The sequence below is a fragment of the Acartia tonsa genome, chromosome 2 (assembly GCF_053477335.1).
Source record: "Acartia tonsa isolate MP-2025a chromosome 2, ASM5347733v1, whole genome shotgun sequence".
Lineage (NCBI taxonomy): Eukaryota > Metazoa > Arthropoda > Copepoda > Calanoida > Acartiidae > Acartia > Acartia tonsa.
Window position 1 is genome coordinate 40,291,641 of NC_137261.1, and position 56,518 is coordinate 40,348,158.

A 56,518-nucleotide genomic window follows, 5' to 3' on the forward strand; every position below is an offset into this window, starting at 1 on the left:
TAAATTGGGACATAGTGCATTTCATTACCCTAGGTTAGGTAACTTTATTTCACTTTTCAATAAAATCTAAAATGCAGCCGTTTTTGAGAAAATTAGATTTGAAGATTTCTAGTTCAATTTTCACCCACTAGGAGTTATAGCATAATCATGACAAGAAAAGCAAAGGTTATTTATTTAAATTTTTGAACAACTTTGTTTTTATAAAGTCTGTCATAAAACCTCTCTATATATGATTTATTTAAGGCTGAATTTCCGTGACCTTAGCAAAGCAACTGATAAAAAAGACATTAATTAACTCACTTCAGAAGTGGTTTATGAAGAACTTTATAAAAGCAAACTTGTTCAAAATTTTAAATAAGTAATCTTTGCTTTTCTTGTCATGACCATGCGGTAACTCCTAGTGGATGAAAAATGAACTTAAAATTTTCAAATCTAATTTTCTCAAAAATGGCTGCATTTTAGATTTTATTGAAAAGTAAAATAAAGTTACCTTACCTAGGGTAATGAAATGCACTATGTACCAATTTAGGTTCTGACACAAAAGTCAAAGCACCTTCATACGCACTGTGGTTAGGTTAGGTTAGTTTAAGTTAGGTTAGGTAATATTGAATAGTCTCTCAGAATTAGGGCCTCCCACATGCAGCCGTACGTAGATTGTTCTTTATAAAACATGTACATTTTTTCAGTTGGAAAAAAGATAAAATATATTTATTTTGTCACGGAGCTTTAGGTCCAGCTGTTTGCGAGATCTTGCATTAACACCACGTAACTGATAATGAAATACTTAAATGTTTGGTGAAAATGAAATTAAAATTAACAAAACACATTGTCAACATTCATTTTAAGAAGCGAAGCTTCTCTATAATGATCATCTTTCCTTCCAACAGTCAGTCAGTCAGTCTGTAACACTATGGGAATAATATGCTTTTGAAGGTGGACAGCTGAAAGATTCTTATGACATGTGTGTTCACTGTTCATCTTATCTATACTTTGTTTTGTCCGTCTGTGTTTCGGTCTTGTTTCAAAAGAAATAAACCTTATTATTAAAGGTTTCGTGATTTTCTTTTAGTTTTTGCATATTCTCTCTTTTTTTTGTTCTTTGTAATGAAAAAGCATTTCCTCTATATGTATTTGTATATGTCTGCATGTAGATTTGTCCATTTCATGATTTGTTTGTGCTTCACTACTTATATGGATGTTGTCAACCTTGTTATCCAAAGTATTTACATTATTGTTATAAAATTGTAACTTATGGTTGAAAACTTAGCTCACATGAAGGAGGCTAACCTGTTGGTTAGCCTCCATCATCCTACTCCATTTGAGGTTAGTGTTCTACACCCTACAAAATTATAAGATATCGAGTTGTTGGATGGATTTTAGGGACATGTTTAGGTTTAAATGAATAAATTTCATTATATAATAATCCATTTTATGCATCAAAGTTTGTGAAAATAGAGAGAAGCAATTTAAAAAGAGGCGTTTTTCAAGGATTTGTGACCCTATACTAATGCATAGCTATTTACAAGAGTTTATGCATGAAGACGTTTGGTGATTTTTAAAAATTTATGTATGTATCTACTAATTTAATTCCCTATTATACAGTATAATATTGATTGATGTACTTTTTTTTTTTATCTAATTTAAACAATAAAAGATATTTTATATGTAGGCAAAGGTTCGTTATTATCGTATTAGATTATAGAAATTCCTTTTTAAGGTTAGCAATTTCTTCACAATAAGAAATTTAGGTTAGCTTTCTTCACAGTACTATTTATAGGTTAGTCTCCTTTTCATGTGAGCCAAATATACTTTCTCAAAGAAATATTTCTTGTCTGCTATTGAAATGGGTTGTGTGTGTTTGAAAACCAATTAAAATTAACAAACATACACAAACGAACACCTTAGAAGAGTCGGCGAGTGATTTTTTCGTCAAAGAAGACGACATTTGAACCCGCTTATTCCAGCGTCGTCTGCTAAAAATTTATTTTGTTAGGTGTCGGAGAGTGGGGAGCCGGAGGGGGTGGGGGTAAATTCTGGCACAGGATGAGCGTCATTCCTTTAGTGGGAAGTTTTCCAATTTTTTTTCTCTTGCCAATTGCACTTAAAATTTTGAATTTCATTCCACAACTGTAAAATAAATAAAAAAAAATAATTAGAAACAAAAGTTGTATACCATGAATCATTGCCAGTGATAGTTTTTCGATCTACTGACATTTGACAAACTTTGAATAGTGGGTTCATGGAAAGAATTTGCGGTTTTCGTATTTTTTACAGTAGCTTTTATTGGTTATTTTAGGTTAGTTTAGGTAAATGTTAATGATAGCTCTGCAGGGTTAGGAAGTAGGCCCCGCATTGGCTAGAATTAGGAGATGAGCTATTGTGCAAATGTGACGAACCCCGCTACTTTGTTTTCTTTCCATGATCCAAATTGTGTAAGTCCACAGTATGGTAATAAATAATACACATGTTTTGGGCCGGCACATTTCCTTAATCTTACAAATGATTTGGTGGATCCACATTAGATCATGGAATTTTAGTACATTAAAAAAAATATAAAGGGTGTTAAAAAAAAACGATCGCATTACTCTTTTTGATATAAACCCTACAGTTTTGGTCCAAAACTAACAAAAAATGAACCAAATCATGTCAAAGCAATGACAATTAGAAAACATTATTGATTTTGATTCATACTTACCTCTCCTGAGCACTACAGGTCGAGTCCTAGCCCTTGTAAACATTTTTCTTTACATGGAGATAAAAATCAACAAATCGTCCTAAATACTATAAATCTTGTAGATAGACCCCATAATGTTTAAAGATTTTTTATGGGGCATGTGAAGACCTTTCTATATACACCTTAACAAGGTTTCTAGCTCAATCCTAGCCAATTTGGCATAAAAAAGACAGACCCATCAAACATTGAGACATGAAAGGTCTCTCTAGTCCTTGATGTATTATTGATGCCAAATTGGCAAGGATTGAGTTATAAATCTGGTTAAAGCATCTATAGAAAGGTCTTTACCCTGCAAAACCTTTTTAAAAAAAGGTAGCATGCTACCTTTTACGATATCTCTAAGAGTAGCATTTTGGCAAACTTTTGTGAGCTTGTAAGATGGTAGCTAGCTAGTATTTTAGAGCTCCTACTTTAGTAGCTTGCTACCTCATAAATTATTAGCTTTTCTGCTAACTTTGGCAACCTCAAAAATACTAGCAGAAGAAAAAACGCAATGTCGCTCAAATGTAGCATTTTACGGTGTTAACACACACATACGTCAAACACACAATCAACCCATGATCAAAATTGATAGGGAGAAAAATATAGTTTATAAATTTGCCACTAGGGACTCAAATAATTTTTTAAAGACTCTATCAATCTTTCTGTTTTCCAACTGAAAACAATAAAAAATGGTAATACATAATGTTATAGAGTGTTGATAGTCTTTGATGAAAAAAAGTAATTTTTAAAAGGCAATCTTTTTTTAAACAACATCAAACATAGAAACATATCTTAATGCTCAGTATATTAAGCCGAGAACGGTATGATCTCTGCTAAGTTGAAAGTTTAGTCAATTAAGCAATGAGTTAAAAAGTAAATAAATTGAGAGACAAGATTGAGAATGACTTATTCTTTCTATCAATCTCTTTCTCTCTCTCTCTAACATTCCTCCATCCCTTCGTGCGCCTCCCCCCTCCCTACATGCACCTTCCACTTTTCTCTATGATTATAGCTTCCCACTGAGTTTGGAGCATTTAAGAGGTCGTATAAGAAATGTTTCGAGTCGCCGTCGAGATCTCAATTGACGCATTTTAATTTATGCTACTATTGTGCGACCTCGCCCCATCCTCTGCCATGATATCGATGGCGAACTCGCATGCCACTTTTTGCTTGAGAGGACGATTTTCCAATGTTTATCGCCCAAAAATTAGGTGTTAATTCAAGGCGAATGGGATTCGAGGTAGCATAGGACTCGGTACATATATTGCACGAGCTCGAAGGCGACTTTACGGCGAAATGTCTTGCTAGGTATATGCCCCATCAAAAACTCTGAACATTATGGGGTCTATATACAAGATTTCAAGTACTTTAGACAATTAATTCTTTTTAGACAAAGACAAAACTGTAAAATTTGTAATAAAATATGCACTCGTCATGTAAGGAAAAATTCTCCAAAAGGGCTAGGAATCGATCTGTAGTGCTCAGGAGAGGTGAGTAGAAATCAAACTTCAATAAATTTTTCTCATTGTCATTGCTTGGACATGAATTGTGTCATTTTTTGTTAGTTTTGGACCAAAACTGTAGGGTTTATATTGAAAAGAGTGAAGCGATCGGTTTTTTTAACACCCTTTATATTTGTAGGTCGCAAACCTCTAGATCGAGGAAAATTCGTCATCTTTTCTTGGCACAAGTAGAAGAGGGGAAAAATACTTTCCCTTTTCTCCGCATACCTCTCGGCCCGTGGAACATTCGTTACTCCCCCTTTCCCTATCGTACTTTGGAGCAAAGTTGCCGACTGTAAGGAAATAATTTTTGCATTTTATTATTTAAGGACTTAATTGGATTTGAAATTTTATATTATTGCTTTAACTTCATTAAATTTAAATTAAGCTAACATATTATCAAAGAAAAATATCGACTTTAGTGGTGAAATGTTAGGTTTCTGAGGAAATCATAAATAGACATTCTTGTATCCGGCAGCCTTGAACTATTGTGAGCTTGCTTAGCTTGTGGAGGTCGGGTGCGTGTACAGTTCTATACTTATTATATTAACATATTCTACTTTAAAAACTAAAATAGTAAGCATAATACATTAATTATTTATGTTATTTATAACCTAATTTGTCGGTTTTTAATTTTTTTATTTATTTTTAATGCTGTGAAAACGTTTTTATGTAATTTCAGGTTAAAAATAAAATTTTGGAAAGTATTTTCCGGTCTTTCCCTTTCCCCATCTCTTTGTTACCATCTTAAATTTTATTTTTACAATTTGAGGCATTTTTCCGTTAAAATTTGCTAATAAATTCTTATTTTAGTAATTAAATAGCAATCCTAATCGTTTTAAATGCTGCTTTTATTGTTTTAAGTTCGAAAATGCATATTTAATTCTGTACAATTTATAGGACACATGCAATAAATTTGAAATTTTGTCCTACAAACGTTAATATTTAGTTCATTTCGTTAAGATTTATCGTTAGATTTACAAACTCATTTTTATCTTCTTATTTGAAATCCTTTTTTTTTCACCGTAAAATTATTTTCTTGGTGTTATAGTTTTTAAGAGGTAGTTAACAATTTTCAGTAAATTAATTTTGGTTTGGTACCCATAGTTATTTAATAAATACATTTCTTTTATTTGCCAGCTTAAACAAGCAGATTCCTAACTCTTAAACGGACCAATAATTTTGATGGTCACAAGAAAAGTATGCATGAAAGAGTTTAATTAAGGGGGTTTGATTTGAGTAAATTGTAGAATGCTATACTCTTACAATTTGGGAAGGTAGACCGGGCATTAATACAGCCTAAAACCATGGACAATTTAATCAAAAACTTATTTCTTGCAATTGCCTAATAGGATAAAACTAATAAAATGATATGCTTCTATATTTCTATAAAGTTCTTTTATGTATAGTCTACTTTAGTTCTAAACTTTTAGTACTATAAATGTTTTATTTTATTTTATCTTTTAGTAGCCTTTCTACTGTATAACTAATGTACATAATGTATGGACGTCTTCCCATTCGAGTAAACTACCTAAACTGGGAATTTTTATACCCCTATAATGGAAATTTTAAAATATTAATCATGGCACATTGAATCTTTGACCTATATTGACGAACTGGTGCTTGCTTTGCTGCTTACGGACACAGCTACCTTTGTACTAGTTTTTTTTGCAACAATTTTTAATATTTTAGGTTAATTGTTTGTTGTTAGTGTACATATTGTTGATTACTGAAGGTTTATATGCTGACAGCAGGTAACTATTATTTATACAAGTATTATTATTAAAATTGTTCTTGATTTACCTGTAGTCTGTACCTGGTTAATTATTATATTTTTTTAGTTAGACTCATTGAAACCAATGCAGTAAGTACAAATTGCCTGGTTTTAAAAATAAAAAAATTTTAAACGGAGGGGTGCAAATGTCATTTTTTGAAACTATAAGACAAAGTAAGTCAATTAAAAAATGTTACAGCACTGAAATTTAGCATGTCAGGTGCATTAAAGAAGTTGTTACAATATGGAACTGTTAAGAAATCTTTTTAAAATGTCATACCCCCCCGCCCCCCCCCTCCAACAAAAATGTTGAGTTATTTTTTATAGTAACATTTTCAAGAAATTTAAATACTCAACTTTTAAAGTAAAGTTCAAAATTTTAATGAACAATGATCTTTCTAACCAAACCAGAGTTTTTTTTTTTGGGGGGGGGGGGAGGGAGGATAGGCTAACCACTAAAGAATTACCTATCTAATTATAATATGCATATTATTATTATTATTATCTTATCTAGGTTCTAGTGAAAAGATAAGTTTGTCACTGTAATATGAGTAATGCAGCCAACCATGATGTCAATGGTTTAGATCGGCAGGTAAGCACATTTCATAACCTAACATTAACTTATCCCTGGAGCTTTGCAAAGTAGAAATAGATAGAATTTTGGACCAAAAAAAATCTTCCAGCCCTTTCAATTTTTCGACCCGTTTTGTTTGGAGGGCTCAACTTACCTCTATATCCGAGTTCTTGTAGATTTATTTACTTTCCCTAATTTTTTTAGTTTAGACCGAAACTAAATGAATCCTCATATCCTATACATGTTTACATTATAAGTAAAAGTCTTACTTTTTTAACGTCTAGCAGGGGTGTTTATATTAATATATTTTACAACTCCTCGCTAAAATACGGAATATTTCCTTTTTTAATTTCTCCAAAATTCTCCCCCCTATGCACGGGTGGGAATTATGGGAAATATACACTCCCGTGTCTTTCACATTTATTATTTAGCCTAACATAGACCTGTGTTTAGAACGCTGATCTAGGCCAGACCGGTTCCCGTGGGGACGCCGGAGGCGGTCAGAACAACCACAAGTCTAGATACATTCCGCCGCATTTGCGCGGAAAGGGTGGTGACGCAGGCGGTCAAGAAGATGGTTTCGACTCGCAGGGAGCGGGCGGTGGCGACGGTGGGCGTGCCCCGGGCGGCTATGAAGCGCGTGCACCACGCGGAGGCGGCAACAAGCCGTGGGATGACATGCGCGGCGGAGGCAGTGCTGGTGGATCATATGGCAGAGATGATTTTCGTGACGGCCGTGGACAGGGAGGCCATTCGAGAGGCGGGTAAGATCATTTAGTATTATTATGTAGCGCAGCTTCATGTTTTGTTTCTTTCTGTCAGTCAAATGCAAGTTACCTACAGAAAGAAATTACCAACTACTTTGTCTTAAAAATATTTTATTATATAAAAATCTTAATCTTATTTGTGTTTCCATAATTAGTAAAATTATGATTTGATGTCAAAGTAAAATGAAGTCTTCGTAAAAGTTACTGCTATTTGCTTAAAATGCATTTGTTTTTGTTTGGCGTTTTGTCATCTATTTCATAATGAATGTTGATTTATATTTGTTTTCATTTAATTTCTGTTCAATTTTCCCTTTAAGCTTTGAGGATACTCCAGAAACTGTTTGTCAAGATATATTTTCAACAGTCAGACAATTCTAGCAAACATACAAGGACTTTTTATTTTTATAACTAGAACAGCAATAATAAGAGGATGAAGGGAGTTAGGACTTATGTAGTGATCTCGTAATTTAAGTATATATTGCATTCAGAAACATTCTAGAAAGCTAAGAAAAATACAGTGAGTTAGGCTTCTTATAAAAATATGGACAAAAAGAAATTAAAATATTAGTTTCATATTTTAACAATTAATTTACTTGCCTATAAGAAGCTATTACTTTGTAGGGTTTAAAAAATTAATTGAAAATTTGATTTCAAAATTTCTTTATTAATCCTTTTCTTGTGTGAAAAAATAACCTTCATAAATATGCAGTATATGATGAGTTGAATGGTCAAGCAGGTGTGTTTGATGCAGGTTTGCCCAGGGACTTCTTCTCCATCTCCCCGGATAGGACCACTCCGGAAAAGCTTGCATCCTCGGTCCTCAGTATATGATCAATGAGTTTGAATAGCTAGTCAAGCAATATGTTTAATTCAAGCTTTTGTGTGTTAACTTATTTTCGTGATATTGGCTAGATTAGGGTTGTTCAGGACTCTTGAATCTTGATATCAAACTGAGATACTTAAATTATCGAGTCGCTGCGATTTTTATAAATGAAATAGCAAAATAAAATGTAGAATGGCCATTGCGTCAAAATATTGGGGGAATATTTTTGAAGAAAGAGGGCGATATAAACAGTTGTTAGAGATAATTTTGAGTAATACTTGACAATCTTTATGATCTAGGAAATAAAATACAAATTCATTATTATCTTAGACCCCAAATTCTATAATTGTATAGTTGAAACTTAAATCAACAATGTCAGAGATTTTATGCTTCTAAAAACTTTACTATTTACTGCATACTAAAGAATTTAATTTTTATAATAGTCGAAAACTAATAGGTTATAAAAGCGAAACAACAGACAAGACTAATATTTTTTTTAAGGAAAAAACACAGTATATCCGCGATTATTTTCAATATTTTTTCTTTTTATCGACAGTACTGCTTTTCAAATATCTATTACTTTCAGTTATTTTGATTGTTGTATAGTTTTACAGATATTAGAAAAATTGCCCTTTAAATAAGAAATAGCTTTTAAAATAGAAAATTGTAACAAAATATCATAAAAGTAATCATCAAGTCATACTCACTAGTGCTTTATTTTAGCCGCGGCGGCTGGGGCGATCGTGATGGCGGAAGACGTGGCGGCCATGCAGGTGGACAACTGCCTACCAACGACCGTTGGAAGGATTACGACAACGGCGGTGGATACGGTGGGGCACGCCGTGACGACGGCCGTGGTGGATACGGCGACCGTCGAGGCGGTTATGGCGGCGGTGGACGGGGAGGAGGCGGCGGCGGAAGAGGCGGAGCCCAGGACAACGAAGACTGGTCGGTGCCTTTGGGCCGCAACGAGCGACTTGAGCTGGAGCTGTTCGGCACGGGACACGGACCTAGTGGCATCAATTTTGACCGCTACGAGGACATTCCCGTGGAGGCGACGGGTAACAATGTACCCAAGGGCATTGACACATTTGCCGAGGTTAAGATGACTCCCATCATCCAGGCCAACATTGAGATGGCCCAGTACACAACTCCCACCCCGGTGCAGAAAAATTCGATTCCCGTGATCCTTGGCAAGCGCGATCTGATGGCGTGTGCGCAAACAGGTTCCGGTAAGACAGCCGCCTTCCTTATCCCAATTCTGAATCGTATTCTTGAGGACGGGCCACCACCCGGCCTGGCCAGTGCCAACAGCTACGGCCATGGACGCAGACAGAAGCAGTGTCCCCTGGCCCTTGTGTTGGCCCCTACCAGAGAACTGGCCACTCAGATCTATGACGAGGCAAGAAAGTTTGCCTACAGATCTAGGGTAAGTAACCTAAAACTTTTGTAAGGTTTATTTTTTCACCTATTTCATTAAGACTGTCTAACATCATTTACATTATTAGTTATATGAATTGGCATTTCTTGATTTTCACTAAATCATTCTATTTCTTTTTTAATGAGATTGTTAGAATTTTATACATTTCTTTAATAGGTTTACAGGGGTGTATATTCTGCACAAGATTTATTTTTTTTCCCCGGCGACAAATTTTTTTATTTTTTTCCCCCCCTTGTTTTTTCTCACCTATTAGGGGAAAAAATGGAAAAATATTTAAAGAACTCTATATTTTATTTATTTTTTCTCTCCTACCACACATTTTTTTACTTTTTTTTCACCAAGGAGGGGGGAAATGGAAAAAATATTTTCAGTTTTCTTAATTTTTACATTTCTCCAACCACTTATTTTTTATTTTTTTTTTCCCCCCCTGAGCCGGGGATCCCATGTAGAATATACAGGGTGCACCACATAAATCCGGACTTTTTCTTATTTTTAAACAAATAAACATAAAATCGTCAATTTTAAAGATTTTATTGAATTTTAAAAACTGGGAAGCAACCTAGGTATATGACTATTAGAATTTTTGATAAAATCGCCGCCAGCCTCAATCACCGCCTCTACCCGCCCCCTGAACCGCCCGCCGACCTTGGTCACCATGTCCCTGTTCAAGCAGGCGAAGTTCTCCATGATAGGAGCAATTAGAGAGGTCTTTTTGGTATGGGCGCGTCTATTGGTTCATGCTTTAATGGCGCTCCTGGCCCAAATGTCCATTGGATTAAGATCAGGGCTGCTGGGAGGCCACATCTCCTTAAGGAGTGAGTAACAGCAGGATCCAAATTAACCCATCTTTAAAGCTACCCTATGACACGGCGGCTCTCATTTGGGCCACAGTTAAGCTAGAACAACGTTTTATACCTTTTTAAAAATGGCACGAAGATTAAGATAGGGTTATCAGCGCAATACATAGTCTAAAACGAGGTTCAAGGTTCCATATGGGCCCCTGAAGTCATGAACCGAGAAATTTTCAAGATTTTTGACGTTTTTGACATCTTAAAATCTACCACGATCCACTTTGTCGGAGTACTACAGCCAAGTCAGCTGGGATAGAGAGCTCTAGTCTTTTTTAGTGTTTTCACTAGGTATCTGATAGTATCTCCAGCAAGTTTCATTAGTCCATCTCACCTACAGATGGGTTGAGTTCAGATTTAGTAGGCCCAAGTCATAAATCCACGGTAATTTATATGCGCAATTCGAATCTGCCTTGTTGGAACATATGCGCGGCCAGCTCGGCGTACACGTCCTCCATCGTCCAAAGATTTTCATGGGCTAAAAGGTCATTACCTAAGCTTTTTATAGCGGGGTCAAACGTCCTGATTGGTCAAGTAGTTTTGGCGCTATGGCCGTTTAAAAAAAGTCAGGATTTATGTGGCGCACCCTGTATACCCCTGTAGGTTTATAAGTTACATTATTCGATTGATTTTAATATTTTTATTATTGTAGATTCGTCCATGTGTCGTATACGGAGGTGCCCACGTAGTGGATCAAGTTAGAGATCTGGAGCGTGGATGTCACCTTCTGGTGGCCACTCCTGGCAGGCTTCAGGATTTCCTGGAGAGAGGAAAGATTTCTCTGGAACATTGCAGGTTAGCATTCAAAATATTTCTTAAATGAATTTATCTTTTTCTCAATACCAGGTTCAATACAACTAACCCTTGTTTTGCACTATACAATTTAATTTATTGGTGGGCTAAGGCATTTTACATAGAAACTATTTCAATTTTCTTTTATCACTCGCGACAACTAGCATATGAACTTTAAAAATCTTGCAGATATCAATGAATCAATCCAATATTACCAGCGATGAAATTTTTTAGGGTATAATTTCCTCAACAAAAGCTTTTTCCTAAATTTTCTAGGTACTAATTCTAACCAATAATGTGGTTGTAATGTTTTCATGCTGTATTCCTATTGGTCCAAAAAAGTGATTGGGGATCTTGACTTCCTATGTTTATACTTTATTTACTAAAATTTCAGGTATCTGTGTTTGGACGAGGCTGATAGAATGTTGGACATGGGTTTCGAGCCACAGATCAGAAGAATTGTAGAAGGGGTAAGCTATGGCTTTCATGAATTTTATTAATGTCTCTTAAACGACAGTTTTCATAAACCTTAGTGTCCTGTCTATTAGAAAACACAAAGAATATTTTATTTTGCTTTAAAAATGCAATAGTTCTTTTTAAAGGAATTTTACATAGAGAACTAAAAACTGGAAACTTAAATAAATCATGTTAAATCTTATTATTACATAAACAGATTAGTAAAGGTGCCAATTTCTTATTTGTAGATTTTAAGTTTTAGAAATGTACACTCATTGATTTAATTGATTATTTATGCAACAAAAAAGTTTAAAGATTTTTGATTTTTACCAAAAAAAGACAATCTAAACTAATATTTTGCTTAACCAAATATGGGTCTATAAATTATTATATCTATAGCAGAATGCGTATTTTAGTCTAATAATTATTCCTTTACCATTGCATTGTAAGTCTTAAGAAATAAGATTAAAGTTATTTAGGTTAGAAATAACTAGTTACTAATAGTTAAATAGTTTACAAGTCTGACCAAAATCAATGCATTTCTTCTAACCACTTGAACATTAATTTTTATTATCCCTCAATTGATTGACGTGTCATAAATAGAATAATTTGGCTCTTTTTCCAATACTCTTTATTCCCCTTTTCGTTGTAGAGTTGTAAGGAAAATATTGAACAATTTAAGTTTTCTTTACATTTTATTAAAAATAAGAGGGAGATATTCAGTCATATTAAGCCACAGCTTAAGCACCCCCCACCCCCAAGTATTTGAGGAAGATTATATAATCGCCTGTTGCCCTATACTTGAATATCTAAGTAATTCTAAACAATACTTATATTCTTTAATTGGGAGGGGGAGTGGATTGAATTTTAAATTTTGCTGCTTAAATCTTCTATTCGAATTATACCTAGAAAATATTTATAATTTACTTCTAATATCATAATCAAGGTAGAACTTTGCTCTAAAGAATTCATTTTCTGCAGTTGCTATTTCCCTGTTAGTCAATATTCCCCATAGAAACAATGTAAGAGTAATCAAAACTATTTACAAACCAATAATATGTACTTATATACGAGCTTAGGTTTTTATTATTACAAAACTTTGTTTATTTTAGTATATAAATAGGTATTCCAATGTCTAGTCAGAATTTTGTAAATGCCTGTTCTGTCGAGTAATGCTTATTGAAAATCCCTTCCCCTCTTTTCCTCTAAAATTATTGTAAGAGTTGTATATTTGGCGTGCTTGAATCTTTGGCAATTATGTCATCTTGAGGTTTGTCAGATAACCAACTCTTGCTCATTCAACTTGACCCTCTATTCGTTATAAAATGCCAATACTTCGGATATTGTCAAGCTCCTGATTTAACAGCTGTTTTATGTTGGGTTTAATTTAGAAAACTTTACATTTTTAAATTTGTAGGATAACATGCCAGGCCCAGATGAGAGACAGACCCTTATGTTCTCCGCAACATTCCCGAAGGAGATCCAGATGTTGGCCAGGGACTTCCTCAAGGACTACGTGTTCTTGGCCGTCGGCAGGGTCGGCTCAACCAGCGAAAATATCACCCAGAAGATTGTCTGGGTTGTCGAGGATGTAAGTTTTTTTCTAAAATTGTTGGGTTCAATCATAAACTGCTGATAATTTTAAACCAACATCACTTTTATGGAACTCGTGTATTTAACTACTTTCGTTAAAAGGATAAAATTCTTGGGAGTTCTGTATTCGAAGGGTTGTGGAATGCATAAAAAATAGCCTAAAACTTTCCTAAAACCTAAATATTATATAGCATAAACCCACCTTGGTACCTTTGAAGCTTCTATACAATGTAGACTCGGTTCAGCACTTATCAAGAGTCTAAGATAGAGACATAAAAAATCAACATATTACTTCATTTAATAGGGTATAAATGTGAATAGTGTTATTACTAATTTGCAGTAGGTAGAAAATATCATTTTACATACTTTCAACAAACTCAATTTTATAAGCAACAATAATTTTAAATTTATGTTTATTAACACTAAGAAATATAATATAATTTTAAAAGCACTGACGTTAATAGGTTATTACAAGTGTTAATTTTGTTTCAAAATATTTCTTTTGTATAACTTCTTGTTTTATAATCATTCATTACGGGTTGAAAATTTATAGTTTAAAGAAATAAACTATAAACTTCGGAATATTTTTAATGTTTAAAGGGCATGGTGCTTTATATGAAGATTCCATCAAACATAAGTGCCATTTCTGCTTGGATTTGTTAGCATTAACTATTATTTGTTTTTTAGGACAAGCGGTCATTCTTGTTGGACTTGTTGGATGCTGCTGAACTTGGCGAGAAATCAGAGGATGGAATTGTAAGTTTTTTTTTTTTACATTTTTCGTAAATTTTAACATGAAAGGGGTCTAAGGACCTCTTACACAGCTGCATAAGAAAAGTCAGTTTGTCAGACTTAATCTACCGTTTTCGTCAAAGAAGGCGTCTTAACTTTTTTGCTTTTTATTTAAGATAGCTAGTCGGTGTTTTTAGTAAGAAGTAGATGTAAAATTGTCCATAGAATTTAGATATGCAATCGTTTTTTTTTGTAGACCTCTTATTTTTTAAGTAATTTAAGTTTTTAAAAAAAATTTAGATCGGTTTTTTTTACTAAAACGGAACAAAAAAGAGAAAAAAATAGCCATTATGAACAAAAATAGTAAGATCTTTAATTTGACACCTTACTTTTTTTAAATTTTTTTTAACCTCAGTGAACGAAAACTTTGAACTTATTTATCTCCTGAAATAGGCAAAAAATATGAAGAAGATTATAATTAAAAACAAATACAAGTACGTACAGGGGATAGTACAGTTAGAAATTTATTTATAAAATTGCAGTTAAAATTGGATTACTAGTAAGAAAATAACGTATCATATTTCAAAACTTAAGCGCAAGTTGATATTCTCAAGATTATTTCTACTCATTTACTCTTTTATTTAATTTCTGTTTGAACAATTCGATATCTTATATTCCATAAAAATAAAACTGAATTGGGTTTAAAGATTAAATTTGCAAGGTTATTATAAATAAATATGTATGTAATACAGAGACATGGACTAATGTAACAACTAAATTCTTAATCCTGAATAAAGATTTTCCCTGCTCTCCTTGTCCTCCTTTAAGTAGCTCGGCTAGGTACTAAATAAGCAGATTAATTTTACTTACCTGCAGTGTAGCAACTGTTTAATAATTCAATTCACTTTGTGTGCCTATCCGTCAGTTCGTCCGTAACACTATGGAGGAAATATGATTGATTTTCTCTGGTGCTATGTTTGGTGAAGACTGTAGATTCCTGTACCAACAAGCATCTGTCTGTCAGACATGCTTAAGACACAAATACTTATTTTATTAAGGTTTTGTAATTTTCCATGATATATTGCATATTTTTTTTAAAAATTTACGAGAACTGAACATCTGCATTATAACTCACTTAGTCAGTTTACCGAAGAGCATCCATGATTATTTTGTTTAGATTATGGATATTCAATTGTCATATTTTATGTCTTATGTTCTTATAACAATATATAATAGTTATTTCTTTCATCGTATTATAAACCGCTTTCCGCGGATATAGAATGTACAATTATAAGATTAAAACCAGTTTTTTTAGCCCGTGCCTTCGGCACCTCGGGGTTATAAACTGGTTTTAATCTTATGATTGTACATTTTTATATTCGTAGAAAGCTGGATATAATACGATGCTAGACATAGTTTTTTCGTATGGATGAGAACCAGTTCCTATCCACCGGATTCGAATGAATACGAGAAAGTTAATTAAATTACGATGAATAGAAGACTCGCTTAATATTTTAGGAATATTAATCTGTATTTCTGAAAATATAACATGTAATAAAAACAAGGACACATATGTGAACAGATAAAACACATGGGGTGTAAAAAATCTGCTAAAACTATGTGTATTCAATGCTCTAGTTGACCTAATTCTTTGCATATTATTTACAATACTATCTATAAATAATGAACTAATAATATATAACTAGTTCTATACAAAATACTTTTCATTTTGTTAACCCACTTAAACATCTATAACATATCTTCCTTCTCTAATTAAATATTATAAAATAAACGTGTGATAATAATCAAAATGAAAAATAAATTAGCACAAAAAATTAAGTCCATCTATTTTTATTTGTAAATTGTCAGTTTGATTTGATGAGCTTTATTTTATCAACTGTAGTTTATGATAATGGGTACGAATATTTTTTGTGCTAAACATAACCATTCACAATTTACCATTTTTATACGGAGCACTAGAAAGATAAGCATTAACATTATTTGATGTTTTCATGGCAGGTTTTTTCTCTATGTTTTTAAATACATTGAAAAAAACTAATCTTCATGGGAATTGTTAAAAGCAATGTTTCGGATCCGCATTGATTGTATGCGGATCCGGATCCTCCAAATTTGGTCAGTGCGGATCCGGTTCCGGATCATTGGCAATAAAAATAAAATCACCAAATTTTTCAAAAAATATTTATTCTTTAATTCGAAGTAAAAAATACTTTAAATTTTCAAACCTTAAAGATTGGCTCTCATCAAGAGAATGTCTGAGATTTTATATAAATTTAGGTAGATTTTTCCATTTTTTCCGCATTTTTTTGAGTTCAAGGATCCGTATCCGAAACTCTGGTTAAAAGTTTCTGGTGTTTGTGAAAATTACTATTTAATTAATTATAAAGTTACTATTTACTAACAAAATCGTTTAACTTTAGAAGTCAAGAACCTTGGTGTTTGTAGAGACAAAGAAGGGCGCCGACTCTCTGGATGCCTACCTCTACAACGAGGGATTCCCGGTCACCAGCATTCACGGTGACAGATCTCAGAATGAGAGAGAAGAGGCCCTCAGGAACTTCAAGTCGGGTAGAACTCCGATTATCGGTATGTCAAAGCTTTGTTTTACTATATAACAGGAGTGTATAGTTTTCATTAAAATGTATTTTTACTATATTCAACTAGGTAGTAAAATATACACATTAACGTTAACATAGGAATATTTTAAGTTAAAAGGAATTTTACCATTTTTTTTATCATAGGCTCTCTTTTACGTTATTAAGAAAAACAAATACAGCTTAAAACTGCATTTTAACCATATTTTATCTATCAATGCAATTTTGAAAGGAACTTTGTGTACTTTGGGGAAATATTCCTTTTTTTTTAAGAGTAAGAGTACTCCTTCACAATTAACACTAAAAAGTTCTTCAAATATTTTTTATACATTTAGCAGTTACTCTTTTTTTTGTCAGTTTGTATGAACTTTTTTCAGGCTATGCTCAAAAATAAAAAAGATCAAATTAATTAATTCAAATCTAGACATTTATATGATCTTTTATTATTGAGTAAGTCATTTTTAAACTTGTTGTCTTAAAACACTCATTTTAAAAAGTTTTTGAACTAATGTCTGTTTGTCATAATGATCTGAAAAATCATTTATGATGATGCATTGGTTGCAACAGCCGTGGCTGCTCGTGGGCTTGACATACCCAACGTAAAGCATGTTATCAACTATGATATGCCAGGCGATGTCGAGGAATATGTCCATAAGTAACTTCTCATGCACCACCCTTAGGTTGCGCAGGTCGTAAAGTCGGTGGTCATTTCTTACATTTTTTTGTCAAAATTATCTATGCTTTCTGATAAGGTTTAGTTTCTAAATGCTTTCTTTCATCATATGGCTAATTTTGTCAAAGATCTTTGAGAACTTCTCCCCCCCCCCCTTCCTTTTGGTTGACAAACTGCTTTTTTTTCGACCTATAAATCTGAATGTAATATTAGGGTGGTGTGTGCGTTTTTTTCTAATTAATTTTCTTATAAATACATCTCCTAGTTGCGACTGCTGTGGCGGCCAGAGGCCTGGATATACCAAACGTGAAACATGTCATTAACTATGATTTACCCGGAGATGTAGAGGAATATGTTCATAGGTAAATTAATACATTTCAAGAGTATTACTCCAGAAAAAGGATCTCAGCCTTTTACCTTCAGTTTTGGAGTAATTTTCATTTTGAAAAGGGGGAAGGCGGATGTGCCACTTTTTGAAATTAAAAGTAAAACGTGCATGATCTCAGCTCATAAAAGAGTTATAACTCTAAAATTTGGCACAGCAGTTGCTTTAGTGGAAATATTAAGAAACGGCGACGGAACCGCCTCTCCCGCCGAAAACCGCCGTTTCCCGTCGAATTTTTTTTGCCTTTTTTTGGGCCAAATTAGACATTTCTCAATCATCTGAGATAAACTTTTTTTTTCTCATAAAAATTTCCTTAATATTTTCACGTGACACTAGTAATATTTCAAACATGTTAATATTAAAAAAAAGTGTCAAGCGAAAATATAAGCAAAATTTTTAAGAAAAAAAAGTTTATCTCAGATGATTGAAACAGTTCCTTATTGTTCACCACAACAGCAACTGCTGTGCAGAATTTTTGAGCTGTAACTTTTTTATGGGCTGAGATCATACTTTTACTTTTGGTTTCAAAAAGTGGCACAACCGCTTCCCCCCTTTGAAAAGGTGTAATTTGAGGGAAATATATATAGGCTTAGAGATAATACAATGTCAGATATCTTTATTTTAAGAAAATACAAAATATTATTGTGATCAAATAAATGTTAAATAAAGAAGGAACGATTAAGCCTCTGGTATCTATGGGCATCTTAAGAAATAATAATTATAAGACTTAACTGTGTCCTAAACATATAAAGCTACCTTGAACTTGAAAACCATAGTATTTCCTATTTGGTTAGTGAGATTTTAATGAACTTGCAACAAATTTTTAGAAGCATGCGAAAAATCTAAATTAAATATTCTGTAAATTATTATTTTTGTTGTAGAATTGGTCGTACCGGAAGAATGGGTAACCTTGGTCTGGCTACTTCTTTCTTCAATGACAAGAATAGAAATCTTGTCAAGGTAATGTCCTTTCCAATATGGCTTTGAAACCGATTATTATCCGCTGGATTAGAACCGGCTCTCGGCCATGCTGAAAAATCATTTATAGCACCGTATTATATCCAGTTTCTACCAATATTAAAATGTACAATCTTTGGGCTAAAAAACTGGTTTTAATCTTATGATTGTAAATTTTTATATCCGTGGAAAGCTGATATAATACGATGCGATAAATAACTTATACTTTCTCACTCATTCTATTATTCGAAGTTGTCGAATAATACCTAATAATCACTGTGTTAGACGGCCTGTAATGATTAAGATTATTTGGTTGACTTCTAGATATATTTTAACTTTCCACGTTGTCATATGAATTAATTTCGTCCAGGGTTCTTAAGGAATTAAACAATGCTATAAATAATAAATTCAAGCACTTTCCAAATTATTTACGAATTTTGTTTATCCGTCTGTAATTAACTTTGTTGGTTGAAAGGTTAAGACTGTGTTTGTTAGTTTAAACCAAATTTAAAGTAGACAACGTTTAGAAATCATCCGAGAACCAGTGTCATATTTCACCTTCCTTTAAGCCTTCAGGTTTATAATTTGTATAAGGTGATATTTCATGAGAGGTTTTATGAACTTTTAGTATAATATAATTATTCAGGACCTAGTTGAGTTGTTAGTAGAGAGTAACCAAGAGATCCCGAGCTGGTTGGACTCCATGGCCCTAGAGTCACGTTCATTCGGCGGCGGCAGGCGCGGCAAGGACCGTCGTTTCGGCGGCCAGGGATTCGGCGGAAAGGACTTCCGTTACGAGAATGGCGGTGGACGTGGTGGCGGAGGAAGCAGAGGTAAGAAATCGGATAGTTTTTTTTCTGGTTAGGTATCTTAAGGGATAAGACTATGGATGTACAATCTCAATAATGATAAACTATTTAATCCCATCTTCTCAGTCAATTGTGGTAACAATAAATCTAGATTTGATACGAGTGGCAGAAGTTTAGATATAGAACAAGATAATCATAACAATTAGGTTGCACGTAACTAGTGTAATTTACAGTTCAATGCCCGCTTTCTTTTGTTCATGAAAAGTTAATTCCTAATTCCCAGGTAAGAATAAAGCTTAGCAAATTATAAAAGCTAAGCAATAAAATTGACATAAGTATTATAAAAATACCCTATTAACAATTAGGTTGCACGTAACTAGTGTAATTTACAGTTCAATGCCCGCTTTCTTTTGTTCATGAAAAGTTAATTCCTAATTCCCAGGTAAGAATAAAGCTTAGCAAATTATAAAAGCTAAGCAATAAAATTGACATAAGTATTATAAAAATACCCTATCGTAAGAAAGGTATTCTTTGTTTTGAAACCAATCAAGTTTTAAATAACCCTTAAAGAATAATCCTAAAATGTTGTTATCTTTGCAGGTGGTGGTGGCGGAAACCGCGGCTACAGCGGTGGCGGCGGAGGAGGAAACGGGGGTGGTGGATGGGGCGGCGGAGGCGGTGGCGGTGGTGCTAACTGGAGCGGTCCTCCAGGCCTCAGAAGTAAGTTTTAGAGTTACCTCAACATTTGTAATTTTATCAATTTTAATCTTTAAGTTAAGCTTGTTTTTAAATGTTTTCATAATGTAAGGGAACATCTCCCAAAACAAAATGAATTTTGAGCCTTAATTATTAGGAGGGGGGGGGGGGATACATCTCTCAAAACTAAATGATATTTGAGCTATCATTATTAGTAAAATTCATAAAAAAAAATAATATTAATACAATGTCCGATTTCTTATGAATTACCCTTCCTTCACCATTTCTATTACAAGCAACAATTTTCAAGAATTACTTAGACTAGGTAGTTACTTTTCTTACGTTACTTTCCGACCGATTAATTTGTTTTAAACTTATTTAAATATAATCACTTTTTAGACAACAACTATGGTGGAAATTATTCTGGCGGTGGTGGTGGCAACAACAGCAACAGTGTCGACTGGTGGGCATAATCAGCCACCAGCGCTCACAAGTCAACACACCGTTCAACGACCAGCCCACCTCTGGTCATCTCTCGGGGGAGTTCAAATTAACATTTGGACTTGTTAAAAAAAAAATGTGTGTATATTGGTCGTCAACCTATCTATCTACAGCTGCACTATGTGTAATGACAGATGATGACTTGTCATGCTAGCGTTGCTATCCATCTGTCATCTGCAAGACAGAGCCTATAAACCTTCAGCCATATTATCATCCAAACTAAAACCTTCTTTCCTTAATATGCTTTATTATTTATGTAAAATGAGAAATTATGTAAATACCTAGCTTTTTATGCTGGGTTTATCAAAAATGAACACAAGTGTAGTTGTTACAGTTTTATCAGTAAATTTTATTTGTATTGCAAATGTTTAAAAAGAGTCCAAAGATATGAAGCCTCGAGCCTGGGAGATTTTTGTGTAGGAAATTTTTTTTGTGTGTTTTCTTTATTATATTATATATAATATTTGTCAACTAAAAATGCTTTTCCAATATGGCAATCGAAAATGAGTCACTATGTAAAGAAAATTTTAAAACTTGTTCCACGTTACTTACTACCAAAAAAGTACTCAAAATTTGAAGAAAAAGAACGCTAACACATTTTTACTTAAACTTTTCGGTTGCTTGCTATTGTACTGGAATATTCTGGCTGGTCCTGCTGCAGACAAAGCCCATTAGCCCTCCCACGTAACAAAATCCCAGACAACCTCCCTTAATCAAGCCCTCTTAATTAGATACGCCATATTACATGAACCTGCCGTCGTTTCATCGCCTAGATATGTTGCCCTTGAATCAGTAATCGTACGCTATCATACTGTTATTATTATAAAAAAGGAACAGTTTTGTTCCAAGTCATTGAGGGAGATTTTTATGTTTTAGTAAAATTGATTTCTAGACATCTCCCCGAAGATTTTAAATTTTAATTATGAAACTAAAGTCTTGAAAAACTTGTAAGAATCTCCATAAATATGTAATTGTAAATATTATAAAAGATCTTGCTACATGTTTTACTTAAAACCCATCTATATTAAACAACAATTCTAGAATGGTTATTTGTAGATCTCATTAAAGCAATTAATAGTTTTAATTTAACAATATTTGAGAATAATTGAAACCATTCAAGAATTTTATTTACTACGTGTTAAGGAGATGTATTATGAAAACTGGAAAGTATGTTTAAACCAATTTTAGTCTTTTAAATTCATACTTTGTCAGAGAGGTAAAAGTTGAAGAAAATTAATCTATTCCAGTCATTTACCATAAGAAAACTAGATTATTTGTTAGTCCCAGTCTATTTGAATAAATATGTAATATTATTATTGATAGACACAACTTGAAGCTGTGATGTTTAATGTGTCTGTTGATATGATGTAAAGAAAAGCTACAAATTTGCAGCCAAATCCACCTACACCCTACTCTAACTAGGGCAGGGGTGACCTACACCCTACCCTAACTAGGGCAGGGGTGACTCACCACCTCCAAATAATGTGGAGGTTCCAAAGTGCTGGATTCATTATTCAAAAGCCTCCAGTGTCAATTTTTTTTTCAAAAACTTTTATATGAATTAAAACAAAACATTTCTCTAAATTTTGGCATTTTTAACAATCAAATATGAATTCAGCATTGATTATTATCTAAACTGTACAGTAAGTGTCAAGGACAGTTTAAGTCTAGACTGACCCAAGGGGGTTAGTGAAACAAATTTTAACTTATTTTAAACTGCTCATCATTTGGAGTTGGTATTATGTATGCATTTTAAACAAGTTGAACCTCACACTACTGTATTAATATTGCAAAATGTTTACATCATGGATCAATTTTAGGCGTATATGTATAATGCCTTTTTTTACATGTCAATATTATTGAAAAAATACCTCAATTTTTTAATGAAACTTAATTTTATCAACATTTTTTCAAATTGTAATAAAATTCAGCAATGAAATTTTTAAAGAAAATATGTTATAACTTATAATATTTACCAAAAAAAACTTAAAGCAAATAAAACTGATTCTATTAAAGTGAAGAGATTAAACATTAAAAAAAATTTGGTGATCTGTGAACTTATGTGATATTTCATTGGTGATTTGTGCAACCCCCATACTTTAGCCAAATTAAGTGTATATTAACTCTATACAAATATTTTTAACATATTTTATACCAAAACATCTTTTTTTTGTTGAATCCAGAAACTGAAAATAATATGTTAAGAAAATTTGTACCATTGTATGCAAAAAGTTTGTACTGGCCGAAAATTTTCAGCGCAGTTTTCTTTTGCTTTCCAAGATTTGCCAGAGATTCATACAGTATTCTTAATAGTCCATATATAAGTCTTTCATTTATTCTTATATAATATTTACTCTTTATTTTAATTTATTTATTTACTATAAAGAACATTTTTCCTGGATAAAATTAAGTTTTTCTTCAAAACTAGTTTTAAACCCCTAAAAAGGTTTAAAATCAGCATTTTGGAGTTGTTAACCTAATTTTATTTTGGAAAATATGTTAAGAAACTAATGTATATATTCTGGCATGCCTTGGCCTGGTAGATACAAAATTGTACCACGGCCCGTGTACAAATTAGACTCTGTTGGTGTACTCCTGTGCAGTACCTCAGCTGTCACACGCCTGTCACAGTACAGGCCATCTCTCATTTCATTATTCATTTGTCAGATAATTATTTTTGTTTGACCATTGCGTTTTAAATTCATTCAGCCTTTGCCTTAGCTTTTACAGTTTTTTAAGTTACCTAAACTATTTTTTTTCTTAAGTTATTTTAATCAAAGCTTTTTAATGTAGAATTAAAAGTTGTTATTTGTTAACCAATGATATTATGCCTTTTTTTTATAATATCAATTATATAAATAAATGTATTTAATTTTCAGTGATTCTTATCGTATAAAAGCGCAATGAACCTAAAAACTAAGCTAAAACCTGTACTGTGATACTCATTCTTAATTATGGAAACTTCGTTTATTTTTCGGTATTTTCCTTCATAGTTCTAAATGCACTTTGTTCTCGTTAAGTACTTACTGTTAAAGATTTACGAAGGAAAATACCTAAATTTTTTTGTTGGCATGAATCACCAATGTGTAACTTATCGTTGAATAGTGTGAGAAATATAATCATATTGCATAGATTGGGCCTGACATATTATAGACAAAACTGATTACTCTAGCTTGATAAACAAAAATTTTAATATTTAAGCAAAATCACGCAACCTTCATGGTTGTTAAAAGTCACGAAACCTTGCTGATATTTTGCAAATTAAATATATCTTATTGTTGATCAATCTAGTTAGTAAACACACATGTAAATTAAAATAATTATGTATTGCAACATGTCTAGGGTAGTAATTTCAGTTATTTTGTTATTTCTTTTTTCTACCTACTTGCTAATTAAAAAATATTTATAAAAATTAATGTTAAGCTGTAAAAAGTTATAACAGGACTGTAATGTTATTGAAACATTTTGTTATTTGTTGGTAACATTATATTATCTGTTCAAGTTTTGCAAATTTTGTTGTTGAATTTTAAATTTTGTCCAGCAGGCTAATTTTTACAAGTAAATTCACCAGTGCATATATGTGTTATTTATTTATTTTACAAATGTGTTGACGATAGTGTTCGCGTGTAGTAGAGTCCTGAGATACATACCTTATAATATGTAAAGAAATAAGTTTATTTTGTCTTAAGTTGAGATTTCGATTTTTAATTAACTGATGGAGTACTCCATTTTACAGCAGCCTTATATGTCAAATATGTCCCGGGGGTGGTTTTGGGCTTTATATTATCAATATTAGAAGACATATGTTGGATTTAGGTTATTTCTGCCCTAGATGATAGGCGCACAGTCGCTAGTTTACCGTTATTGAAGGAAATAAATAATATACCTAGATGGCAAATTCGCCCAACTTTATATTTTTTATAGTTGTTTTTCTAAAACAATGGTCTGTTCTAAAGATTTTCACTTTCTTAGCAAAAGTGTGGTTCCTAACCTAGACTAATTTACTATTGGTCCAAAGGGTCATCTAGACCGTATTTATCAATTAAAGGGAATTGTCTGCAATTTAGGTTCCTATGGTCCTTTGTTAAAGTTAAACTCGCGCTCCTCCACGGTCAGTGTAGGGGGTAACGTTGAATAATCCATCTCGAAGAACTATCATAAAGGGTTTCCGTTATTATCATATGACATCTGCGTGTTCTAAATCCATTATTTTCAGTAGGGTTTGGCCGGATATCCGGCTGTTTTATAATGCCGGATATCCTGCAATTTACCGATTATCCGGCGTCAAAAATCAGCCGGATATCATGTAACCGGATAGTTTTAATATCCGGCCGGCTATTGAAAATGACCGGATATCCGGCCAAACCCTACTTTTCAGTTGAGCTTCATACATATGTAAACATTTGTAATAAGAGATATAAGTTTTCCGGAATTTTAATGTAGGGAGTAGATTTGAAATCTGCATCAAATTTTAAGGATTTTTTATAAAATTCGTTTTTTTGTAAAATTCTTTATCTAAAAGCGAAAATACATTTTAAGTTAATTAATTTTGACCAATAGGATAGGTGGATTTTAAACTACCTGCGCTCTAATTAGTTGAATGATGTACGACATCCAATCAGAGCGCAGATTTTTTAAATCCACCAATCACAGATGCCAAAATTAACTAACTTAATTTGTATTTCCGCTTTTAGATAAAGAATTATACAAAAAACGAATTTTATAAAAAATCCTTAAAATTTGATGCAGATTTCAAATCTACTTCCTACATTACCATTCCGGAAAACTTATATCTCTTAATTTGTAATCCAAGGGGGATAGGTCCACGAAATACATTTAACTTGTATACTTCGTAGTTTATAAAGTAATTCTCGTTAGATACACTTCCTGGAAATATCCCGTAATGAATACGAAAACGAAGTCATGTGATAAAAGCAATTTTTGTTAGATGCACTTAGTGGAGGTATCCCTTTAGGATCCTCAAAAATCAAGATATATGAGCTTCGATATGACTTAAACTAGCCTCACATAAAAAGTAAGGTTATTTAACCGTAAAAATCTCGCTAACCACCTAACTGATTTTGTTTCCATTTTCTGTAAGCTTCACTTTGGTTTAGGGGAGTGAGTTTCCTATTTTTTCAATAGGTAGCTAGGAAGTGTTTTTTTTTAAACTCCATTAGTGGTCAGTTCGTTGATCCCAGTATAAGGTTTCACCAACAAGTGAAATAAATCTAAAATGGCAAATGGAGAGGTCGTCAATTTTACGATGTGTTGCCCCCCCAACGACAGCTGAAAACCACGTATAGGTTTCGTGATTTTTTTCCGAATTAATTTCGTTATTGGTATAAGCTGGTTGATCCAGAAGGAAAGGATCGTTATTTTGGCCAGTGCGAATATATAAAAATCTGGTAAGATACAAGTAATAATGTAACCTTTACAAAACTCTTTTTACTAGATAAGGATTCTAAGCGAAAATGTTAAGTTTTATTGACGTATTTAAATGTCGTATTCTTAAAGCTTTCTTTTGAATTAAGCGTTTTGCACGAAAAAAGGCATGGTGTTGGGTTTCCGATTTTGCACAACATTGTGCAATATTTAGCATTATATAATACAAAACGTTTTTCTGTTTTTTTTTTGCGAAATAAGGACGATCAAATCTCAAAGCAGACAAGAAATTTAAGTTTAAACGCGTATTCCCTTACCTGAATTGTACTATAAGCTGATTTCCTGACTTGCAGACCTCATGAGAACCATACGATATTTGCAGTCCAGCAGTTAGGGACATAAACGATTCCTGTTCGTTTATATGATTTTATCTGAGAATTCGTTAACTTTACTCGATAAAGAATGTTTAATTTAAAATAGATTTACTTGCATAGGTAAGTAATTGTAAAAAAAAAAGGTTTGATATAATCGTAGTAAGGATGAAAATATCCATAAAAGTAAAGCTCTGAAACGGTAAGTTAACATTGTTGCTAGAATCCTCATGCATAGCTTGAGATCTTGAGTACAAACCGAACCTGTTAAAATTGACAGATTGGCCTTCAGTGACGGACGCAGCAATCACAATTACAGAAAAGCTTTGCCTTTAAATACCCTGATTTAATCACAATTCAGAATAGGATGGAAAAACATCTAGATTAAGATACCCATGGCGGTAGAACTACCAGATTTTTCAGGTAAATTTCGATATTTTCACTTATCCTCATAGTAATAGGAAATATTTAACAATAAAAACTTCTTGATCTAACACTTAAATATAAATGAAAAGACAGACGAATAAATAATTTATAGAGTAGCTTTGCTAACAAAAACATAAAAAATTATTAATCTTAAATATATTTAATAAAGGTCTGAAATATTAGGTTTCATAACAGTAACAATAATTTACATTAGCACACCAACATATTTCATTATAGATTTTAAGTTTACAAACTTATTTCATAATATAATATTAAATAGTTTTGTATAAACTTATATTTTTATATATGGCAATAGCAAGATACTTTAAACATTAAAGAGTGCTATATATATATTTGATTTTTACACTTCAAATAATTAACATTACTTGTAAAAGACTTCAGTACGATATTAAATAATACATTAAATGAGAACGAATGAATATGGAAAAACTATTTACAGTATACATAAATGATGACTTAAGAATAATAAATGAGCAAAATTTTGAAAAATCCACAAATTTTAAATTTAATTTACTCTTGATTATAATAGTTCATGTAATCTTCTTGGGTCCACTCTTCAATCGGCTTAGAGTTTAGCGGATGAGCGGCGCATTCAACAGTATGTTCTTCGCATGTATTTTCATCAGCTGCTACCGGGGTCTCTTCGGTGGTAGCGGCGGGTGTATCGTTAAATTCAACATTAACGGGGGCAATAGCAGGGGCAGCAATGTAGTAAAGGAGACCTGTGTTGGGGTCCTGAACACAGTATGTATACATGGGGACATAGGTAATTTCACCAGTGGGGGTAGGCTGAGCTAACAAGGGCTCGCCGTTTGGTCCAGTGCAAAGAGGATAAGCTACCGGCATGGGGACCATAGGAACGGCTGCAGGGTCTGGGTATACAAGGCTGGGAACGGGTGAAACAGGCACATGAGGCTCGACCGGGCTGCAAGAGGATTCGGTGTCATCGCCGCCGGAAACTGTGGCGGGCGTGTGAACAGCTGTGCGTGGCTCTGAAGATGTACTGCTGACGCCGCTGCAAATGCCCTCGTCGGAGCAGTCTGAATATGCGGCACATTCCGCGTCCTCCGCAGAAATTTCGGACTCTGCAAGCTCTAGCTGTAGGGGAGCGGTGGTTTCAACAGGGACTGGGGTGTAATCGGGAAATTGTTTCTTGAAAAGTGTGTAAGCTTCATCAACGACTTCTTGTGTAAGGAGGTGAACGTATTCATTGACATAGAAAAATGCTTGAACAATAGGAACATTGTCTTCAGCAGCATAACCAACAAGCTGTATAGATACATCATCTCTGAACAATATGTCTGATACAATGTCAATGATAATTTCATCAGAAGCAGGAAGGACGTGTGCAAGGTAAACCTCAATGGCTTGGAAGGGCAGTCTGATGAAGTCATCTCTAAGCTGGCACAAGTCTTCAACAGGGACTGTGGTGTAACCTCCATGGTCGACAAACTTAATATCGCAAGAATCTGAATCTTCGTTGAATTTAACCACCTGGCATCTGTAGATTTTACAGTCCGATTTGACAGCAAGAAGGCTGCCAGCAGCAATGGGGCGCAACAGCTGTGGGATGTCGCCTTGATAAGCCTCGAGCATAGCCTCCTCCAGTGGAGCAAGACCAACATGTGTAGGGTTGTTCATCTGCTTGATAAAAATATGACCGGCATCAACACAGCTGGCAACGGTCATGTTGTGTAGGCAAAGTGGCTCAACAGACAGTGTGAAAGTACTGTTGCCATCCGCATAGGCAACTGCAATTGGCTCCTGGGCAGATTCAGCCACTGGAGACTCCCCGTACATCTGTTCAAATCCCGGCGGCGGTTTGACGCTCTTCCTTTTCTCGTGCAACTCCATGGCCTCCTTCTGTGTGGCAGCCATGTCCCTCAGTGCTTTGCCAGGGACAACTCGTGTGTTGGCTCTCTTAGGAGCCTTGTCCTTGTTCTGTAGCTTCCAGGTTGACTGGACAACGTGTCTAACATCAGCGCCAAGCTGGACCATGGCAGATAGTTGCTCTTCTGACAAATTCATCTTAGCGACACCCTCGGTAAGGTCGTGGCAATCATCATGGACAGCTTCCTCGTCAATGCATTCTTCAGACTGACAGCTAACATCTAAACAAAAAATTAGTTAAAAATAAATAATAATTCTTTAAGATCATTTGACCAGTTTTTAAACGTAACAAATGCAAAGTCTTAAATTAATTTGCAAAGTGAGTTTTATAGGAGTTGTCCTAGCCTTACTTGATATTAATTTGCATGTAAAACAAGATTGAATCGAAAAGCTTAAATTTAAAAACATTATCGAGTCAGTTATTAACAATACTTAAAACGTTAACAACTCCATCAACTTAACCAATCATTAGTAAGTCCCCAACTAACATTAACCACATAACTAATGACATGAAAAACTTTTTATTATGAAAAAAAATTTAATGAGTCTATACGAATTTATCCTAAAAAGTGTATAATAAATGAATATAGTAAGTAGAATATAAGACTGTGATATTACATAGATTTTAAAATATTATATAGGATTATTATTAGATTTGTCATTTCACGTGTTAAGTATTACATATAAGAATAGTTATAAAATTTAAAGGAAAACTTTGGCTTCAAATAATAAACAGTAAAGTAATTGATAAAATTGACTGTAAAACGAATAAAATGTGAAATAAAACTAAACTTTAAACACGTGGAATAAAAAAGGTTAATTTTGTAATAACTGATGACTCTTCTCAATTATAGTTGCAAAGAAAGAAGTTCAAATAAAATTTAATAAAATGACAATACCTGAATCTGTAAGACTATCGCAGGACTCTGAACAGCCGCTTGACTCTGACTTCGGCGAGCAAGATCTCTCGCAGGCGTCCGCCCAATCGTACTTTGTGCTCCTGCCATCCTCGCCACCAAAGTTAATGGACTCAACCTCGTTGCTGACAACGGGCACGTTGACTTCAGGCATTTTTAAATTTGTGTAAAGATTTATAAAAATTTAAGTTTAGCTTAAAAAGCTGTTAATTTACTTTGTATAATCAAGGACCATGTGCTATGTTAAGAAACAAGAGTAGCGTACTCCTCTCAGCACCAAGGTCTAACGTGGACTGAATTAGTTTGAGAAATTATTGCGGAAACGTGGTGGATACCACAGAATAGGTTTCTGCGCACACAATCTGCGCAATATTGCACCACGTGCTGTTGTTATTGTAAAAGGGAAGTGGGGCCTTACAAAGCGTGGGGAGGGGCTGGAATTATATACGCGGACAAAAGAGGAGGCTGAGGTTCAAGGGGGGATAGCAGAGGAGAGACACAAAGGGGCGATGTTTGGGTTATGGTGTAGAGATTTTGGTGTTTCTATAATTTTAAACAGATTTTCAAAACAAAAAATAGCAAACATAATAGTACGAAAAATATAAACATATGTAAAATGAAAGAAAATAGAATCAATGATAAGTTTTTGTAGATGTATAAAATTATTTGCTTTTTTTTTGCCTAAAATAATAAAAGTTAATGAAAAAACATAATCTACAGTAGTATGCGACTCTTACGTTCTTTCCCTTTAAATTTACAAGACCCCCACTTGTTAAAGATGCTACCCCCTGCCCCCATTATAGCCATCACTTACCCCCCATGAGGTGTTTTGACGAATTTTTTGTCGGACAATTAAAGCAGCTTCGATGTACTTTCGTTTTACCAAGACTTCATAAAACCAAAAGTTAAAATTCATTTTTAAATTAATTTATTAATTTTGATTAGTTTAAAACAACTTACGTAATGTAGCTATAAAAAGTCTAATAAAACCCGTACTTTTGTTATGTAAGTTCAGATTTTCATAGACGAAAAAATTTAGATTGGATAATTAGCTTTTTTTGCACAAAATAATTTCTTGAAACTTTTCTCAAAGTTCGTTTTATCGGTCTTTTATTAAGTAAAAATTGTTATTTTTTTGTGTACAACTAATTGATAGTTCTAAACTTTTTACCTATAGTTTCAAAATCATATGAGAGATAAAAATAAACAAGGATGATAACTTATATAAGTAGCAAAGCTAAAAAAATATGGATAAGTATTAGGATAAAATGAACTACAGAGCAGTTTCATAAAAAAAAACTAGAAAAATCACAAATTCTTGTGAGATATATAACATGAAAATCTAGAAATTGATCTTGCACCTCAATCAATAATGAAACTTTGTGGGGATATGTATATTGTTAACTTATTAAATCCCTACAAATATCAGCAATCTATCTCGAATAGGAATAAAGAAAATCATGAAAACTTAAAAATCTTGGAATCAAAATAGCACCCCAACCAAAAGGCAAATCCCAATAAAACTTAATATAAGTAAGTATGCAGAATATCAAGGTATTTAATCCCTGAAAATTTCAGCCGTCCATCTTGAATTGGATTTAATTGAAAATCATGAAAACTTAAAAAATTATGAATTAATCTAGCACCCCAATAAATTGATGAATCTTAATTTAACTTGGTGAAAATATCAAGAATATTAACATATTTAATCTCTGAAAATTTCAGCGTTCTATCTTTTAAAGGAGCCGAGAAAATCAAGTTTCCCCCACTTCATGACAGACATTTCAGATTATAGTGTAGCTTTGCTACTATAAAAAAAGTGTTCATAAAACTTCTAATATAAACTAGTTTACAGGAATACTTAGTTCTACTCTGACTTCCACATTGACTATTGTAGGTATGATATATGCTAAAATCTAAGGGAAAGTGTTTTGGTTTTTGGATCATAACAAATTTGTTAACAAGATACAACTTTAGAAAAACAAGGATAACAACATCCATAAGTAGTGAAGCACAAAAAATCATAAATGGGAATACGTACAAGTAGATTTAAAGTGTATTTATTAAAATCAAGAATAGATTTATTGGAGAAAATAACAAGGTTGTTTTCTTTTAATGACAGGAAATTTAATTTTGATATCTATAACTAAAAAAATTTTGGAAATCGGAGAAAAAAAAATTTGGGGGGGGGGGGGGCTGATGCTCTCTACTTTTTTTAGTTAAAAAAATAAAATAAGAAAAAAAATTTGGGGGGGGGGAGGCAATTTTTTCTAGGGGTATCCTCCCCCAAAATAGTTATAAACCTTCCCTGACCAATGAGAAGTTACCCTATAAAGAAGAACTTGAACGGTTCAGTGGTTAGCAAGATCCTTTTGTACAGCAAACAGAGAGACAGACAGACATCCTGTTACTTTAATATAAGGACTAGCGGCTATGCCCCTAGAGGCCTCTGGAAATACTTGAGGAGGGGGGATTTAAATTCGATAACCCAGTTTACATTAAATTAAAAATAAAGAAAAAAAATTGTGGGTAAATATTATAGTGGCGGTGGTGGTATCCTCCCTCAAATTAGTTATAAACCTCCTCAGGACCTATGAGAAGCTACCCTGTAAAGGAGAACCTGATGGGTTAAGCGGTTAGCGAGATCCTTTGTTACAAACATACACACAGACAGACATCTTGTTACTTTATTATCTTGAATTACTTAATAAAAAAGGGTATTTTAAAAATTATTATGATAATGAAAGAATTAGTAAAGAAATTTGTATACTTTGTCTATGATAAACAACAAGTATATAGTAAAGTAGATGGGAGGTGGGGGGCGTGGGATAATGCGACACTTTGGAAAAAGAGAGAAAGGAAGGTGGAGTAGACTTGTGTGCTTTAGGAAGCATGTTGAGTTTGGGAATGGAGCAAGGCGGTTAGTTACAGAGGACAAAAAATGGGGCAGAAACGGGAAGGGGAGTGGGTATGAGAAAATTCGAGAAATAAGGCAGTGAGAGGAATCAAAACAAAAAAGATTACGGTGCGTGTGGAAAGGGAAGGGGGATAGAAATTTTAAGGCCTAATTTTCCACGTGGAGACGTGCGTAATAAACAAAAATACACATACTTTGGACGCAAATTTAAGCAATTTTATGCTATAAATGAATGGATTATTGTTACAAATTCAATTGATAAAGGGATATTTTACGATATATTTTGAAAAGCACTAATATTTAGGGTTGTTTAGTATGAGAAAAAGGGGGCCAAAGTTAATTGGGGGGGGGGGGGGGGGGAATGGGACTATTGCACCATGTTAAATTTTCTCAAAGTACAACACGTTGGGAAAAAGGGATGAAAACGATTGAAGACCGCGTGCAAAACGTTGTACTTTAATTCATTTTTATCTGAATTCATTAAAACTCATATTAATAAATTTTATACGGAATGTTTATTTATTAAAATGTTTAAAAACATTCAAAATCGAATTGATATCTTTTTTATTACATAATACGTACAAAATCATCGATTATTTTTCACCTATTTAATAATAAGAACAGCACATGTTCTTAATAATCAAAAGTAGCGAAGCCATATAAGTACAATTTTTTCGACAAATCAATTTATACTTTGATTTTTGTCATAACTAAAAAACTTTGAATTAATCGTATGATTAAAATCATGTACAGACATTTAATGTCGAAAGGTTATTTAGCTTGTAAATTAAGATCTCGCTATTTTTCTGGCACCTCCCTCTCCTCCAAAGATTTGGGGTTTCTCAGCAGTTGTAGATTTCTGCATAAAAAAGGTCCTTGGAAGGTTTTTTTTGAGAAAGGGCGGCATAGCTATCCCTAGATGAGTAATTAGCTTAGGAAATAATGACCCAATTTTTGTGTATTTGTTTGTTGGTAGAATGACCCTCTACCTCTCTCTAAAATGCCCTATAACTGTATATTCATGTGTTCTAAACTTTCTGTTTTCCATATATTTTGACAAAATAATTGCTGATAATAACTAGATTAGATATAAATCTAAATCTCTAAGTTTTATTTATTTACATTTTAAATTACCTGCATGCTACCTGTTAAGATTATATACAAGTGGTTGCACCCAAAACCTCTTATTATTAAGTGAAGATGTGAATTGCTATTCATAGCTTAAAACCACCCAAAGGTCTGTTATGATTCCCTAAAAGCACAAATTAATCAAACCAGTAATTCCAAAGACCGTTTTTATATTGATTGACTTGTAGCTGCGCCCCTAGCATCTATAGGATTTGTTTTCAAAGGGGAGAGGGGTAGAAAAATGCCTAAAACCTCCTGGGACCTATTTGAAGCTTCCCTCATGTAGAGAATTTAACTGGTTCAGTGGTTACCGAAATCTTAACAAACAAATACGTTATATATAACTAGCGGCTTCGCCCCTAGCCTCTAGAGGCTTTGCCCCAAGAGGTGATAAAAAAAATTAATGTTAACTTCTAAGAAAAAAAAGGACCAAGGAAATCTTCTACAAAAAAAGAACCAAGGAAATCTTCTACAAAAAAAGAACCAAGGAAATCTTCCATAAAAAATGGGGGGGATTTTTTGTTTTTTGGGGGGTTTGGAGTGTCCCACCCCCTAAGAAAATAGCCTAAAACCACCAAAGGAGCAGTAGGTATATTCCCTGAAGAGTAGAATCCGATCGGTTCAGTGGTTACCGAGATCTTAAGCTTCAGACGGACGGACGGAAAGACGGATAGACATCAAGCTACTTTGTATTTTAGATGAAGATGATATGCTTAAACTTTTATAGAGTAAAGAGGTTCTCATCCCTGTTCACAAAAATATAAATAACAAACCTATGTCACAAAATTAAATTACATTAAAACCTTATAAATAGAAATGTTAGACTTAACTAAAGATTTTAAGAACTATAATTCGATTTAACTCTTTATATTGTAGGACAGCTTGACACAGGGCCCGGGAAGGTTTTAGGCTATTATATTTAAATACCTTACCCCTTGTACAGAGTCCCTAAATGCTAGGGGCACAACTGCTAGTTATAAACACATAAAATAACTCAGTAATTATGTCCATAATAAGCACAGCCGAAATTGCTATTTAGCTAACTATATTTTTAATAAAGACAGTAGGTAGTTTGTTTTGATAAGAAAAATCTTAAAAATCTGTCAGTGACTAAAGATGATATTGTAAATCTTGTCGATGTAATGTACAAACATACAGTTTTTATAGATTAGCTGTGCTCAAAATAACTATCATGCATAAACCTCGTGGAATAAGAAGGCTAACTTTATTTGTATTTAAGAAAAGTATGATGTGTATCTCTATGTTTTAGCAAAGGATCTTAGTGGCCGGCTGGTTTTTGCTTTTCATGGAATCTGTCTTCTGGTCATTTATGACGTGGTTTCGCCAATTTTTCCAGGGTAAGGTAACCTTCTCATAAACATAAATATCTCCCTCGAAAATATTTTTAAATAAAAAAAAGATATTTAGGGGGTAGGATGTTAGCCAACACCCCCTTTCTCTAATGTGCCCTAGTGGCTACGTAAGCAGCCATCCAACGCCGTATTTATCATAACATATTTCATCATGTACTTAGTAGCACATTGTGAAATTTGGGTGTAGAGGTAACTCGTGGCCGGTTGTAGTGTTTTTGGATTTTAGCTCAATATTTTCTTTTCATTTTTAGCATTTTTTATTCTTTAAATCTTTTAATTTTGCTTTTTTTATTAATTAGAATGACTATTTGGTTAACTTTGAAAATTAGGCCAACATTAAAAATCTCAAAAAAAAGTTTAATTTGCCTTTTTTAAATCTCTGTGTTTAGATTTTATAATCCTGGACCTTTAATACTTTATTTATAAGTATGATCCAATATGAGTACCACCTTCATGGTTTAATTATCCGGTTTTATGCTATTTTTTTATATTTTTGTTGTGGTAGTGTAATTTATGATGCCGGGATATTATAGTTGCTAAGCGAGGTAATATATACAAAGTAACATGATGCAATAATATGAAAGCTGCTGCAATGCTTTGGTCTCCAAACCTTTCCATTTCAGAGAGGTTTGGTGATTTTTAAAATAAATAATATTCCCCTCTGTAATTTAAAGAATAGAATTCTACTATTTTTATACTAGCGGCTCTGCCCCTAAAGGCACTTGAAGAAGAGGTGTTTGGGTGTTTTAAAAAGTTATAATAATAAAAATATTAAAAGGGGGGGGGGGAGAGGAAGATTTTTGTCCAGGGACGATTTTTCATGGGAGGCTGGAGGAAACTTCCTACAAAAATCAAAAATACTTGCAAACCTTCTCTGGACCCATGATAGGCTGCTTTGAATAGGAGAACCATATCGGTCCAGCGATTAGCTAGAAACTTTGGATAAAACACATTGACATCCTGTTACTTTTAAATATTTCCTACAATAAAATATAGCCTACAAGGCTACACCTGGCCAGGACCAACACTAAACTTCCCCCAGAGTTATAAAACGTTTATAAAATCTTACTTGATACACAAATAGACAAAATATTATAACTTGAAGAGGATAGTCCTTTTAATTTTTTTAAAATGTTTGGAAAGTAAAATGTCAGAAAAAATTTAATAAGAAAAAAAAATATAAACACATATTATTTATTTTAAAAATCTATTTCTATAATTAAATTCTAAAACATCAGATTTTAATTATGAAAAAATAAAAATAAATCTATTTTTACTGGAAGTGAGGGAGAAGATGATACATTCTTCTATTTTAGGGATCGTACCAGAAGTCGTAAAGGATAAGACAATTGAGTTTAAACTTATATGTCTTTCGCCCCCACCCAACTCAAAATAAGTAATTTCTTAGCATTAAATTTACTTAATACTGTAAATATTCTCTAGAATAAAAATATTCTATCTCAATTCAGGGATAGGCCAATGGACGCAATGAAAAAGTTAGGAGAAGTTTCTCCTCCAATTTAATCCTGATCCAGCCATCAAAAGCTAGCCAATTGTAAAACGAGCTTAAATATTTATTTGGGGAAAATAATTAAATTCCATTGTCCCATCCATCTTATTATGATTACATTTTATCACTATAAAATTTATTCTTAATCATTACATAGGAAATCTAATATCAATCATTACTATTTTTGTCAGCTCCACTTTAAATTCATCACTTTGAACCTATAAATAAGAATAAATGGATCTACTGCAGTTCACGGTAAAATATTTCTACTAACGATTATCTCCAAAAATCTATGAACTAGCTGCCAAACGGCTGAACACATCATGTTGCATAGGAAGACCTATAATTAATCTGGAATATCCAAGATCCAATGATGCACAGGGAAAGCTTCACTAAATAAAAAAAAACTCGTAAAATAAGTCTTTTTCGCGAATGTATGTACAATGTACATATTATTGATTAAAGACTACTCCAGATTATTTGGTTAACATTTTGTACGAATACTATCTATACCTTTACCGTTTATCCGTTTGCAGCCTTTTATGTTCACGTATATTTCTAGATATTCGTTACCAGGAATATTTTATCGTGAACTGCACTAGATCCGAATAAATTTTTTCAGTGCCAACACTCAAATATATGTTTGGACCACCGAGACTGACCTCATCTTCCCCCTCCCCCTTTAAAAAAAAAAAATGAAGAAAAAATATTTTTAGTCCTTGCTAGGAATTTTTGTGTCGGACCAATCTTTGCCTACCCTAACCTAACCTTGATACGTTCTTTTGTGGCCCAAATGCGATATGAGGTGCACCAACAATTGATACTGTAACCAAATTCCTTAAGTTCCAATTATCTTCACTTATATTATTGTTTTGTTTTAAAGATATGTATTTTATAAAGAAAAGACATATACATACAGAATTACATATTAAAAACGAAGTTTTTCTATAATTAGGGTCGGTCAGTCCGTCTGTCCGTAACGGTTAGCTTTTTTCGTTAATTTAGGCATGTTAGAATTGTCCTATCGATTTCAAACTTTGCATGATGGTTCCTGTAGTAATTAGGTACGATTTAGAAAGCATAGCAACTCTATAATCGTTACCAGAATGTCCGTACGTTCATTTTAAACATGTTGATTTTTTTTACTTTTTTAATAACAATTTTTTATGTGATAAAATCATCCGATTGATCTGATTTTTGGATTACTTATCCCAATTACAATAAGGTACAATATTATGAGCGGAGCATCTCTATAATCAAGTATTAAAAATGTCAGTATGGCCTTAAACAGAATTCTGTATTTAAGAAGTTTTGCAACAAATTTACGTATAATTTTGTCAAACCTTATATTTTCATATTTTGTATATTTAGTTCTGACACTCAACAAAAGTTAATGTTCGTCTGTCATATCGTTTCAGAGCTTCGCTTTTATGTATATTGTCATCCTTGTTAATTAACACCTCCTATATATCATGTCTTTCGGCTCGGCTTACACCTCACATAATATTAAAAAATAAAAGCGAAACAATTCTATAATAAGGGTCTGTCTGTTAGCGCTTATCGTTAATTTCACTTTTTATTAATTTATGAAATTAAGTTTATATAAACAAATGTTTACCTTCAATTTAATGAACACTTCTGGGTAATCTAATAACTTCTTATTCTAAAATATTATTTTAATATTTCTCTTTTATTAAAGTAACAGGATCTCTATCTAAATAAATATCTATGCTAAAATTTCGAAAATGGACGGAACAATGGTTTTACAATATCTCGGGAACATTCACATTAACACAGCAGTTTTTAAAAGCGAAAGTTTTCTAAAATAGGGTCGGTCCGTCCGTCTGTAACGGATAGCTTTTTTCGTTAATTTAGGCATGTTAGAATAGTCCTATCGATTTAAAACTTTGCATGGTGATTCCTGTAGTAGTTAGGTACGATTTAGAAAGGATAGCAACTCTATAATGGTTACCAGAATGTCCGTATGTCCATTTTAAACATATTGATTTTTAACTTTTTTAACAACAAATTTGTATGTGATAAAATCATCCGATTGTTTTGATTTTTGGAACACTGATTCCTAGGACAACAAAGTACAATGTTATAAGCAAAGTATCTCTATAATCAAGTCATAAAAACGTAAGTATGTCCTTAAACATTATAATGTATTTCTGCAGTTTTTCAACAAATTTGATTAAAATTTTGATTCGACATTTATACATTTATGTTCTGATTTTTAGTTCTGACAAACTACAAGTATAAATGTTCGTTTGTCCTACCATTTCAGAGCTTCGCTTTTATGGATGTTGGTCATCCTTGTTTTTAAGCATTTTAATTATATCATCTTCACTTCTATTTTGAAGTGAAGCCCAAAGTGGCTAAGGTGATTCACTAATAATTTATAAACATTAATAGCGGCTGCGCCCCTAGCATCTAGTGGACTCTGTGTTCAAAGGGGTAAGGGGTGTCAGAAAAATAGCCTAAAACCATCCCATGTCTTAAATCTAAAAATAAATAGCCTGAAACAGTCCCGGGGCATATGTGAGGCTTCACTGTAAAGGAGGATCTTATCGGTTCAGCAGTTAGCGAGATCCTTCGCTGTAGACAAAAAAGCTTTCTACTTTATAGAATAGGATATATTTTTTTGTCTAAAAAATATGATTTATAACATATATGATATTACATTTACTGAAAATATTACCAGTTACTGTTATATATATTGATAAAAAAAAATTCCCGTTTTTCTGTTAACTTCTAAATTTCTAAAGGAAAGTAAAATGAATTAAGTAATTGATTCAGCGTATAAATTGTGTTTCTAAAATTAGAAATATTTTTTGTATGTAAATTGTGTTATATAGTACATCAGAAAATAATAAAATAGAATAAAAACCTGCCCTCTTATAACAATGTACCTTGTCAAAAAAGATAAAAATATCACATGTTTAAATGGACACTTTCTTAATCATACCTTACTACTAAAGGATTCTGTCTTTAATTGAGAGAACAATTATAATATGCCTAAATTAACTATCAGAGCTATCCGATACGGATGGACGGAGCCTAATTATAGAAAAGTTTTGCTTTTAATAATGACAAATTACATAAAATGACTTTATATCCCTGTGAATGGCTTGACCAAGAAATAATATTTGTACATTTAACTTTAAGTTGTTCTACAATTTTCCAGTATCGCTTTGAAACCGGTTAATATCCGGTGGATTAGTGCCGGTTCTCTGTCACAATGAAAAATTATGCAAAGCATCGAATTATACCCAGTTTTCTACGAATATAAAAATGTACAATCATAAGACCAGTTTTTCAGCCCGTGCTTTCGGCAGCTGCGACTATGCCTCAACTTTAAAACCGTATAAATGCTTTGAAAAATTTGTTTAATAGAGGAATTGCCATATTTGGGTAAGGTATATACATCCAGCTGATTAATAAAATTGTTGAATTCTCTATAGGCTACAGTCGGCTGAAGCGCGGCTGCCGAGCCCTGATTTAAGGTGATCAAATGTATATGTATGTATGAGAGTGAGAAATATCCGCCTTCTTATTGAAATATCTCACATACTTATTTATTTGTATTATTTATTAACTCCACCCTTTTATTACTCACGGTGTGTTTGTTTTTTAGTAGCTTATGTTTTGTATGAATCTCCGCCTCTTTTTAACAGGTAAATGTCATTACACAAATAATAAGCATATTTTCTTATTGCAGCCTATGTGTGAAAACTCCGCCTTTTTATATGTTTGAAGAAAAGTATTACTCGCCCTTTTAAATTTATACGAAAGAAAAGCTTCCATGTGAAATCTCCGCCCATTTTTATCACTCTTACTTTAATTTCCTGAATTGCAAAGTATCCCCGCCTCTTTATAGGTTTATTTGTTTTTCTAACAATGATGATAACACCCATACAGCCAAGCTTAAAATTTTTAAGGAAGGACAAACGTATAATAATTCTTGTAGATTGTCAGAACTTAATAAGCAGAACATTAATTTGCAAGTCTAAACAAAATTGTACATAAATTTGATGATACATTAGTTTATTCAATACTATTTGCTTTGTCCCTAGTCTCTAGGAGAGGCAAGTAAAATAGCCTAAAACCACCCCAAGTCATTTTTAATGCTTCCCTGAAAAGTTCAATCCATTGCGGCCAGTAATTTCTTTGATCTTTAGCTTCAGACAAAAAATATTACCTTACATTTTAGGAAGTAAATTACATTTGATAAAAATAATAATTACCTTAGATAACATATAAAAGTTAAGGTCTGTCAGCAAGGAAAAGGTCCCTAAAGATTAAATTATATTGATTTTACTATTATATATATTTACTAACGGCTACGCCCCCTAGAGGCCTCTAGGGGCACTTGAGGAGGGGGGTGTCGAATTTGATAACCCAATTTCTTATTTTAGATTTTAAAAGAAAAAGAAAAAAGAAAAAATTTTGGGGGGGGGGAGTTTTCATTTTTAAGGGGGGGTTGGGGGTGTCCCATCCCCCAAGAAAATCGGGACCCATGAGATGCTACACTGTTAAGGAGAACCCGATCGGTTCAGCGGTTAGCGAGATCCTTCGTACACACAGACACACAAACAGACAAACATCCTGTTTCTTTAGTAAAAGGATTTATTGTAATTTTTAATAATCAATCAATATCTATCAACTTAAATTCACTAAAGCAATTGGTCGGACTACTGTCATTACATTTTTAAGTCTTTAGCATATTTATTAACATTATATAAATCGTGCAAAATTGTAAATCGTGCAAAATTGCTTAAATACTCAGAAAGGACATAATTGTCTTAAATGCCTGAAATCGGTAGGACAATTCTAACTTACCTAAATTATCAATCTTAGCTATCCGTTACGGATTGACCGACCGTAACTTAAAGTCTAATCAATACAAAAAAAAACAATATCAAATTATCTATAACATTTTTTGTCAATAATATGGCATATAATCTTAACTTAGGATCAAACAAGGAATCTTGAAAAATTCAGTGGCCTTTATTGACGTAATCAATGTTTTTAGGTTATTTAATTGAAGTATTGATAGACTTACCAAAATTTTTAAATATTGGAATTGTATTTTAGTTGAAAAGGGCTTATGTCTGCTGCTTATTATCATTCTTGTTTTTAACTGGAGGGACTTCTTAAAGAAAAGCTAGGAATAAAAAATTAATTATAAAAACCTGTATCTCTATCAAAGGCACAAGTTCTGTGTTTACATTTCACATAATCTGGTATTATCACATCCTGAAGTTAAAACAAATAAAATGCTTCATTTCAAATAACAAACAATGGGAGATTTTTTAGGGTGGGTGGTGGTACTCCCCTCCCAAATAGATAAAAACCATACCTAGCGTCAAGCTTTACTGTAATTGAAAGCCATTTCGATTTAGCTGTTATAAAGATCTTTCGGTACAGACAGACAATAATCCTTTCACTCTTACATAAGGGTTTGAAAGATTTCCAAATTTTTTGTTAGTCATCATAAGTGGTGGAACGGACCAACACGTGTGACTTGTAAAGCACATTTACTGCCACTAAGATACCCAGGGATCTAAAGGGACATGGCAATGGCCAATAAATTGATGTAAAGGGTGAGCAAAAAAAATGCGTACCTTTTTAAAATTCAAATTGCACGGCTTGTGTTAATGGTAGAAAATTGTTATGCATATCGTTAGAACCGCTATAAACTCTATTTTTTGGAAATATAAGAACGATTCCTCTGCTACGTATAGTTAAGGAGCTACGTGTTAAAATGTCTCAACTGATGTAAAACTTCACTTGCGAGTTTTAAAATTTAACTAAAAATTAGAGAAGATATTTTGCAAAAAGAGATGCCTACATTTTTTAATTTCAAATTGCGCAGCTTGTGTTAATAGTAGAAAAATGGTAGGCATACCGTTAGAACCGCTATGAACTGTATTTTTTGGAAATATAAGAACGGTTCCTGTGCTACGCATAGTTTAGAAGCCAGATGGTAAAATGTCCCAAAATTTACTCGCAAGTCAAGTTTTAAGTCAGTTAGGACCTTTTAACACGTAGCTCCTAAACTATGCGTAGCACAGGAATCGTTTTTATATTTCCTAAAAATAGACTTCATAGCGGTTCTAACGATATGCATAACATTTTTCTACTATTTACACAAGCCGCGCAATTTTAATTTTAAAAATGTACGCATTTTTTTCGCTCACCCTTTACATACCTATACACAAAATTACCCCGTCTATACATTACAATTAGTGTTTGAAACGTTCAGACACTCAACTTAATAAATCAACCAATCAAAATCTAATAAAAGTGCTCAAAGTTTTTGAGCTAACGAATAAGAAAACATTACTATACAAATTTTGAGACCCAATGTTCTGTCCCTCTCTGAAATTACCTTTGATATTTTGATATATTCTTTGAGCATGTCAAGGCAAGTCTCCTCGTCAAAGACACAAGATACTATTGTCAAACATCGTTGGTTTTCTTCCTAAATTTCAAACCTTTTTAATTTTTATTATTGTTTGAATTATGGCAGTCTTAGTTTCTCCATGAAAAGACAAGATATTATTGTCAAACATTGTTATTTTTTTCCTTAATTCTAAAATTCTAGTTTCACAGCAACTCTACAATTGTCCGTAGATACGTGCGTCAATTTGTTTTTATTAACAAACTAGCGACTACGCCTCTAGGGGCACTTCAAGGAATTGGTGGTAGGGGGATAAAAAATATTTTTAAAAGGTTAAAAACTAAAAAAATTTGGGGGGTGGTTAATTTTTTGTAGGTCAGATTTTTCTTGGTAGGTTGAGGTATCCTCCCCGAAATAGCTATAAACTTTCCAGGACCTATGAGAAGCTTCGCTGTCGGTTTGGTGGAATATAAGGTATGACAAAAAAAACAATTGAAAATTAATTTTGAGGACAGATAAAAGGTAAATTGTAATTATCAATAGGAAAAACCCTCAAAAAAGCTGAAATAAAGAATAATGGTTAGTTAGAGTTTAAAAATTGTAGAATTAAAAAGAAATTATAAAATTACCTCTTCTGGTGACAAATTTAATGATTTGTTATCTTGAATAGTTGCCAACGCCTTTTTCTAAACAGAAAATTATAAAATTGTGCTTTTCAGGGAATGTTATTACTGGTCATGCGATTTTTTAAAGTTTTTTTTTAAAATGCCTTTCATCAAAAAAACCGATTTATTTAAGAGATTTTATATGTATGTATTCCTCTAGGGGCACAGCTGCTAGTATAAAGTTTTCTTTATTCTTACTGCATGATAGTTTACTGCTCAATTCTAATCTTGTTAGCTCGTCATTGCTGCACTAATTTTCCACGAATGTTAAAATAAAAATCATAAATAGTAGCCCGGGCCTTCCGCCCTCTGGTCTAACAAAACTGGTCAAAAATTTTCATTTTAATATCAGCGGAAAGCTGTCTATAATACGATGCGATAACTAACTATTATGTGTCGCATTTGCCACTTGCATAGACAAAATTATTGGAATATCGAAGAGTAGGTTAAATTTTATTTCAATAAAAACAGCCAATAAGTTTATTAGCAAAACATTATTGTTGTTTAAAGATTAATTAAGTCCATAACTATTAAAAATATTAACTATTCACTAGCCATTAGAAATGCTGTAGTGTTATATTTAAAAAATCAATTCTTCTGACTAATGTTAAAATTAATTGACTATTACGGCAGAAAACATAATTAGATCAACAATAATGTTTATGTTTTAGATCTTTTAAATTAAATTTCGTGAATGAGACGATTGGACAGACAGACATACATTAGCTGTAAATATCTGCTACATTAAAAAGTTAAATGCAATAAACATTTTAAGTTGCTGTATATAAATAAATTTTACCAGAAAATTAGTTAGATAGCATGAACAGTAGTATTTAAAAAGGTATAAGATCATATAAATTCCCAGGTATCTTTCTTTGTAGTAAACACCTTTTTATTTGACTCATATATCCATTGAAAATTGACATAAAACAAGGATGACAACATCGACAATAGGCGAAGATCAGAAACATATAATGGGTATTACAAAGATAATATTTACTTTAGATTTTTTCAGAATTTGGTTTAGAAATGAATATTAAGATTAAAGGGTTATAATATAAAGATTCTTGCTATTTAAAACTAAAATAATTAATTTGAACTTTTTTTGGTTTTATTGATATTCACAAAGTTTAAAATGAAAACTTGATGACTAAAAATTATAGATAGCAGTCCGTTGATAGTAAAATGAATTTGAAGATTAACTCAGAACCGTTATAATCCAGCGGATATTATTTTTTAACTCCATTACTGAAAAAAACAATACACTAAAACTAAATAAAATGTTATTAAGTATAATTCCTGTAAAAGTTCATTAAACTATCTTTTTTTTATTCTTGAAATTATGAATAAAATGCAGTAATTTAATTTGTTATATTATCAAGTATTTATTATGAATGCTTCAAAGTATATTTATCATTTATAATTTGACAGTACTTAACTAGAAGTCTTGTCTGGAAAATTATCAAATTAATGGAAACAACGTTTTCATTTTAGTTTTTTTTTAGGGGGGGGGGGGGGGAAGAAATTGTTTTTGGTTTGTTGTACATTAAGGTCTCGCTAAACAAATACACTCAACACTGATTTTTCTTTGAATTTATCTTTGTTAATCAGGAAAGCTTCACATAGGTCCCGGGATATTGTTCTTATCTCCCCCTCACCCTTCGAATACGAGTCCTTAAAATGCTAGGGGTAAAGGCACTAATTAAAAATATAGTGTGTTATATTATTTGACCTTTGCCTAATCGTATATGAATGTTAATATCCTTTTAATTTATAATATCCAATGGATAAAATTTTGTGTTACTAAGTTAAACTTTACTTTGTATAAAAACAAGGACGGAAACATCCATAAAAGCGATTAAACCAATTTTGTTGCCCGGGCCATAATAGTTTTATGGTTTTATCTTAATATTCGCGGAAAATTGTCTGTAATAAGATGCTTTAAATGTTTTTTAGTGTTATAGCTGAGAACCGGTTATAATCCAGTGGATATAAATTGGTTTCGAAGCTATACTGGAAACGTTATTCCCAAGAACAAGTCATAGTTATAGATCGTTGCTTTTCTTTTCACGTTGTTACCGTAACAACCATACAAATTTGAAAATGATATGAAGATTCTAACATGCCTAAATTAACGACCTGAATAATTTAGATTTACATACCCTAAATGTAATAAAGTTTTGCTTTTTAAAAAGTTTTGATTTGATTGAAAAGATGAATAAACACTTTGTAATTTAAAAAAATAGTTTAAAGTATTATTTTAGATTATGATTATTTTTATTGTTAGTCACTGCACTGGTAGCATTAATTTTGAATATTGATCAAATTCTTTCAATCTTCAACATTTTTAACAGAAATAAATAATATCTTTTTGATACGGAAGGTGATCCATAAAAAGCCTAAAACCCGAATTTAAGAGGCAATATTCGAAGCTTTAAACTTTTAAAATTATAGACTTTTTTAGAAAAAGGGTAATTATATTAAAAATCAAAGTACCTTATTTATATGATTATGTTAAATATTCCCAGGCGGAGTGAGAGAGTGGGGACATTGGACTGTAAATTATACTGGTTCCCCAAGTTTTATTAAAGATTAGAGCATCTTGGTCTTATGAAATCTTGATGAGGGTGTACAAATTAGCAGTGTCTTAACTTTTGTTCATGGTAATGATGAGGGTTATATCAATTTATCGTCCTTTGTTTATTTACCTTAAGATCCTTAATATTAGCGAAGCTTAACAATTAAACTGAAATGGAAGGAGGCAGCTTATACCAATAACGAAATTAATTCGGGAAAAAATTCACGAAACCTATACGTGTTTTTCAGCTGTCGTTGGGGGGGCACACATCGTAAAATTGACGATCTCTCCATTTGCCCTCTAAATTTTATATTAGATTTATTTTGCTTGTTGGTTATACCTTATTCCTGGGAAGAAGGTATTTATTTAAGACATTTAAATGAAATAGAAGAAAACACGTCCTTACGCATTTTATAACATCCCCAAAAAGCAAAGGCCAAAGAGAACCATACAAAAACATACACAGACAAGAAAACAATAATTTTGTACTTAGTTTTTACAAAATTAATTAAAAGCTAAACTAGATTAAATAGTCGACCACTAAACTTATTTCATTTCGACTATTAGACATGTTAAAAATTGGTTAACATTAAAAGTAAAGTTCGTACCCACATAATTTTTATATTTGTATTTGCAAGCTCCGGTGTCCGACTAAAATAAAATTTGTAGGTTCTGCTCTGTTTATACTTGTGTATTCCCAGAGAATTTGTGTTCATACATTCCAGCTTATAAAATTCAGACCTTATGTTCATGGATGGATCAGAATATACGTAAATATTATTGGGCAGTTCTTTCATCCATATATTTTAAAGTTTAAAATCGATAGAAAGTTTCTAACATATATAAATTAATTTTTAAGGCAATCCATTTTGGACGGACAGACAAAATGACATTCTTATTGTAGAACGCTTTTCGAAATTTGCTTTTTATTTCTACTTGGTATTGTATGAACTCCTCATTATGCTCCAAGCTCCGTTAGTCTTACTCATCCTCTGAGAATATCTCCGCCAGGGTAAAACCAGAGCATAACCAAAATTCAGAGAAAAATGTTAAAAAATCGAAGAACATAAAAGCGTAAAATAAGCCAATCTCCAACCTCATATTGTATTATTTTGATTTATTGAATATAACGACCGCATGCTAATGTACAATGTTACAGGTAAAATATTTGAAAAGTGTCTAACATTCAATAAAACTTTTTCAAGCCTTAGGACAAACGTAGGAGTGATGTGGACACTTAACCTAACCTTTTTAAAACCATCGTATAGTTTTTTTAGTGCATAACCCCTGCGGAGTGCTTATTTGTCCTGGAACCCTTAATCTTAATTAAATATTTACCAGCTACCAAAATTAGAATTTTAACCCCAACAATTGAGTCCGCACCCCTGTATTTGAAAAAGGTATGGTTTTAAGCGATGCGGAGCTCCATTATTTGGGCAGCTTAGCTCCATACAAAAAATAATATGTCTGTTGGTTCCAAATCCATAAAGTAAGGTGTACTTGCAGCTCTCATTCGGTTCCAACACCAGTTAATAGCTGGGCTCCGGCTCCAGGTAGATGATCCTGAGCCGCACCTGGAGCCGTACAGTCTCGGCCCCAGGTAAAGGAACCGGAGCCGTATAGCCTCAGCTCCACATCGCTGATGTTTGATAATAAATATTTTGATGGTAATTAATTTAAAGCTTTGACACGTTTACCAAACTAACTGTGCAGCTATGGGACTAGACATATTGTGTTTGGCAAAGCTTTTCTATAATATGGACGTGTCTGTATTTCTTTAGATGATAATTAAATTCTGAAATCAATTCAAACTTTAAAAATTGATGCACGATATATGGCAAATCACCGAAAAGAATATGCGCATGCGGTTTATTGTTCGAAGCCCTTAGTTTGTCAGTTTTTAAGAAGTCCCCCTCCCCCTACTCAAAAAATAACAAAAAAGCTTGGACAGTCATACATAGCAAACTTTTTTCTTTTTCATTTCATCTCTATAATTGTAGGAGCTTTCTTAGTTCTTGTTTTAAAAATTGTCATACTTGTTTTATCTTATGCAATTTTAATTTTGCAGTAAGGTTATGTTGTGGTAAGCCGAAGCGTTTCAGCTCACCGGTTGCGAGTTCGAATCCAACGAGCCCTAGCCTTGAAGTATTCTACCAAAACAAACTAGCAGGATTTAGTCATACAGAAATTATATATTTAACTGAATACATTTACAATGGATGTTTACTATATATATACAAATAGATTATAACAATAGGTTAGGTTTGAAGGGGGTGTGGGACACAAGGGCGTAGCCCACGGCGGTAGACAGTCTGTGGGGGTAGCTGTGGTAAAAGGGGAGGCATCGCCTCCCGGTTGTATAGTTGCGTGAGGGGCGCGTGATAGCTGCGTGTCCGTGCCCCTCCCCATATTTAGCCAGTCCAGTTTGACCGCTGCGCAACGGGGTCATCTGCGGTCATGAGGTAAATGGTGATATAATAGGATTAGTGCAGAAGGCTTGTCATGATAAGCCACTGCGTAGCAACTCTGTAAACTACCCGTCCGTCTGTTGCCGTATTACCACAATGTTAACAAAGTTTTTCTATTCTTAGTCTAACAAAGAAAAAACATTAACCTGTAATAAAGCAAAGTTTTATTATTATCATGTTTATAAATTCCTAAGCATAATTATGTAGAGCTAACAGGATGTCTACATGTGTCTCTGTGTGTGTTAAGATCTCGCAAATAGCGGGTTCTTCACTGCTGCGAAGTTTGTTATAGGTCTAGTAAAGGATAAAAGCAATTTTGAGGGAGGTACCTATACTCTACCAAGAGCAATGGCCTTTCTCTTTTTTTTAAACAAAAATTGAAGCGAGTCGACTCCCCTCTCCTTGCCTGAAGTTTCACTTTTTGGCTGTAGCTTATGAAATTGATAACTACGGAACCGATTGAGTTCTCCATTTTAGGGAATCTTCAAATAGGACCTTGAATTGTTTTAGGCTAATTTACTTTTTGTTTTAAGTCTTTGGCTGGTTTTAGACTATTTTCTTCCTACTCTACCCCTTAAAATACAGAGCTCATAGATGCGCAGCCGCTAGTATGATATAAAGTAGTAAGTTGTATATGTGTGCATCTGGAAAATTTAGTGATTTTACAAGGAAGTTCTTAAAAGGCTATTCGGGGTCAAGGTGCGTCTCTGGTAAAATAAAATATTTTTCCTGAATAAATTTTAACTGTATTAATGTAATCAAAAGTAAAGTGGAAAGATAAACGCACACAAACTATGAAGAAAATAAAGTGTATCAGCATTACAGACAAACAGAAAGACGCAATTGCAAAATTACTAAAAGAAAAACTAAGATATAAAGAGTCTAAAATGCAAAAGTGTTTTATTTTGAAAGTAATTAAATAACCTTGTTACTTAATTACTAGAAACAATTTCATTCAACAAGGATGACAATATCAGTAAAAGAAAGTTACATTAAAAAATATTACTCATAGCTTTATTGCTTCAATATACAATGGCCATGTTCCAAATTTGTTTATTGATATACTCATGAGCGTGCGGAAGAGGGGGGGGGGAGTGTAGGAGGGGATCAACAGTTCCTGGCAAAGCCCTGTGAACGCAATAGTCTATGATTATGGATTGAAAAAATAATTAATAAAATCCTACTTTACATTGCATTGATTCAATAAAATAAGCCAAAATCAGATCTCTTATGGTTTCCTACATTAAAAAATATAATATGTTATTTGTCCCTGCAATAGTAACGCACAGCCCCTAAGTAAAGAAAATATTTGCATTGAACTATACAACAAGTATGCAGGAGTGCAAAACAATGCAAAACAAAGCAAAACAAAGCAAAACAAAGTGCAAATTATTTAAACCTTGAATTAGGTTAATATATTTTAAACTTTGTTGAATCATCTAGAATTCAAGGTTTATGGTGGTGTAATACAAGTTCTACTCCATCCAACAATGCATTTTCCTTTTAAGCAATGCTCAGCACTCGCAGATTAGGTTGAAATCTGCCTTGCAGCTTTGAGGAAGCTACAATGTCTGCGTCTGCTACTTGTGCTAAGGCGGAGTTTTCAAAAAAACGTTTATTTATTTTTATTCTGTTGCTTTCTTAGCTGCGCATCTAAAACCCCGTTTTAAAAAATGCATTGAAAAAAGATGGTATATTAAATTGGTTTTCTAATTAATATGTTAATTATTATTTAAAAATTGTAGTGGAATTAATGTTAAAAATATGTTATTAGAAATGTTTGGAAAGTAATTTTTGGGTTCTTGAAGAGTTATTCTAACCCAGTAAAACTAAAAAACAGTATTTAGAAGGTGTACGTAAAAAGTTATCCTGAGCCCTATCCCTGATAAAAAGAAAAGTATTTGAAAATGCACAACAATTTATGAATGGCAAAGGTAAATTACAAAACGTTTTGATATGGATTTGATTTAATTGTATCCTTCAATGAATGATAACAGTTATTTCTCGCATCGTATTATAAACGGCTTTCCGCGGATATAGAATGTACAATTATAAGATTAAACCAGTTTTTTAGCCCCGAGGTGCCGAAGGCCCGGGCTAAAAAAAACTGGTTTAATCTCATGATTGTACATTTTTATATTCGTAGAAAGCTAGATATAATACGATGCTAGACATAGTTTTTTCGTATGGATGAGAACCGGTTCCTATCCACCGGATTCGAATGAATACGAAAAATAATTTTACTCCTTCCTCCCCTAGAAAATAGGATAAACAAAAGAACACCTTTGTGGATCAAAAGAATTTACAGACATTGACATTGTTCATTTGGACAGACCAATCAAATCAACTCAGACCCAAAACAAATGTCAGAATGTGTATTTTCTGTTCTGGAAAAGACAATGGACGAAGAATTAATGTATACCCACTGATAATACACAAAATTACCACTTCTGAAGCGTAAAATTAGTGGTTAAAATGTTTTAACACTCAACTTAATAAACTAACCAATAAAAATTCTTTGAAGTCCCATAAGTTTTTAAGCCAAAGAATATGAAAACGTTCCCCTCTCTCTCTGGTTTATTATCCTGAAAATTTGCACCCTTGAATAATAGTTTATTGTAATAGCACTGATTTAAGGCTAAAACTTGAGTAGCATTAAAAAGGGGTATTTATACAAAGTAACATAGATAACAGTTTTGTGAAATAGCACTGATTTGAGGATAATACTTGCAAGTAGCATTAAGAATAGGTATTTATACAAAGTAACATAGATAATAGTTTTGTATAATAGCACTAATTTAAGGCTAGAACTTGAGGAACATTAAAAATAGGTATTTATACAAAGTAACATAGATAATAGTTTTGTGAAATAGCACTGATTTAAGGCTAAAACTTTAGTAACATTAAGAATAGGTATTTATACAAAATAATATAGATAATAGTTTAGTTAGTTAAATAGCACTAATTTAAGGATTAAACTTGATTAACATTATTAATAGGGATATTCCCACAATGAAAAGCTAAAACTTTATTCACTTTAAAAATAATCATAAATACTGTATTTCGAGGGGATATTGCAAATAAATAACCTGAATATTGATTGCCTGTTTCTTCCCTAATTTCCGAAGTTTTCAGAAGATAACTCAAATATTGCAAAACCTATTTTCAGCTACTCCGGTCAAAGGGAAAAGCGATATAAAGTATAAACAATTCATACACTATACATTAAAAATTTTAATTTTTCAAATATAGATTTTTTTTGAAGTTTTAAGCTTTTTTAGCTAGTAGTAAATTTTGAGATAGGATGAGGAAACTATGTACACAATCGGAAACTCAAATTCAGCTGACCTGCAAATAATGTTTTATTCTCTTGTAATGTTTCAATAATACTAATAATAATCTTGTTTTTTTATCTTTTAACATCCTATTGAACTTTTTGCTATTGTGTCTAGAGGCTAATTTAAAACACTTTAAATTTTTAAGTTTGAATTTCAGCGGAAGCTAGGGCACACCATAATCAAAATATGCATTAGAAAACAAAACAATAACAATAACTTTTTTTCATAATTTCTCATTCCAATGACAAAAGTTTTTTGTTTCAAAATAGTTATTCAAGAGTACAATTTTTTCTTTGATATTTGATGAATTAATAACTTAATGTAAACAATCTTTAATTATAAGATTGGCCATGAAATTTATTTCTTTCATGGAGGTCAATTTTTTAAAATTGAGATGAGTCTTCTTTCAAGGATCAAAATTGGTGGGAAAAACTTTAACTTGAGAAAGTGTTATGGTAGGTTAGGAGAGCCCCGCATGGTTATAATCAGTGACGTGCACAGCAATTCATAAATACCATTTGTTTATATCCAGCAGAAAAGAATTTAATTAAATTTTATTTTTTAAAATAAGTTTCTTTAAATTACCCAAAAAGATTAATTTTGAATATATTTATGTGTGGAAATCAATCTTTTCTCAAATATTTGATAGTTACTGATATCTTCTACTGGTCTAAACCCCCTTTCTCCCCAAATTTTACCTATGTGATCATGCTTTCTGTGTTTATGCAAATAATCACTCTTGTTATTTAATGAAAACTTTGTTTTTATCATGTCTTTCTATAGGTATTTTTGGAATAATTTCCAATTAAAACAGACAATAATTTATAACAACATAATAGCGGCTATGCCCCTTATGGCCTCTAGGAGCGCCTGTGTTTTGGAACAAGTCGACAAGGTTCAATTTTAGTTTTAGTTTAGGTAAATTTCTTTCGAAAGGGTCATTACTTTCTAGGGACGATTCTTCTTCAAAAGTATTTTTAAACAAAACTCAAAGTCCAAACCACAGATTCATGGACGTTCAAGCATTTTTTTTAAAGGTGGGGGTTCATTTTTTAGCTATTTATTAATACTAAACTGACATAATGATAAAGCCACTGCTATTTGGGTTATTAGTCAAAATGTATGAAGATAGTTTTTATTTGTGAAGAGTTTGTGAAGAGTTTGGGCAAATTTGTTTGACAGTTTTGGCAACAACAGATGAAACATGATAATTATACCTGCTCAGCTTTACACCATTACATCATCTACTTATTTTTATGCTAAATTATAAATAAAGTTGTTTTATTGTAAATACCTGTCAAAACAAGTAACTTTTATGCAAATAGAAAAACTACAGAACTTAATTTGTATTAATTCTTTTATATTTTTAACAAATACATATTAAGTTAAATATTTTAAATATTGTATAACAAGGATGACAAATCAGATGGTAGGAGAAACGAACATTAACACTTGCATAGTGTCAGAACTTAAAAGTCTGTACAAAATTTTAGATAATTTTATTGCAAAATATCTTAAATACACAATTAATTCGGTATTTTAAGGGATAATAATTATTATGTATGAATAAATTAACCTCTAATTTTGAAAAAAAAGTATTTTTTTGAAAGATATTAGTATTCCTAAATGCTTGTGTATAACACATGTGTGGTAATTTAATGAAAGATTAAATCAAAGAAAAATAAAATAGAATTACACCAAATGACACCTACAGACGACCAACCTTTTAATTGCATGGCCATTGACCAATAATCCCACAAAACATAAATATTAGTGTAAAACTTCAGACATTGTAGCAGAAGATACAATTGTAAACGTTTCTACAGTTTTATTATGGAATTTTTTTTCAATTTTGAAAATTTTAAAGCCCAAAACAAATTTTTCACAACACAAATTCACTTCTTAAAAGCGAAGCTTTTCTATGATTAGGGTCGGTCAGTCCGTCCGTATGTCCGTCCGTCCGTCCGTCCGTCCGTCCGTCAGTCCGTAACGGATAGCTTTTTCTGTTAATTTATGCATGTTAGAATTGTCCTATCGATTTCAAACTTTGCATGATGATTCTTGTAGTAGTTAGGTACGATTTTGAAAGCAACTCTATAATCGTTACCAGAATGTCCGTACGTCCATTTTAAACATAATGCTTTTTTACAACATTTCTTTATGTGATAAAATTATCCGATTGATCTGATTTTTGGATTACTGATTCCTATTACAATAAGGTACAATATTATAAGCGAAGCATCTCTATAATCAAGTCATTAAAATTTCAGTATGTCCTTAAACAGAATTCTGTATTTAAAAGTTTTGCAACAAATTTACGTATAATTTTGTGAAAACTTATTAATACGTATTTTGTATATTCAGTTCTGACAATCTACAAGAGTTAATGTTCGTCTGTCATATTGTTTCAGAGCTTTGCTTTTATGGATGTTTGATTGATTGGATACTGCTTTGAATACTAAGATTTTAAAGTGTTGGACACAATTGTTCTCGTCAAATCTGATTTGAGTCTCAATAACATTCGCTTATATGGAAGTTTAAATTCTTATCTGAAATTTAAAATGTTTCTGTTTTTCTTCTAACTTATTTCATATCATATAGAATTAATGAAAGCGAAGCTTTTTTCATAATAAAGGTCTGAACGTCCGTAAGCCAGTACGTACGTCCGATTGTTAACGGTTAGCTCTTCGTTAACTTAGACATACAAATTTTAACTTTTTTGACAGCAATTTTTTTATTATAAAATCATCTTATGTGATTTTTGAAACATTAATTCTCCGGACAATAAGGTACAATATTTTAAGCAAAGCAATTCTTGTCCTATAATCTAGCATCTCAAGTCCTAAAAATGGAAGTATGTCCTTAAATCATGTTTATACACAATTTTGCAGTAGGTCTATTAAGAATTTTGTTTAGACTTTTATACATTAATATTCTGCTTATTAAGTTTTTACACTCTACCAATGATTTCAGAACTTTTTATGGATGTTGTCATCCTTGTTAAAGTATACATAATGCTATGGGAGTTAAAGTTAAGTTTATCATTTGACATATCAGTTCAAATTTCAACTAAAAGTGTACTTTACATGAAAATGATCATTCTATAATATTTTTTATAATTAGGGTCGGTCCGTACGTCTGTCCGAGTTATCTTAAATTTAGTAATGTTGAGAGCAGTAAGTCAGTGCGTCCATTGTATATATAATAATTTTTGAGCAATTTTGATTACATTTAATTATTTGCTATAATTATCCTGTTTTTTTTCATTTGATTTTTTTCATATTGATTCCTATAATGATAATTCATAATGTTAAAAGCAAAGCATCTCTACAATCAAGTCTTAAAATGTAAGTATATTCACTGTCTGTATTTAGTGTTTCTGGCACCAGCAGCTTCTAACCCCTGGATCTAACATTTGTTATGTAAATACTACTAGTAAATAATTTAGTTGTTTTGACTTGGATTAATAAAATCATAAAAATATGTGTTGAATTTGAAACTAGTTTGAAACAAACTTTACTCAAGTGAGCGATAATCATAAATTCTTATCTACATTGTTACATATTTACTATTTTAAACAAAATTTATAGTATTAATTGTTTGTTTTTACCACCTAGAGCCAGGTATATATACACACAGTAATTTTATATATATGTAGAATGTTCATGATTTTTATTTTAATATGTATGATATCTTTTCCTAAAGTTGAAATATATTATTTTAAAACATATATACATCTTCTGTGATAATTAAACTAAAGATATAGGTATACAGAATGGAAGTACTTTAATGTCTGATTCTTCTACAGGGATGAAGCGCTGGAAAGTGTCGCGAGTGACGTCATAAAAATACGTTTATTATCCCTCTCTTTTTAATGGTCTTCTTTCCTTCTTCTCCTCTCATCCCCCTTTTCAGGCGTATTTTTATAACGTCACACATGACACTACAGAAGGGATGGTTCATTTGAAGTAAAACTATGTCACAAAAATTTTGCAGCAAATTTTTTCCAGTCGAAAATTTTATAGAAATCTATCACATAAAGAATGTATCTTTACAAAATAGAATTATTTTTCAGCAATTTTTGTAGTAGAATGACCCCTGACATACAGAATAGCAACTACAGAGTAGCTATGCTTCTAAATAGTATTTCTTCAATAGGTGGTCAAACCACTCACACACACACACACACACACACAGTGTCTCAAAGATTGAAAACTGATTACTTTAAACTTTAAAGAAGACATAGAGACCTGAGACTGAGAGTGGACATTTCTTTTGAAAATAAACATTACTGAGAAGAAAGTTCTTTTGTTGAACATTGTGAAGAAAGTTCTTTTGTAGAACACTGTGAAGTAAGTTCTTTTGTTGAACACTCTGAAGAAAGATCTTTTGTAGAACATTATGGACCATCATTCTTTTGTAGAATCATATTACTGTGAATAAAGTTCTTTTGTAGAAGATATAACTGTGGAAT

At 32.5% G+C, this 56,518-nt stretch overlaps 3 protein-coding genes across 18 annotated transcripts; 1 reads left to right on the top strand and 2 right to left on the bottom strand.

Moving 5' to 3' along the window:
• Window positions 1-4,671: 4,671 nt before the first annotated feature.
• bel (ATP-dependent RNA helicase bel) lies at window positions 4,672-24,226 on the top strand. 16 transcript variants are annotated; one of them, XR_013876808.1, is made up of 17 exons: window positions 4,692-4,794; window positions 5,911-5,972; window positions 6,507-6,584; window positions 7,020-7,330; window positions 8,880-9,585; window positions 11,098-11,240; window positions 11,632-11,707; window positions 13,111-13,284; window positions 13,974-14,042; window positions 16,457-16,622; window positions 17,569-17,665; window positions 18,570-18,648; window positions 19,292-19,478; window positions 20,055-20,174; window positions 20,550-22,394; window positions 23,784-23,822; window positions 23,943-24,226. XR_013876808.1 is itself a non-coding variant. In XM_080150841.1 (15 exons), exons 3-15 carry the CDS (start codon window positions 6,540-6,542, stop codon window positions 20,621-20,623), a joined length of 2,247 nt encoding a protein of 748 aa, XP_080006967.1. In that variant the 5' UTR covers window positions 4,672-4,736; window positions 5,911-5,972; window positions 6,507-6,539; the 3' UTR covers window positions 20,624-24,226. The 16 variants fall into 16 exon arrangements, 2 of the variants coding, with proteins under 2 accessions (XP_080006967.1, XP_080006966.1); XR_013876809.1 differs by having other exon boundaries at window positions 20,550-21,696; window positions 21,795-21,927; window positions 23,784-24,226; XR_013876811.1 differs by having other exon boundaries at window positions 20,550-21,696; window positions 21,795-21,927; window positions 23,805-24,226.
• Window positions 24,227-26,974: 2,748 nt separating this feature from the next.
• On the bottom strand, window positions 26,975-30,159 carry LOC145311841 (uncharacterized). Its single transcript, XM_080150843.1, has 2 exons — window positions 29,644-30,159; window positions 26,975-28,965 (listed from the first exon to the last, which is right to left on the bottom strand). The coding sequence occupies exons 1-2, from the start codon at window positions 29,813-29,815 to the stop codon at window positions 27,365-27,367; spliced, it is 1,773 nt and encodes a 590-aa protein (XP_080006969.1). The 5' UTR covers window positions 29,816-30,159; the 3' UTR covers window positions 26,975-27,364.
• A 6,110-nt stretch (window positions 30,160-36,269) lies between these two features.
• Window positions 36,270-44,062, bottom strand: LOC145312552 (uncharacterized). Its single transcript, XM_080151807.1, has 7 exons — window positions 44,048-44,062; window positions 43,625-43,681; window positions 42,984-43,076; window positions 41,785-41,848; window positions 40,837-40,883; window positions 38,208-38,252; window positions 36,270-36,807 (listed from the first exon to the last, which is right to left on the bottom strand). Exons 1-7 carry the CDS (start codon window positions 44,060-44,062, stop codon window positions 36,739-36,741), a joined length of 390 nt encoding a protein of 129 aa, XP_080007933.1. The 3' UTR covers window positions 36,270-36,738.
• Between the last annotated feature and the right edge of the window lie 12,456 nt (window positions 44,063-56,518).

Bases quoted from the DNA above. Each gene is read 5' to 3' on its own strand.
- bel (XM_080150841.1), top strand. From the start codon at position 6,540: ATGAGTAATGCAGCCAACCATGATGTCAATGGTTTAGATCGGCAG. The intron at 9,586-11,097 runs GTAAGTAACCTA...TTATTATTGTAG, and splicing joins AGTTTGCCTACAGATCTAGG to ATTCGTCCATGTGTCGTATA. The intron at 14,043-16,456 runs GTAAGTTTTTTT...GTTTAACTTTAG, and splicing joins AGAAATCAGAGGATGGAATT to AAGTCAAGAACCTTGGTGTT.
- LOC145311841 (XM_080150843.1), bottom strand. From the start codon at position 29,815: ATGCCTGAAGTCAACGTGCCCGTTGTCAGCAACGAGGTTGAGTCCATT. The intron at 28,966-29,643 runs GTATTGTCATTT...TTTTTTGTTTAG, and splicing joins CGATAGTCTTACAGATTCAG to ATGTTAGCTGTCAGTCTGAA.
- LOC145312552 (XM_080151807.1), bottom strand. The intron at 43,077-43,624 runs GTAATTTTATAA...TTTGAAATTTAG, and splicing joins TAAATTTGTCACCAGAAGAG to GAAGAAAACCAACGATGTTT. The intron at 38,253-40,836 runs GTAATTATTATT...ATAATATTTTAG, and splicing joins ACTTTTATATGTTATCTAAG to AATAAGAAGTTATTAGATTA.